This window comes from Strigops habroptila, chromosome Z, assembly GCF_004027225.2.
Source record: "Strigops habroptila isolate Jane chromosome Z, bStrHab1.2.pri, whole genome shotgun sequence".
NCBI lineage: Eukaryota > Metazoa > Chordata > Aves > Psittaciformes > Psittacidae > Strigops > Strigops habroptila.
This window is the reverse complement of record NC_044302.2, coordinates 59,940,999-60,013,087: the sequence shown is the minus strand read 5'-3', so window position 1 is coordinate 60,013,087 and position 72,089 is coordinate 59,940,999. Positions and strand designations below refer to the sequence as shown.

The following is a 72,089-nucleotide window of genomic DNA, read 5'->3' as shown; positions in this document are numbered from 1 at the left end:
GCAAAGGGAATTAATGCATGACAGCAAGGAGCTAAAAAAAGAAAAGGCTGGTTTATCATTATTTGGGCTGTAACTAGCTGGGCAAGCACAGCGATACAAATGTTTACAGTGTGGAACAAGTGTCTGTCTATTCTAAAAGGGCAATAGCAGCAAACACCTGCAGGTCTCAGCTGTCACTACAGAGATGAATACCTGTGTGTGGGAGTTTGGAGGAGGCTGCATTAAAGAAAACAAGAAAGAGTTACTGAGAAGTCAAGCAGCTTGTCAAGGCATCCTTGTAGGTGTGTGTATTGAATTGTCACAGTTTGAAGGCACAGTTTGAAGGCTTTTTATTAGCTGCTATTTTTGCATCCATTGCTCAAAAGGAAGTTATCTGCTTCCCTACATGGACTTCTCGGCTTTCCTCCTTCGTCAGAGACTCATTGCATCATGTGTAGTGCTGGGGAGGACAGAGGGTTCCAGCAGCCCTAGGGGACATGCACAGATGATTTCATGCAACTGGAAACAATACGTGAAATAATGGGCCAGCTAGAGAGATGTAAATCCAAATTAGCTGCCTTGAAGTCAGTGCGGTAACTCTGAACTGAAAGTAACATAATCACAAGCAGAATTAGGCCTAATGATTCTAGAGGGCTTTTAGGAGCTTCCTAAGGGTCAGCACAGTGTCAGCATGTAGAAACTTGTAGGCACTGGGGCATGGCATTATCCTGATGCTGAAGGATTAGCAACATGGCTTGATGCCTGTTACCACTTGCCCATGCCAGAGTATATTCTGTTCTGTGCAGGAAGCATGCTCTTTCCCCAGCTCTTACTTAACACATCCCTGACTGCTGGTGTTTTGTCTGGAATTTCAGTTTTCTGACCTGCTCAGTTCTACATAGAGAGACCAAATTCAGCTTTGTCTCAAGCTTCTGCAGCCCATCAGTTTTAGCATGGCTACAGATGTAGTCACTTCCCAAGTGAAGTTTTCTCATCATGGAATCATAGAATGGTTAGGGTTGGAAAGGCCCTTAAGATAGAATAGAATCATAGAATAGTTAGGGTTGAAAAGGACCTGAAGATCATCTAGTTCCAACCCCCCTGCCATGGGCAGGGACACCAACGTCACTGGTCTTACTTATGGTTCTGTTTCCATCTGTTTTCACTGACACAGATCCTGTGAGTCCAGGGGAGTCCAAGAAGGTTTTCCATATTGGTGCTAGGAGAAGGAACATCAGATGTCCAGCATATGTAGTGTGCTGCATTTAAAAGTGAGTTCTTACTAAACTCCATCTTTCAGGGTTAATGACAAGATGGTAATACAGAAAATGAGATTTTTAACCTGAAGGTTTGACATACTTTGTTTTGCCAGACTTAAGCCCCTTCTCACACAAAATGTGCAAATGAGAAGCTAGCTCCATTGCTCCTGGAGCACATTCTCCTTCAGTTGGTGAGATCGTACAGTGTAGAGAGGGCAGAAACATGAAAACATAGTGACTAGGTTGAAAAATGGAGCTGATTAAAAGACAAACTAGAGCAGAGTGACCTTACTTCTTTCTGTGACCAGTTACTTGGTTACCCATCGAACTTGTATGTCTAATTATTCATTTGTAAATCCACCCCATGACTATGATTCTCATGCAGGATGTCAAGAAGTAGGTTCATCTTGAGAAAATAAGTTCAGCCAGGAAGCAACACCCAGAAACATATGCCAGGAAATGCAGAAATTGTGTCGAACCACACTATAGCTAAAAGCTCCGAAATATCAATCAAAGACTTCATCAAAGTGTCTTTGGGAAATTTTAAATGGAAATTTTCCCTCTGTTTGCTTCTATTGAAAGCTTTGAGAATTTACTGTTCGGTCCCATTTTGGTTATAAAACAGATTATTACAGTTTTCAAATGGATGAAAATTTTGAAAATTTTGGGTTTCCCACCCCATTTTTAAAGCATTTTAACAGAGTTGTTTCAGAGGGGTTATTCCTGCTGTATGCAGTCAGTAAGAGCCTTGGGATCCATATTTACGCCTATAGAATAGCAGGAAGTTTACACAGTCAGCATCACCGGTGGCTGACACAAGCTTTTCTGTTGAGGGGCTCTTAGCACAGATGTTCATTAACTTAAAAAGTCCTTTTAAAATTATATATACAAAACTGAATCATTCTCAAAAATAACCACACATATGGATATAAATTGCAGGAAAGCAATGATTCACACATTGTAATTAGCTTTACGAACCGCAATTTGGAGCACTTTGCAGAACTCTGATCGAAAGCGGCTCATTCCACTGAGTAGCACACAGCCCTTCAAAACCATTTTTGCAGGTGCTGAAATGATTTGACCACTGTCTAGATGTTTAGCACATAAAAGAGCCATGTCCTCATTCCCAGCACTGTTTGCAATTTGCTGGATTGTAGTTGGTGTATTGATGGAGGCTTTTTCTGTTGATTTTACTAGAGCAAATGTTTTGTTTGGGGCTTTAGAAAATTAAGAGTTTACAGGCAACATTTTTTAGAGACCAGGAATAGAACAGCAGGAGAAATGATGAAGTGATTTCTGTACTTTTTCTTCGTGGGCCAGGTCTTTGTGCAGACTGTTAATACCATTTAGTAATTGTGGGGAGGAACCATGTGTAACTATCTGGAGCTCCCTTTGCACAGTAGTGCTACAGATTGTCACTTTTGGCAGGAAATCTGCAAAGCAAGCGACACAACTCCAAAGGTTAGCAGCTGAAGCTGCTGACTTTGTAATGTGTGATGCACATGGTGTGAGGAAAAGATGATGTGGGAAAAAAATGAGAAGAGGATCCCTGGAAGCACTGTGAGCACAGTCAGAAATAGGAGTGGCAGCTCCTGGCTGCTGCAGGGCACTGGTGTACCTTGTGCGACTGCACCATTGCCCCCACTGATGGTGGGGACAGCACAGAAAGGCCACCCAGAGGGAGCAGGACTAAAGAGGAGTTCTCCTTTGAGGACTGGTCACAGATTCAGCTCCCAGCAGAGTATTTTTGCAGGCTTCCAGCTGGAAGGTTTCTTATGCAAATGGCTTCTCTCCTTGCAATAAGGAAAGCAGTTGCTAGGCAGTTTTCCTAAATACGCGTTTTCATTTTCCTGGGCCCAAAGAACAATGGGCACTCTTTTGGCCCACACAACTCAGGAAGTGCGGAAAGGAAGAACTAGACAATTAGACTATGAAATGCTATGAGTAACAGCATGGATCAAGGAGATGAGAGGACAGCATCAGCTAGTATACAGCAGAGCCTAGAAAGCTGGCACTGTAGGTTGGTACGTGCATAGCAAAAAGCTAGTGATGGTGAGTGGAAATGGGAAACAAGGGAAGCATTGCCTGATGCTGCAGGTCATTTAGATCTTTATTGCTCTCTAGGTCCTTCGGCTGTCTGGTGGAGCACCTGGCCAGCCAGGCAGCTTGCGTGTATCCATTCCAATATGGAGGGGAAGGAAAGTCATTAGCAAACACTCAGGTCAATCCAAGCCTGTTGGTATCACTGACATAGAGCATGGACATGCTTTAAGTTACCTATGTATTTGTAATGCATATGCCTTTGTGAAGCCTTTCCAATATCAGACATCACGAATAGCACTGAAGTTTTTGACAAGTTGTCAGGGACAGCTCTCCAAGCTTCCCAAAAGGCGAGGATCCCAGGACTGAGGTGATTTTGCATCTTGCAGACTCAGGAACTTTGTAATTAGATTTCAGAGATATCTTGGCTTTGCATTAATTTAGTCTTTTACATAAATGAAGCCAAAACACTTACAAAATGCTGTCAAGTTTCTAGCCACGGCCTGACTTTAAAAAGAAACGAAGGCCTGATTTCAGGTGAGTGAGGGAACATGCATCTGATGCCAAGGACAGATTAAAAAAAAAGAAAAATATAAAAGATTGTGGTGACTCAAATGCTTCTGTCTCCACCAGGAAGGTAAACAAATCTGCAGGAGAAAAGCCACATGAGTGGGAAGTAACTTCAGTCTTCCCAGTGTTCTAAAATGCTTTCAAGAAACATAACTAGCTAATAACCTTGAATTTACTCTCAGAAATTACTATTTATTTGTCCCTTAACAGTATCCTTGCAAAGCTGCTGTCCCGCCCTTGAGTGCTTGAATGCATTACATTTGATGTACAATTGGTTCCTACCTCTCTTCTCCAGGTCATCTCATCCAGATCTTGATATTGCAATACTGATGTCTCATGTCTTTGGTTTGGGAGCCAAATCAGACCCATTGAAATGCTTAGATAGAGGTACCAACCATGAGAAGTGGTGCAGATGAAGTTTCAAAACTATTCCCTTATATCTTCGTGTTGTTCTCCAGTGAAATATAAAAGTTATCTTGTCTCCTGTCAAGCTATTCCCCACACATATTTATGTTGGTTGAAAGTTTAACACACTGAATAGATGAGCTTTATAACCTATGGAAGCATAACTTGCTGAAGTTACATCTTCTCTTTTTGCTGATCAGCATAGTTAGCTTTTAAATTGTATTTTAACTTTTGATTTGACTGGCATAATCATGCTTTTAATTTACTATGGCATTTTTTTCCTTTGTGACAATTATGAGGAAAGACTGAGTTTGCTTTTGTTCGCAGAACTACATTCCTGAATGCATTTTGTGACCAAGAACTCTGAAAAATTGGTTGAAACTGATCCAAATGGGTAGCAAAACATATGAAATCAGAGTTCTTTTTGAGATTTTACTTCTAAGGAGTTTGTCTAAACCACCTTATTCAGAGTTGATTCATGAAGAACAGTGATGTGGTAGGCCCCAGGTTAGGGAGGCAATTAGTGAATGGTTCGCAAGGATTTTCAAGAATCTGTATCTTTGCTGAGGCAGGTGAGACCAACCCATTTTCAGCAATGTTACAGCAAATACATGTGCTGCTATTTTTTTTCCACACCAGGAATGCTACAACATTGCTAGCTCTAATTATTAAAAGAAATCATTAGTTTAATCACTTCCTTATGCACCAACTCAGAACAGCTTTAATTCTTAAACAAGCAAACAAATTTTGGATTCTGTAAAATAACTTACCCTTCCTGGGCCCTCAAGAATTGTGAACAAGAAATATAATGGGGCAAGATGTGTATAATCAGGAGGCTAGAGAGCTATTCAAGCAAAAGGTCATTACTATTTCAGAAACAAATGCGTCTGCACTGGCATGATTGAGAGTGTAACTGAGAATTTTGTCAGAAATAAGTCTGCAACAGCAGGAGCAGCGCAAAGCACAAAGAAGCCCAGCAACTTTCAAGGTAGAGATGGATACACTTGAGAAGAAGATTAAAATGATAGTCACCTGGGATACTTGGGGTTCATTAAACCCTACTTCAGTCCTCTGCTTTACATAGCTGTGTTCAGGCTTTTCTCCACAGCTGTGAGTCCTGGAAGTGAACATTTTTAAATGAATTTCATTTCAATTATTCACATAATCACACGCTTAGAAGCCAGGACTTTAAGGAAGACCTGTAGTGCAAGACTGTTGATAGTACAGTAAAAGTCTGCAAATCTACATCTACAAAAAGTAACAAGCCTCTGTAATAAAAGAGTACTCCGTGAAAATAAAATAGGTTAAAAGCCATTTAGAGATACAGAAACCTTAAGACTGTGATACTTTAAAGAACAAAATACTGGGGTTTTTTCAGTTACTGTTGAAAATTAATATGATCTAAGCAGTTAGTTTTGCAGCCTATACAATTTTTATAGAAGACAGAAAGACACTGGTATGTATTCAAAAAATGAAAACTTGTCTAGCCTCCAGAGCCATGAGCAAACTGGCATTGACATCACTGGGAACAGGATTTTTACCTTTATCCTTATTAATTTCAAATTTTTAATGGCTTTACATCTGTTTTCACTTCTGTGTTCCCTGCTATATCTAAAGGGTACAAAAAAAAAATCACATCAGCCTGTGATCCAGTCCTTGCATGCCACACCATGAAGGAAACAAATATTTTGCTGGAAATGTAAGTTGTTTTCCTTTCAACTGATATATAAAATGTAAGGCAGTCTAAGTTTCACTCAGAAGATTACTTTATAATGTGACTTAGTCCTTTCCAAGGTGTGTGTGTGAAGGGAGTCCTTCAAATAATTACTTTATGACTTGCAAGCTAATGTCTTTATAAATCTGAATTTAATGGTGTACACAGAAATGGAAAAATCTTATCAGGGCAAAGAAATCACTCATTTTCTTTTTCATTTTCTTTCCTTTTTTTTTTTTTTTTTTTTGCTAGTAGAATTTTAGGAAGATAAAGAACTGCTCATTAAATATATTGTCAGATATTCTTTGATAACATATCAGCATTGGGATTGTTTCACTGCCAGTATAAAGAGGGGAAGGGGGGGAAGAGGCAAAATGAATGACAGATACGACAGTTACAAATCATTTGTCCTAATGTTTTTGTCATCCACCTTCTCCATACTGCCTGAGCCCAATCCCACAAAATAAAAATGCAGTGTTATCTGGAGAATAAAGACTCCTTCCAGATTGATTTACCAGATGCCTGTCACCACCAAGTCACTTTGAAAGGCTAGCTGATAAGCTGGGCTCTTTGCAAGTTACTGCTCTGCATGCAGTCCTTTTGCAGATGATTTTGCTGCCAATGTTATTTTCTGATGGTGAGATTTAGTGCAGCATAGCTGGCTGGCAGTATCCTTGTAGGAGATTTTTCTTGCTTGTGAGCTAAGAGAAGGGCAGGGTCCTGCATTCTTGGCAGCCTGTCATATGCATGAGCTGTTTGTTTTTTTGGATTCAGCAAGCAGAGTTTTAAATCATCTTTAGCAAAACAAGACACAGAGAAAAAAAGAGAGATCAAAATAGAGCTGAATATTTCATGTCAGAATTTTGGCAGCACGTCTCATCTTGTCTTCTACATTGAAAGCACCAGCGAAAAAGGGAATTTTGCAGTTTTCAGTCCAGTGATTCTTCCATGCTCCTTGAGTATCCTCGCATATTCTAGGACTGGTCTCTCATGCCATATCAGCCATTTTTTTAGACAAAAGAATCTAATGTCGAGTACTTGTGTGGGAAAAGCATAACAGTGTTAAAATAAAGCTTAATGCCAATACATAGTGAGTGGAATGTACCCCTCAGCAGAAAGCCAATAGATACTGCTTAGATCTGCAAAACAAAGCTTTTAAAATACACAGGCCCAATACTGTCATTTTCTGCAGAGGGGAGTTCTGTTGAAAGTAACCAAAAAATCTGTCTTACACAGCTCCTACCTGTTTGCACAGAGACACACAGTTCTGATTTTTTACATCAATCATGTTTGAAGGAACATACAGTTTTGACCAACAAATGTTTCCATGACAGTTTGGAGAAGGAATAAATGCTGGGTTTGGAGCTAAGCCAGCTTGTACATGCCTACATATGATGCAATATGAACCTTCTTGTTTTCTGTCCTAATCAGCTTTAGTTAGACAAATAGAACACTAGATAGAAAAGGAGGAAACTGAAGGTTGCGCTCAACTACAAGCAGTAAAAAGCCTTTCAAACACACCTTTAAGCACAGCTAAAATGGCATAAACTAGGAAATACGAAGAAGTTTCACAGAGAGGTTTATACAGCCCCACTGTACAATGTGAAACTGAAGGTGTATCTAGTTTGGAGGCACTGCCAGCTCTAAAACTGTGACATGAACTTGGTGCAGACTGCAAAGCTATTCAGAAGCAGGGTGAACGCTGCTTTTCTGGGACGTACACTACTCTGTGCTACTTACAAAGTCCAAGCCAATTGCTTTAAACGTAGCTTGTATTTATATGTTCTCCATCAGTTATGGAAAACAGCACTATGTTAACACGATCAGAAAAAATGCTTCTTTCCTAGTTACTCCTTTTAGTCTCGCAGTATTTTACAACATCTTGGTAGATTGCTTCAAAATAAAAGCCAGCAAAAACAGAAAACAGAAAAGGAGTAGATCTGGATCTGCTTAGCCTTCAAGTTACATCAAGTAGGCAATTACTCTACACCTGTAGTTGAATACTTTTCTACTGTAAGTAAAGCTTACAGGGGTAGTGATGGATTTTAAGACAGGCTGGGATTCTCAGAACTCCTAGCTTTAGAATAATTGTGACCTCAAAATTTTGGGAGTACCTGTTTCCTTACTGTCCTTCTACTGCTGTTTCAGAGGGTCAACTCTGAGAAATGGAGGGAACTAGTTATTAGGATCATCGGAAAGGTGGATTTTATTGAAATAAGGGTGCAGAAGGTAGTTGGAAATTGTGCCTCTAAATCACAGGAAAAGATGAGGACCAAAGGTTGCAGAACTATCTGTGATTTCACCTCATAAACAACACTGGAAGTAAGCAAAAACATGCAAGAGAAAAAGTCTAATGGAGAATGAGGGATATAGTGAAAAGTGAAGAAAAAATAAAATTTGAGATTGACTTTTAAAAGAATTTTGAAATAAACCAGAGAAAGTCCCTTGACTTTTTAAATGTAAAGAGAATGAGAAGGGAAGTGTTGCCACTACAGACATGATGGTGTGGGAAGAAGAGCTAGTTTGGCCTGGAAGCAAAATCAGTTTTGACCTCAGATCTTGAAAGGACAATGCTGAATATTAAGATATAGGTAAATTGGTTAATGAGACTGGGAACATGAAGACTAAACCTGGAACAGGCATAGAGGAGAGATCCTTGAACAACATGGGACATGGACAGCCTGTTTGCTGACAGCAAAGAGTTCAATGAACTGTAAGACAGCCCTGCAGCCCAAAGAGAAGGTCCTGCTCTCTTGCCATCTCAACAACTAATTCACATGTCATGCACTTTTCTGCACCAGCGCAGGTGTTTCTGCAGCCACTGAACAAACTATTGATGAAACAATCCAGCTAAAACCCAAGCATTTTTTTCCTGGTTATGTGGAGGACAGAATACTTCTCCAAACCAAAGTACAGTACCAGGGCATTCCTGCTTAAAATCTTTTATTGAAGGACAGTCTAAAAGAACTATATATGAATGCAAGAAAAAATTCTGTTTAAACTAAAGGACGATGCTTGCATAAGAACAAATGAGTATAAGCTGTCTGTGAAAGAATTTAAACAAGAGACTAGAAAAGGGTTTCTAACCGTCAGAGGAATGAGATTCTTTCACAGTTTGTGAACTGGTAAGAAAACTGTCACATTTTAAGGTGTTATTGTGCAATTTATGAAGGGAATAGTATGATGCCGGCAAACTATGCAGTGGGGTGCAAGAGGACCAGAGGACTCAGCATGCCCCTCACAATTCTTAGCTGATACCTTGAAGCACATAAAAAACCAAAACTACTGATTGTGTCAGAAGTGTTTGGTTCAGCAGATAGTCAACATAAGTAGCAGCTTGAAGCACAGATACTTGCATTTTGTCTGGATCTGTTCATCCCATCTTTAGTTTGCACAGAATATTCAAAGAAGAATTACTAGTATTTGTGAAAGACAGCTAAAAGTGGCTGATTTTTCATGGCAAGGAAAAATTTTTGAAGATAAAAAGTTTCTTTTTAATGAAAATGCTTGCCTGTAGCTCTGCAAATTTTACTTGTAACTTCTCAGCTTCTCCCTTAACTTCTTGCAACAGAAAATCAGGCCTGACTTTGTATCTGCTTTGTGAGTTTGGGGAAATCTGTTCTTTAATTCTATATGCAGTCTCCCCCCCTTGACTTTGATTAGGTTTAATTAGGCTTTAATTCTTCACATTCCAGGCAGGTTGAGTTCTAGTTTTGCAAATGCTTCCATTTGACCATAGGCAGAGCAAATACTGCTTTGACCTTGTTTCCCAGTGTCCTCCCTATGTTATTAGGTAAAGTCAGAAGAAGATTTTAAAGGTTGAAAACATGTAAGCAGTTTTTCTTCTGCTCCGTCTATATGTCCTTTCTATTTTCTTCCCATTTTCATTTTTTTCAAGAAGGGTGACAATTTGAAATTATCTTTTCAGCCCCTGCCCATCGTAAAAAACATGAGTGGCTTTTATTTGTGACAAGGTTATCACAATCCTTGCTGATTCAGTTAAAGTAAACCCCTTGCTGGAACTTACTCCTTAGGTCAAAAAGCTACATCTTTGCTTCAAAGTGGTAAAACCACAGGGGCTTCCATGCTGTATTATGCCAGGTTCTCAATTCAGTTATAATGTATAGCAGATTCTTTACATTCATTATTAGATGTTATATGCCCATCTCCAAACTTCGTTCACAGGGAGCATGAACCATTACCACTTTAGCCACTGTCTAGAGCTTTCAAGTTCTGGAGGGCTGTTCAAGTGCCCTATTATGATGATGAAGGGAGCAGCAGTCCAACACTGATCTAAGAAAGAGGAGACCTGTATGGCACTTTTCCGGAGTCTTTCATGGTGGAAATAGGAAATGGACAAAGGCTAATTTTCCTGTTAGGTATAATAGCGGAAGATGTAGTAAAGCAAACCTATACCTGTTATTCTCAAAAAGATGAACAGTAGTTCTGTCTCACTCCACTTTTCCCTACAACACCTAGGAAAAAGAGAGTATTTTGTCAGAAAGGACCAGTGAAAGTTGCCTTCAAGTTCACTTAATGGTTCATCATTTCTTCTGTTGCTGAAGCTGGGACAAGGTTGAATAGCACCAAGATCAGTTGCTTCATTTCCAGCAGGTATCTGGGTGCATTGTGCTGGTGTTGCTTTTCACTGCAAGCACTGGAAACCTTGAGTTGCAGGAAGTTCCAGGGTGGCAGTGGAGCTTTTGCTCCATCTTGAAATCCCTGAGAGTATCTGTCTGCAGCTGTAATTTTAATTATATAGGATGATCCTCTGCCTTTTACAGAGCAACTACTCAGAATTTAAAAAGCGTCTGGAGACTTCAGGGGACAAGCAGGTTAAATTATAGTTATTATCAGGCAGCTATTTCAAGATTATTACCCTCTGAATAGCAAATCCCCCACCCTCATGAAACACAAACAAAACAAAAAGTTTATTTGTCCTTCCAGAATTGTTCTGTCATTCAACTCATAACTTGCAATTTCCAGCCCTTCACCTCAACACTTTCTTTTGCTTTGGCGAAAGAGTGATTATGGGGATAGGTTGCTAAACACTTCCTAACATAAAAGGTCCTCATATCCTTCTCCACTGCACCGTGTAAGGTTGGGCTTGCATGACTGTCCAAGCCACACCAGCACCCTGCTGAGAGGAGCTTGGCTCCTGCTTGAGTATCTGGACAAACATGGGTTATGTTCCTTCCTGCCACAGCTCTCCCATTGTACTCTACCAAGGCAGTGCATCCTTCTCCTGGGCATCCCACAGCTGGGATGAGCATCTGTCCTTCTGAAAGTCATCAAAGAGGCAACAGGCTTGCTGTAACCACTGTCCTGGAGCTTGGTCCGGGTGCTGACCCATCTTAATATAGCAGTTCAGAGACAGTATAGTTAGTCAGGTGGATAGGCAGGTGTGTCTGCTGCAATTTGAAGCTTCTATGGTCAAAGCCCATTGCTGAGACGTTGCAAGGGACTGTTCCATTTGCATAAAGTTGAATGTGGAAGGGGTTAGGCACCACTGGGTGATGGGATTAAGAAGAAATATTTAACAGTTCCCTCATTTGCTGAGCACAGTCTAGCAAATATGCAGAATTTAAGAGAAGTTTTGTGGAAAAACATTATTAGATCCTGTAATTAAAATTGTTTTCCATAATGCATATTTAGATATGCGAGTGGAGCTGGAATCTTTCACTCTAGGACAACAACAGAAAAAAAACACCCAACAAACAAACCAAACCAAAACGAAACAGATGTAAGGATGTGATCAGTTGCATTGATGAAGTATGTTCACAAATCCCTCTGTCTTTATCCACTACCCATAAGCATGGTTGCCCACTCAGAAACCCAACTCTCCAGGACTTGTGAAATGCTAAAGATCTAACATTTCATTACATTTTAATTCAACATGCAAGGGAGATTTTTCATTTCCTTACTAAATGGAAGGTTTAGCCCAGCCTTCTGTACGTCAAATATACATGATACATTACAATGAGCAATAAAGTGAGGTGCAAACTGGTTGAATCTTCAAAATCAGACATCTTGTAGATACATGGGGCTCAGCATTCTGGCCTAATTCACTTTGACAAGGCAGCTACTGCCCTGACTGTCCTGACCTACCCAAGCAGGATCAATATGCATGTGACTCTCCAGCCTTTCTAAGAAATGACTGAGCCTGTTCGTAAGTGTAAATCACTTTTGCTTGTAAACTATCTGCCCTATCTCTGGCCATTTCTTGTGGGCATTTTCTTATGCTGTTCTGGAATCCAGAATCTGTGGATGAGGTATGTTAGGGTGCATTCTTGCCAGTTCACATTACTATCTGTTTATGAACCAGTTGTTCATGGATTTGTCTAATCCTTGTTTGCACCTTCTGATACTGTCTATCTTCATAACTGGCTGCACGTTCCAGAAGTTTAATACCCATTAAGTACTTACTGAACTTATCTCCTACTAATTTCATTGAGTCTTCTCTTGTTACAGTATTTCAGACTTTGCTAAGAATAGTTCTGCAGTTGTTACTGATTGACCTCACTTTATCCAGCACTTTAATGGTTTTCTGAGCCTCAACTTAAGCATTTTAGTTCTCCTTTTCTGTGCCTCCCCAATTACATTATATCCTCCTAGAGCTGTGGGGACCAGATTTGCAGAAAGCACTAAAGGCATGTAAGGGGAGCATGGCTGTGTGAAGTGGCAGAACTATCCCTGTGACATGTTGTTAGTACCTGTACTAGTGATGCTCTATGTCTTGAGTTTTTCTGACAGCTGCTGCTTACTGAGCTGTTGGTGTCAGAGATGACTTCAAAACCTCCTTCCTGAGTTGTAGCTGCCAGTGCTGGGTGTAATCATAGGTTAGTAGTCTATTACACCTATTTGTCATGCATGTAATTAATTGAATTGAACCTTGTCTGCTGCCGGCTCTCTCTGTTTTGTGAGATCCCACCCTCAAAAGCCTCTCCAAGAACTTAGATTCACTCCCACACTTTGACTAGTTGGCAATGACCTCCCATCTCCAAGTTGTTGATGAAGTTGTTGAATGTAGCTGGTCCTGACACTGACCTTTGGGAACTCTATTACTGTCTCCTTTCTATCCTGAAAAGTGACCTTGATGTCCTGCTTGCTGCTTCTTGTCCTTTAACCATCCTTCAGTCCATAAAAAGGCTTTTCCTAAACCTTACAGCAGCTTAGTGTTTTTAGTAACCTTTGATGTAGAGCCTTATCAAAGGTGTTTTGAAAATCCACGTATGCGCCTTTGCCTGCTGGATCATCTTTGTTCACATTCATCCTGACTCCCCTGTTGGGACATCACTGAACTGGTAGAGTGGGATCACTTCCTACAGAAGCTTTTGTTTCCCGCTCTCCTCAGAAAGATACAGACTGTTTTTATCCATGCATCAGCTTTCTGTTATAGGTGCTCTTTTTAAGGATAGTGATACACCTGCAGTTTCCCACCTGTATGCCTTCAGACTTAGGTGAATGCCATTCACCTAGTAACATTACTAGTCCTAGTAACATTAACACCAACTTCTCTATTTGTTTGAGAAAAAAAATCTTGTTCCATTCGTGTAATCCTCTAACATATTCTGTTTCAAACAGTATTTCTTCTTTAATAAAATCCCTCTCAGTTGTGTGAGAGGGGAGGCTGACACGAATGCTGCAAATCCTGTAAACCAGATTCCTCTCTTAGGTTAGTCATTCTTGTAAATAAGTGGCTTGCAAATACTCCTTCTGCACTTCACCTTTTACACACCAATTTGTGCTGTAGTAGCAGCTCGTGTGACAGACCTAGTGCACTGAGATTTATAATGGGGCATTCCTCTTCAAGTCAGTGGGAATTCTGCGAGAACACATGAAGTCCCCAATAGGAAAAGTCCAAGCTGAAGTTTCCTTTTTCTCCAAAGTTTCCTTTTTTAGCCAAAGAGGAAGTATCCCTGTCCTCAGTTGTCATACTTAAGACCTGTCTCACTGCACTCCCCAGCCTGTGCTGCAGTAGACCCCCCTGCCTCACAGGAATACCAATCAGGGCCTTTGTTGGGCGTCTTGGATACTTCAGCTACAAAAGCTTGCACCACTTCGTGGCATGGAGCACTCTGACTTGGATCTGAAGTAAAATTCCTGGCTTTAAGCTGGTAGTTCAAGTGGTTGGGACAGGAATAAGAGTTGGCACATTTGTTACGTCCCTTGCATGACAGAGTCTGCTTGGGACATAGTCAGCTCCATCTAGTCTTTAGGGAAGTGCTGATCCAGTGGTGGTTTTTTTCATCCTTATTTTGTTTCTTTGTGTATTTTTGGGAGCACGCCAGTTTTAATGACCTTCTGAGGGCTCCCTGCATGAATAAATCATGTCATGAGGAACTTCGCTTCGAAAAAAGACGCCAAAGGAGATTCTCCATTACTGGCCTGAAAGCTTACAAGGAGACTGGGTGTGAGTGACAGTGTCCTTCGAATGATGAAATTTGAGTGCTAACTCAGATTTAAGTGTATACTCATCTTACCCCCATTATATGCCCAGAAATCCCCAGGAGGCAGAACTGAGGGCAAAAGTGGAGCTCCCATTGCTACACAGCCTGAAGCAGGGTCCAGAATGCTTTTGGACACAGAGCTGGAGTTGGATGACGTGCCTGCCCAGAAAAGGCATCAGCGCACACAGACCGTGCCACAAAGGCTGTGTTTTCATGTGACTGCAGTCCTGTGGCTAGCCTGGGAAAGGGAGGCAGGAATGAAAGGCTGGGCATGGGATCACAGACTTCTTGCCTAGGCAGGGGCTTTTCCTCTGCCAGCTTACGCTGTGGAGGGCCTGAGGCCCCCTTGAACCTTTTTCTCACCGTAATCAGCACTTTTTCTGGCTACAAATAGTCCTCCTGGTGTGTGAGTCATATTTAGGATTGTCAAAACCCCTTTGGTGAGATGGCCTGTGCATTCATTAGGGTATTTGATCTAGACTGTAAGTGGGTGGGAGGGAGGGGGTTGAGAAGCATTTGAAACATTTGGAAGAAAAATGCAGATAATAGAGGGTTAATCTGTTTTTCCCCTGAATGTCTGCTTTGTTATGCCCAGTATACGCTCAGCTTGTGCAGTGCCTTGGCAGAACAGCCCATATTCACTTAACCACAGTTAGCATTATCCCTTCCTACTCCTCCACCTTTACACACCCTCGGGCATACCCTTTTTGGAGCTTTACTACTGGAATCTTCTCCACAGGTTGGTAGGGCAGGTTCAGGGTGTTGGGAGGCTTGGTTTCCATGGCAGCGGGGCTCCTCTGCTCCCAGACTGCAGCTCAGGAGACAGAAGGGGAGAGCAAGAGAAAGTCATTAAATGTGCCAATTAGTATGCAGGGCCATGGCTGCTGTGGCAGGCAGTGCTCGAAAAGGCAGGCAGCAGTAGGGGTGCCCCAGCTGCACAGCGCACCAGGAGAAGATGGAGTTGCAGGCATTTGCCTACAGCAGGCAGGAGCTGAAGGGCAGATGCCCCTGGCTGGGGCAGCAAGGAGGGTACCACACTTACCACATACCTGCTGTCTTACAGATGAGCTCTCTGGCATTATTCACACCCTGCAAGCTAAATGCCACAGAAGTAGGGAAGTCCCTAATTTCCTGTTGAGCATAAACAAGGATAAGAATTATGCATTCTCTGCATTTGAAACCAGTCAGATGCCATTCATCTGGAGAACTGCAGAGAAGGGAAAGAGAATGGGAACTTAACTCAGATGAAGATACGGTATTTTCTCTGCTGCGGCTTAGCTTGTAGGGGGTGCCAGGACGTGACTTTTAGAAAAGATGAAGCTTTGAGACCAGGGTGCATTTTTATGGAAACAGATGAAAGGGCTCTGCTAGATTCCGGTTGTGACGCCGAGCAACATGCTGCCCCCTCCCGTAGTGCATTCGGTTTCTGTTGGACATAGTCTTTTTCTTCATTTCTTGGCCTAATCTTTTTTGGGGTTTGTTTTTTGGGGTTTTTTCCTTTTTTTTTATTGGTTGGTTGATTTTTTGGGGTTGGGTTTGGGTGTTTTGTGTTTTTTTGGTGAGGTTTTTTTTTTCTTTGTTCGTGTTCATTGATTTATTTATTTATTTATTTTTCTGTTCTGTTAGATGGTTGCAATATTTTGTCTTGGACTGACACAGTTTCAGTAAAAGCTGCATGTATTTTATGCAGCTGTACAGGAGCTAGAAATGTTTTGTGGTATTTCTGAATAAACAATGCAATGTGACAGAGATTGTTAGGGGGATTAATTCTGCTGTGATATAGATGTGCTAAAATATTTAATCTCTAAAAGGAAAACATTCTAAGTATATTAATTTGACATTGGCTGCTGCTATTTCAGATTTTTATTTTCTTTTTAACAACTACTAATCACTTTTTTCCACCATTTCACTGTTCATGGAAAGAATTTGCCTAGAGAAATTTCTGGAGGATTTGCCTATGAATCATTTTGTTGTGGCTTGTTTTTGTTTAGGCTGTAAGATAATCCATTCCCTTCCCAATGTATCCTTGTTCCCTATAGTATATTCTAGTGCTTTATCTGAGATCCAGTTGTTTTAAGACATAGTTTATTGATTGTGTGTGAAGCTTTGTTTGTTTTCTCCTGTGCATCTCTGTAACATGTGCCTTCCATCAGTGCAGATCTTGAGTATCTAAGTTATACATGGAACAATTTTGAGCAGGAGAAGAATTCCTCCAGGAATTCTTCCTAGAAGTGATAATTGAAATAATTTAGAGAGTAGTGGTATTGCATTGAGCTGCTCCTCATGGCCTTGCCAACCTGTCAGCATGCCAAAGCGCCCAGGGTCTGAAATACACTGGGAATCCCCTGGGTGTTAGGCTTCCTCATACTCAAGGAGGTGCCGCTGTCTGCAGCAAGTTGCTCTCTAAATGCATAATGTTCCCTCCAGCCCTCCAGCAGCAGACACTGCTGAAATTTTTCTTAACAGACATCTGAAGGTCTTTGCTTCACTTCAGAACCAATTTGGAGGATGTGTAATATCAAAAACCATGCTGTAGAATATGCGACCTAAACTGAGTATCATCAGTCACATTTTATTTTTAGTTATCTGAGTAAATTTTGGTTTAAGTTCCCATTCAAACTGAAATCTTTTGGGAGCATCTGGCTGTTTTGTTTTGCTGGAAAACACCAACATTTTTCGTTTCGCAATTTCTTGCTCAAAACTGTTCCAAATATTTCATTTTGTGAAAATGTTCAGTACTTTTGCCTGATACAAAAGCATTTCAAAATATCAATAATTCTTACAAAGAGCAGAACCGCCTTTTGACCACTGTGGTTTTGTTGAATAGACTAAGGCTACTGTAGGTAGCCGAGGGAGAAGTTCATATAAATCAGTTTGGATTTCTTGGGTAAGAGGAGTTTGAAGGGAGACGTTATCAGTCCAGAAGTAAAAGGTGAACTTTTGTGCTGCCTTGTTGAGTTTTATTCTGTTTATCCCACCCTCACACTCTTCTGCTTCTGAATCACAATGTATTAACATGATAAAAAAGTCAAAAGTTACTGTGATTCTTCTATCAGTCTTTAGACTAAATACAACCATCTCTTTCTGTACAGAGATAATTATTCTCTTTTCTTCTTTATATTGGCAATACAGAACAAAAAGATCTAGGGCTCAGTTCCACATGGACTACTTCTGGTTAGTATTGCACAATATAAAAATATTATCCATTTCTTTCAAGTAGTACAAAAAGATTGAATTCTAGAAGCTGCATTCCAGCTCATGCTTACAGATGCAGCTTTAGTTGTAATTTAAGTTAGTGTATTTTTCACTTTCTTAATTAATTATTCTTATAATTAATGTTAACAGTAATAATATTTTATAGTGTTAACATCAAATATTACATTTTGATATCTTTAAATAGTAAAAATATGGATAATATTAATGACAAGAAGATTTTCCTATGATTATATCATATTAAAATTAGTTACTCTGGAGATGAATTTGTGGCAAATATGTTGTAGAGATTGGCACCCATCCCAGTGCTAATAATCATCAGAAAGTGTATAGAAGTTCTTCCCTTGCCTTCCAGCTGAGAGCATCATGAGCAACTTCCATAGCATGGCCTTGGCATGCACAGAGATTAATTTCACCCGTAGTGCTAAAGCATGATCATGGAATATAAGCCTTGGACAGAAATAATGAATATATTTACAGGTGCTGAACTCGCCAGTTGTGTATTTCAACTTAGGCGTGTCAGGGGACAAGGACATGGGTAGGAATGGTAAAGAATTGTTGGCCCAGTGTTAGACATTGAAGAAGAAATTTCTGGTGCAAATGCAGGATAACCAAAACCTATACTCTGCTGCAAGGCAGAACACAATTGCATTAACTGTTTTGGAGGGAACTCCCTGTGGTGGCAGACATAACCCCAAGACCCCTTGATATCTGGGGTCAGTCTGCATGCTGTAGGTCTTTCTCCAAACCTCTGCCTGAGTTTCACCTAGGGAGAGTCCAGAGGCTCGCCCTGAGAGACTGTGCTCCCTACCTGCAGGGAAAGCCCTATTTCTGGTGGTGACAGATGAAAAGCACAGTTTTATCAGGGCTTTCTGACAGCTGCTCGCAACCTGTGAAATCCCCCAGGAGTCAGTAGAAGCTGTCTTGTCTCCTGCCGGTAAGGGCCCGTGGGGTCCCGCAGGGCAGCAGAAACCTGTTGCTATGTTTTCTTAGAGAAGATACCGGTTCTGCCTTACTCTCTTTTATTCCCTACCCATCTCTTATGGAGGAAAACCAAATGAGCAAGGACACTGCAGTTTTTGTGTCCTACATGCTGGAAAAGTGAAATAATATTGATTATTCTTATTCTGAATATTGCGTTATTTTCAACAGTGTTCGTTTTGAATATTGCATTCCTTTTGCTGAAGCAGAGAAGGGTTGAGACTTCTCATAACTTCGCAGTGTTTTGACCATAGGTCACCTTATGCAGGAGGCTGTTAATGTTACTGGGTATTTACCAAAATAACCGAAAGGCACATGAAAGATTGGGGCTGAAATAGTCTTCTCAGGCTTCAGCCCATCCACATGGGGACTGAGTGCAGTAAGAGGGTTGTGTAGGACATCGTGCTCAGATGGCTTCTTGTGTACTTGCTTTTTGGAGGGGACTGACTGGTCATCCATTCCTGCATGCCCTGGTCTATGGTTGTGACTATTTTGCTTTCTCCCCAGCTCCTGTTCACTCTCTGTGCTCCTCCCGGCCGCTCACCCTCTTTTCTCTTCTGTTGGTATTTGCCTTGATTCCTTTCCCCATATCACAGGGCTAGGCTGTTGTGGTGGTGTTTTGTTAAGTAGATGCCTCTTCATTAAAGTGCACCTGCTGAGCATAAAGAGGTCCTTATTTGAGTAAGTGCCCGTCAGGGGAAGTAACCCGTATTCAGTTTGTTTAACAGGGAAAGTTTTCCCCTACTTTGTCTAGGGCCAAGACAGTCTTGGAGACAATAACTTCTTTCTGCCATTATTGTGTCACACCTGTCACAGGAGGACATGAATGTTGGGTAGCTGTCTGACCTTAAAGAGTGAGAAGTTGGATTGAATTTTGTTCAGGAATTGTCAGAATTAATTCCTGTCTGATATAAGCATGGTCTCTTTAAGCTCGCATACAATACTCATAGTTACCTCTTTAAAACAGGGAGAGAAAGTAGATGTGGCATTATTTTTGGGTTTCAGATGGCTAACTCCCACTTGACTATTTCCCTAGCTCAACAGTTCTCACAGAAAACTGGATGCATCTCTTGCTGACCATAACAGCAAGATATCAGTACAACTTAAGTAGAATCATAGAATAGTTAGGGTTGGAAAGGACCTTAAGATCATCTAGTTCCAACCCCCCTGCCATGGGCAGGGACACCACACACTAGGGCATTTACTATCATGCTATAAATATCATTCTGTGTAACTAGATATAAGCAACATGTCAAAATTAAATGGCACGCATTTTGTGGTGGAGTCTTCATGATCTTCCTTTAATCCTGTTCCTTCACTACCTAGTTTATGGTTCTCAGCAGTAGAATAGCAAATCACACGTACAGGGATAAGTATGCAAAGCCTTCAAAAGAATTGAAAGGCGAATTAAAATGATCAAATACGCAGTTTAGTGACTTGGAGAACATTAATTTAAAATGTCAGTATTCATATGGAATTGTCATGGTAGCAAGGCACTCTCTTTTGTCAGTGTTAGCTAGCCAGTGATAAGCCAACTGATAAAATAAGGTTTTAAGCCAGTGATAAGCCAACTGATAAAATAAGAACATAAGACTTGTATAAACACCCACTTAAGATATCATGGAAGGCTGAGGCATTTATTGAGAATGGGTCTGTTAACCCATGTTGATTCATTGAGAGTGAAGTGGTTATTAAACTCAAAATCATTATGATAGGATGAAGTTCCTTTCGGGAGAGAACTTAGTCATGCATCTGGTTTTGTTAACAAAAGCCTCTTAGCTAGGTCAGTGACTGAAGTGTCTTGAAGGGGAACTCCTATCTAGTAGAGAGGAAAGGAAAATAAAATGGGGCTGCAGCCTAAGTATGGGGTCAAAGCTAATGGGAAGCTGAGAACCACCCCCTATTTGTAGGCCATGTTGAACCATAAAATGAAACTATCCTGATGGATACAAGATCCAGGGACGTTTTCAATGGAAATAAACACAAAGCCAGGTTACAGGGTTAGGTGAAGGTGACAGCTTAATATGCATAAAGAATAAGAGATTTGTCTGGCAAGAAAACAAAGATAACTGTATGCTAAGGACTGATACATAACATTTTAGTAACAACATCGAGTGCGTTTGATAATGCTTTGTGTGGATCATCCTAAACATGTCCTAAGAGTATTGTAAAGTGGCATAACTTTAAAAGGAAATGCAGACTTTGTGGAACAATATTTCAAAAGTTTTCATCTGAAGCAGATGAAAAATATTCTGAAGTACAGACTCACAAACAGTATTAGGGCTATAGAAACCCACTGTCATATAACCAAGTTAAAGTGCAGCTGCTATGATGAGCCCATTTGTAATTTTTTTCAAGTGGCTAGAAAAAGTGGTGTTATTATGTACATGTACTGCAATGATGTGTGGAAGCCTTGTGTAGATCAGGACTTCATTCACCTAGGCATTATAGAAGCATAGGTCGAAAAAACTACTGCCAACCTAATTTAAATATGACTTGGTTTAGTACCAGATTTTCACTGAAATTGATGTGGGAGTCCTAGCCTGAAGTATTCCTGAACAAAACATCGGTCCTGTCAAAACCCTCAGAGCCCACCCCCCCCAAACTGAAATATGTTGTCTTAGCAATACGAGACATTCATTCCCGCTTGGCTTATTTTGAATGTCTCCAAGACCTCCTTGAATCTAGACAACTTGAGAGTCTGGGAATGCTGCATGTAAGATTTATATTGAATATCATACAGTCGAACTGCACTTTTAACAATAAGAGATCTCAAAAAATGAAATTACTGCCCTAAGAAATGCAAGATTAGGTGTAGTTGTGGGTTTCTTTCCTACCCACCTCTTCTCCTTTGTCCACACACCACTAGCATTTGATGAAGGATGTGAGGAGTATCTATCTTGCACAATCCACGGTGTGATATGGAAATCTCTATCTGTTAAATCTTTGGAGACCGTTTACCTGAAATGCAGCAATGCTGTTGCAGAATCCTAAATCCTTTCAAAGATTGCTGTGATCTTCCTCTGTTCCCCAGGATCGCCTAGTAAAGAGCAAGTTCAACAGACTTTGTGTCAGAAAGCCAAACCGCCACCCTGATGACATGCCATCAGGGAATAGATCCACCCAGGAAAATTTTAGGGAGGCATTTCTTACTAGACTGACACTTTCTGCGAATGCTCGCATGTCAAGAGATTATCTGACCTCATTTTAGAGGCAGAAGGAAAGATGCCTCAGCATCATAGGCATAATTTACAGCTCAGTGTTGGTGTTAAACAAATGCAGTCGTGAATTCCAGGAACTACTGCATATACAACGCAGTGTAATGTTTCCACATGGAAAATGACAGTGCTGATGGTAGAGACAGGCACTGAAAAGAAAGAAGAAAAAAACCCCAATATAAAACCCAAAACCAAATCTGTGGTTCCAAGCCCTCTGCTGGTGTAAATTCTTGCTTTACAACAGTGATGAAATTCAGCCAAGAGCTACAAAATGATTTCATCACTGCTTGGGCCACACTTTGACTCTTGTGTCCAGGAACAATACTTTAAGCATGGCTACTTATCAAGTTCAACATATGAATTTGATAAGAACAATTTAGAATTTTGCAGGCTCCAGGAATGGGTAGTATATACGGGGTGGGTTTTGGTTTTTTTTGGCAATAGCAGTTACTGGTATTTTTAATGATCATACTGCATGTTGCTTGATGATGCCACATTTCAGAGCAAATAGCTGTTTCAGAGCAAATAGCTATTTCAACTCATAGAATGATGTCGTGGTACAAGTAAGGAAACAAAACTAGAATTCATGGAAGTAAAACAACAGCATTTTTTTCTGTTCTATTTTAGTGAAATTTTTCTTGTGTTTTCTAGTTTATGTAAACCAATTGTGGCCCAGAGAAAATGAAAACCAGAAAACGTCATCAAGACTGAAGAAAAGAAAGAAAATAAGCAAAGGACCTTGCCATTGCCTTGTTTATTAGCGTCTGGGGGAGAAGGGGAGGGGCTATCTAACAAAAGAACTGGAATATCTGAGACATTTCAACTAAAAATTGTGGTGCTTCCATGCACTGTACATTATAGATAAACTTTTGTGACTCATAAGGGAGAAGTAAACCTATAAACCTCTGTTGCTCCCCTCTTTTCCTGTGATGTAATTTGACATGACCAATAGAGCCAGACGTGCTATGTTAACCTACAGTAAATCTGAAAAAAATGTGGTTTTCAGTAAAATGTGGGGAAAGGTTGTGATCTCTAGTACTTAAGAAACAGCTTTCAGACTTGACATCAGGAGTAGAGATTTCCCAGTGAACACAAACTGGCTTATGTGGTATGATACTTGGCTTTCAGAGTCTGCACTCGAATAACTGCTGCGTGTTCATACTGAGTGTGCAGTTCAGCTAGCATCTCACCACATCACACACCAAACCCTCTATTTTAAAAAGCAATCAGAAGTTAGGATTTCAACTGTGATATAGACTTGCAGAGGCCAGTTTTCCACTCCATATCAAAGGGGTTTTTTTAAAACCTCCTTGGCCCTGGTAACCCAGGCTACTGGGATTAATAAACCCAGGGATTAATATAAAAATGGAATTTGATATTTTATAAACTGTTTGCTTTGAAAATCAGAAAGGAGGTAGCTATAGTTCCTTTAATATAGCTTTGCAAAATTGTTTTGCTGTTGACTTGGACACATTAGATGATCATCCCAGAGCCTGTGAGGATTTTAACATGAGTTGTTCCAGCTGCTTGTCTGCTGGTATCTGATACCTCTTTTCATCCACTGGTACAACCAGCAGACACTCAGGTGTGGAAACAGTGGTAGGGTACAAGTGATACAGTGACAATTTTTTGTAAAGCAAAATTCAGGACTTCACATGAGCTCAATATTCTGAGTTGCAAGTTTTGCTGTTGGAGTGATCAGTAACTATATGCTATGGCATAACTTTATATGGCAAATTAGGAGAATACAAGGTGTTTTAGAAAGCAGAGGCCGTCTGTTTCAATGTGCCAAGTCTGCTTTGCTTTACAGTAATCCCATCTCCCTTTTTCACCAAGGTCCTGAATTCTCATCTTCAGAAACAGATCTAGATGTCCCATTAATTATTTGACGTATACTGTTGAAGTTGTCTTTCCTTTTAATTTACACAGTATACCTCCCATTCTTTTCACTTAGATTATCATTTATTTTTTAACGCTAGAAACTTTTCTCATTTTGAAGTAAAATAAATGATATTTTAAAGGAACAGACTTCTTCTTGTCATTCATACAAACTTCATCCTGGCACACCAGAGCTGTAATCCATTACTTTTCAGTGCTGCAAATTTCTACTCAGTTAACTTGCCTTCTGCCCCTGTGATAGGAGGCATTTCTTTTAATCAGAGATGTGAATCATATTGCCTTCTTTATAGCATTCATCTGATCTTAACTGCAGGGCACTTCATCTTCTTTTCTTGGAAGAGTAAGTGCTCTGTAATGCAGTAACTACTACTGTTTATTAATTATCCTGTACGTGTGGTTGACCCAATATGATACTGTGTTGTGTAAAAAACAGTAGACACAGTTTCTATGTCCTTTCAACTTAGCATTTGAAAAGAGCTTTGGAAGATGCTGAATTTTAAGATACATTAGCTCATTTACCTATTTTAATTTCATGTGGTATCTCTCCTTCATTCCACCCTTTTGGCAGAACTGTGTCTAGATCTCCATAAGCATTGGTAAGAAGTTTGGTAAGAACTGCATATTGCAATGTGTGACCCATCTACATAGGAACATAGGAATAACTTCTCCAAAGGCTCCTCTAGTGCAGGATCCTGTCACCAGTGAGAAACCAGTGCCTGCAGAATAGTACGAAAATAGATTAAGCATATAAAGCATATAGTAATATTTCCTTCATGTACTTTCTTAGCCTCCAGCACCCTGGAGTTCAGGTGCTTCCTGGGCCAGAGATGGTATCTTTGTTTTTGATAGCCCTTGTCAGATTTTGTCCTCCATGAGTGTGTTTAATCACTTTCTGATCTCAGGTAAGCCTTAGGGGTTGGCAGTATCTTGTGGCAATGAGTTTCACAAGCAATTGTATGTTATGTGACGGGGTTACTCTTTTTTTTATGAACCTGTCATTTACAAATTCCTTATGTTGTCTTCTGGTTCTTGCATTATGTGAAACTCTGAGTAATTGGTCTTTCTTGATCTTCTCCACACTGCTTATGCTTTCATAGAAACTAATAAGGAGAATTTTATCTCCAGTGACAGAAAGCTGACACACAATATTGAACTGATGTTGCACAAGTGAAGAGAAAATTTAAAGTGTAATAGATGTTGTTCTACATATTGCTTCAGTTTTCTGACAAGACCACTGGTGGAATTAATTAAAAACTCTATACATAAGCTCCTTTTGAATAGAGATAAACTAAAACAGGGTTAAAAGTGAAAATGAAAGGACACATCTTTAGCTATTGGCTAATAATCTGCCTCATTCATAATTCAGTAACCTCGTGCTAGAGTGGTATGGCTTGTTATGACTGTGAAAATGATGTATTGCTTTTCAGCAAGTGGACATGGCAGGCCTAATGATATTTTAAGAGGAGACATTGACTTTGTTTGCAAGGCCAGGGCATTGAAGAAATGAAAATAACAATTATTGATTTTTTTTGTTGTGCTAAGAAGAGTATTTGCCAGCATTTTATGAGTGGAAAAGAGCAGATGTTCACCAAGAGAGGAGACGTTTTCAGTTTTAGCAGTAAGACATGATAATTTTTGCAGAGAACATTTCTTTGCAGTTATATCATCCTGAGATGGGGAAATAAGTCAGAAGACCAAAACATAAATAATGAAAACTACCCTGAAATGCTGTAATCCTGCAAGTATACAGGATGCTTTTTAGGAGGGGGTGAAAAAATGAATCAAAAGATATAGCTTCATTCCAGTTTGACAAACTAAGATCCAGTTGTGTTAAAGACACTGAGTATATACTTGTCACACAACAGTTAATTTAAGCATATGCTGAACTGTGTTGCTGCTTCCAAGACTACCATCCTGAATTGCAAAAGGTCTGAGGTCAGCAGGGCTCTGGAGAGACACAGCAGTCAAGGCAGCCAGGGCATTGGGCAAGATCAGGGCTGAAACCCATGGGTTAGTCATTTGGGTTCACTGGGCTCACAAAGTAAAAAGATTACTTTTAACCTGTTGGCAGAAAAAGCATCACTAGTCTTTAGAGAATATACAAATCGCTGTGACGCATTACTGCAATGTCACTCTGTAGGAATCGTGGGAACCTGGGAACGCTGAACATAAACGAGGAAGTCTCTTTTCCAAGGATGTGCAGTTGGTTGCTGTGCTTTTTACCGCATGAATTCAGAGCAATCAACTACTTAAAGCCAGAAATCTAAAAAAAAAGGGGAGAAATGGTTATGTAATACAATGCCTGCAAAAGCTGGGGGTTGGATTTGACATCCTCTCCAGGAGTGCTGGAGCCTCTCCAAACATGGCCACCAGCATTTAGCAGGAACAGACTCCCTATTCCAGCTAGTCACTGTCCCATCCGTGCAGCATCCCATGGTGTGGCTCTGGAGGCCCAAAGCCCTCTTCACACTCTTGTGGTTTAACACTCTCCAGCAACTAAGCCCCTCAGGGCCACTTGCTCCCTCTCCAGTGGGATGGGGGAAAGAATCACAAGGGTGAAAGTGAGAAAACTTGTGGTCTGAGATAAAGCCAGCTTAACAGGTAAAGCAAAAGCTGTGCACACAAGCAGAACAAAACAAGGAATTCATTCGCTGCTTCCCATCAGCAGGCAGGTGTTCATTCATCTCCAGGACAGCATGGATCCATCTTGCATGAAGGTGACTTGGGAAAACAAACACCATCACTCCAATGTTCTGCCTTCCTTCTTCTTCCCCTGCTTTTATTGCTGAGCATGACATTGTATGAGATATTCCATGGGTCAGTTGGGGTCCTGGTTGTGTCCCCTCCCAACTCCCTGTGCATCCCCAGCCTACTGACTGGTGGTTTGGGGTGAGGAGCAGAAAAGGCCTTGATGCTGTGCAAGCACTGCTCAGCAGTAACTAAAACATCCCTGTGTTATCAATGCTGTTTTCAGCACAAATCCAAAACATAGCCTCATACTGGGTACTAGGAAGAACATTAAGTCTATCCCAGCCAAAACCAGCACATTCTCCACCCCCTATTATATACTATTTATATTAAGCTCAGGTCCTGTACTGTCCAATACATTCTCATTACCTACCACCCCCCTTTCCATCCTTAGGTATATTACACAGGTATCATTCCCATTCCTATGGACCACCCTGCGAAATGTCTGTAAAATGTCCACGTGTCTGCAAAATGTCCACTGAGTATTTATTCAATGTCTTTGGGCTCCATCTGTTACATTGGTATACCAAGACAGGAGAGATTTTGTTGTGCAGAGTTACTGGGCACCAAAGCCAGCTCTTGTCAGGTCACTATTGCATTTGCACTGCTTCTCATAAGGTTAATATTCCATTGGTTCACATGGTTTCTGCTATAGTAATTCTTATAGTATGCAACTCAAATCATGGGTTACAACAATTTAAAGGTATATCCATTACATTCACCACCCTTGGCCCCTTTAGGCCAGGTTATAGGGTTTGGCGTTGCAACGACTGGTAGCAAGTGGTACCTGTTATAGGAATTTCTATAACATGCAACTCCAATCCTGCATTACAAGTCTCTTCAGGGGTATACAGGCTGCACCATAGACTTACCAACAGCCACAGTTGCTTCGAGGTGCATCTGTTCCAGTGTGGCCTTTTCCATGGGCCACAGTGCCTTCAGAGATAGAGCTGCTTCAGCATGGCCTCATGCACAGCCACTGATGCTTCAAGGTGTACCTGCTGCAGCATGGACTTACGCTTGGGCCATGACCCCTTCAGAGCTCGACCTGCTCTGGCAGAGACATAACCATGACCACAGATGATTCTGGGTGTCATGTGCCTGTATGGATTCATCCACGGGTCACTGTCCCTTTGACTCAAGTTCACACTGAAGTTCCAGCCTGTCCAGTACAACAGCACAGAAACAGCAGCAATGTCCTGGCCATCTGCCGGTCCAGGCATATGGCCATTGCTGTTAGCAAAAAAAATGTTCCCAGGCTCAGCAGAGTAAGATGATAAGCAGTACAGCACTACAGAAAGGAGAAGAATCAAAATCAGCCACTAATAAGCACTAGACTTGTATACAATAAGGTAAGCAAGACCCATGGCAGGCAGAGGAGCCCACCAATTAATAACTAAACAGCAATAACAGCTATAAATTTGATATAGCACATTGCAATCAAATCTGTTATTAACTTGAACCCATTGAGCCCCCTGTTGGACACCAGAAAGGACTGTCATGGTTTAACCCCTCCCATCAGCTAAGCCCTACACAGCCCTTCCCCTACCAGTGGAATGGGGGACAGAATCGCAAGGGTAAAAGTGAGAGAATTCATGGGTTAAGATAAAGACGGTGTAACAGGTAAAACAAAATCTGCACATACAAGCAAAGCAAAACAAGGAGTTTATTCACCACTTCCCATCAGCAGGCAGGTGTTCAGCCAACTTCAGGGCAGCAGGCCTTCATCTTGAGTAGTGGTTACTTGGGAAGACAAGTACCATCACTCCAAATGTTCCCCCTTCCTTCTTCTTCCCACAGCTCTTATTGCTGAGCATGACGTCATATGGTGTGGGATATCCCTTGGGCCCATTGGGGTCAGCTGTCCTGGCTGTGTCCCCTCCCAACTCCTTGTGCACCCCCAGCCTGCTCACGGGTGGGGTGAGAGGCAGAAAAGGCCTTGACTTTGTGTAAGCATCTGCTCAGCAGTAACTAAAACATCCCTGAGTTATCAAGACTGTTTCCAGCACGAATCCAAAACATAGCCTCATACTAGGCACTATGAAGAAAATTAACTTTACCCCAGTCAAAGTTAGCAGACATACCCTCAGCACCAGTGTTGCTATGGTGAAGACCGAGTTGCAGCTCACAAAAGTGTGGCCAGTCATTTCAGCCCTCCCTCTTCAATGGTACAAATAAGTAAGGCATAAACCTGGTGTGAATTGATTCAGTGGTCATCTTAGCAACATTATTTCTTGTGCCCTTCCCAGACCTTGACTTGCGTCTTATCCGTGTAGCCCCACATGCAGCCTGTTTCTTCATAACTCTGTAGGTTGGCTTCCCTCAGCTCCACCCACAGCCTCCTGTGCCTAGCTGGAGCACAAGGCTTCATTTGGTGAATGCAAGAGAGATTTGAGAGAGCATACCCATTTGATCACAAACATGGCTTTGGGTTCCCATGTCAACTGGGCAGTAGAAGTTGAAACAGTGACCAGGGCAGGGTACCGACAGATGCATTTTTAATTGCCATAGGGAAATTACAATGTTTGCCTACCTTTAGCTTGATGGCAATCAACTGAAGGCTCTTCTCTGTAGCAGTAATATTAACATGCAAGAAAGCTGGGTTTACTTTGAGTGCATGCATGGATGGATGGATGGATGGACAGATGGACAGACGGACGGACGGATGGATGGATGGATGGATAGATGGATGGGTGTGTGCAGACTCTTGGGCAACAACCATCAACTTCTTCTGAATTTTGTACTACTGGCCTGGCTTTCTTCTTAAAATGGATATTGCTGCATTTGACAAACTTCAGCATTTTCTAGTGCCTGTGAAGCAGGTTATGGAACATATGAAGCCAGAAAGTGAACAAAGGCTAAGACATGGTGCTTCTGCAGTCCTTGAAGCTTGACGTTTGCAAATAGATGAAAACAATGTTCAGGATCAGCTTATCTGGCACCTTTCAGAGTGCTAAATTCATTTAAAGATGAGTGCTGAAAGTGGTGACAAGTGGAATGACATTGTACTGTTGAAAGTGCAACGTTTCATACATGGAACAGGAGTGGCAGCTTCCCCTTGGAAGTGCTTCTTTGGAGAACATCATAGTTCACTGATCTGGCATAGCAGTCTCCTCCCTGTGGATAGTCTGCACATTGCAGAAGCTAATTCACCAGGCTTTCTGGTTTGGTTTCTAGCCCAATATTGACAGTAAAAGCAACTAGTGAACATAATAAAAGGCTATGGCTGAGCTAGGGAGTGCTTGCATTCATAAACTGACATTTGGAAGCAAGTACTTAAGTCCCAGAAAAGATCTGTAGAAGTGCAATTCTAAATAAAAATGAACCATTATAATGCAGCTGCTTTCAGGTAATATACCCTAATTTGATTCCATAAAATGGTCATTTTTGCAGCATTTTTACAACTACAGTATGGATTTTGAAGTGACGGCATATTAAGTGAAAACTGTAATGCTTTTAAACCTGTCATAACCTTACCTAGATGGAATATGAAAGTGTTATTTACCTGCAACTGTAGTCTGCTTAGCACACAACCATTTTAAAATGGCGTGTGTCGAGCAGCACTGCAATTACAGTGTGCATAGCAGGAACTTTATCCTGCAGAGTGCTAATGATATCTGAGAGCTGTGTAATACTTGCATTTATTAAAGCATATGCAGAAGCACTGCTTTGAAGCACTCAGCACCTTTAAAGTTTGCTCAGTGTGGTCCTGTTTTCCTTCTTGGAAAACACCCCTTCACCTTGCAGAGAGTTTGGCAACACCAAAAAGGCAAAAAGGCACTCCACCTCTCTTCATTGCTATTATGACCCGAGTTCGGGTGCTGGGACTCAACAGTCCAATAAAGATCAAAAGGAACTCACAACTGACTGGCAGTTTGTTTCAGGCATCTTGCGAACGGTAGTGTAAAGTCCTAAGCTTCAGTTTAAGAAAGCTCTGATGCATGTGCTTCATTTTAAGCATACCTAGCACAGCCCTTAATGCTTTTCTGAGTTGAGTGAGTGTTGATTCGGTAACCACTGATCATTAATAGAGAAGGAAATGTGCATTTAGAAACATTCCTTGGCCAGGTCCTGACCTGTGCTTTTGATGTGGTTGAACTGAAATCTAAATTGAAACTGAAAATGCTCTTGGACCACAGGCAGATGCTCAGCCTGCCACAGGTGATGCTCAGTGTTGCACAGATATCCTGTCTTTGAGCAATGCCATCTGGCAAGAAGAGTAGCCCTTAAAATACTTTTATTTGTACTTTGCGAGGCATTAAATACTGTCTTCACAAGGATGCTGAGCCATTGGAAGTAACTTTGATTGATACTGCCAGTGATAGGGATGGAGAGACCTCAGGACTTCTCAGGCCTGGATTAGTACTGTGCCCAGTGAAGTGTTCTGCCTTCAGGGACAGAAATGGACACTGCTCCAGGCAAGATGATGTGGGAAGAACACCAAAGAGCCCTGCAGCTTGTGCTTATCTGTGAATCGAATTCTTGATGTCAGTACTGACGAGTCAGTCTTGCTATGGCTGCAAAGAGAGACAGCGAAGTCTGATGTTGTAAATCAGTTCATTGCAGAGCCATCATTTGGTGGCAGTTTATCATAATCACTCTAGAGGTGTGTTCTTCATATGTGCTGAATGACATTGGAAACTCAGCACAGAGTCCTGCCACAAATACACGGTGGTTATGTAGCAAGGAACCATGGAAAAAGAAGATTTGGAGAGCGTTTGGGGGTTTTTTAATTGCTTTTTCAAAATCTCCTAATGTCAGATGTGACAAATAACAAAAAACAGAGACACATATTTTATTGTTTGCAGCTTTCATTAGTTCTTAAGGAATGAGTCAAAGAAGTTGTCGAATAGAACCAGTAGCAGAGGCTATATGATAAGCAGATCTTAGAGCTGGTTTAATATTTGATGAGACCAAAACTTCTCATCACTAACCATCTTTTAATGGTACTTGCCCTTTGTCTGGGTGTATGTGGCTGAATGTTTCTAAGGGACTAACTTTTCTTACTTTCTAATGAAATATCTCTCAAGATGGGGGTATGGAGTTGTTTGGTGGCCATGTCAGTTTAGATTATGGAAAGGGTTCAGTTATAAGGTGGGAAACTTAAACTTTGTTTGCATCTCAGTGTGTTTGTGTGTTACTTCAAACTCTTCATGTCATTGACTTCTCTGCCAAAGATGGTTAAAAATCATAGAATCATAGAATGGGTTGGGTTGGAAGGGACCTTAAAGATCATCTCGTTCCAACCCCCCTGCCATGGGCAGGGACACCTTCCACTAGACCAAGCTGCTCAAAGCCCCATCCAGCCTGGCCTTGAACACTGCCAGGGGTGAGGCAGCCACAGCTTCTCTGATCAACATGTGCCAATGTCTCACTACCCTCACAGTACAGAACTTCTGTCTAATATTTAATCTAAATCTCTCCTCTTTCAGTTTAAAGCCACTCCCCTTTGTCCTATCAGTGCATGCCCTTGTAAAAAATCTCTCTCCAGCTTTTTTATAGGCCGCCTTAGGTACTGGAAGGCTGCTCTAAGGTCTCCCCTGAGCTTTCTCTTCTTCAGGCTGAACAAACCCAATTCTCTCAGCTTGTCTTCGTAGGAGAGGTGCTCCAGCCCCCTGGTCATCTTCATGGGCCTCCTCTGGACTCACCCCAACAGGTCCACATCCCTCTTGCGTTGGGGGTCCCAGAGCTGAACACTGTGTTGGAGGTGGAGTCTCCCAAGAGTGGAGTAGAAAGGCAGGATCACCTCTCTTAACCTGCTGATCATGCTCCTTTTGATGCAGGCCAGGATACAGTTGGCTTTCTGGGCTGCAAGCGCACACTGCTGGCTCATGTTGAGTTTCTTGTCAGTCAACACTCCCAAGTCCTTCTCCTCAGTCCGTTCTCTGCCCAACCTGTAGTTGTGCCTGGGATTGCCCCGACCCACGGCAGGACCTTGCACTTGGCTTGGTTAAACTTCATAAGGTTGGCATTAGCCCACCTCCCGAGCATGTCAGGGTCCCTCTGGATGGCATGTTGACTGCACCACACAGCTTGGTGTCATCATCAGACTTGCTGAGGGCACACTCCATCCCACTGTCCATGTTGCCAACAAAGACATTGAACAGCATCGGTCCCAATACAAACCCCTGAGGAACAGCTCTTGTCACTGGTCTTCACTTGGACATTGAGCCATTGACCACAACTCTCTGAGTGTGACCTTCCAGCCAATTCCTTATCCATAGACTAGTCCATCTATCAAATCCATGCCTCTCCAATTTAAAGAGATGTCCTTCAGGTCTTACTTGCGTTGGGGCCCCCAGAGCTGAACTCCCACAGTACTCCAGGTGGGGTCTCACAAGAACAATATATAAAATACTGATGCACAGAGCCTTACAGCCTGCCAGAGGGGTAAACTGTAACACAGAGATGAATGGCCTGAAGCGTTTAAAAATGTGTATACATTCTCTGGCAGTGGAGTGCTTACACGTATGTTTTTAGTCTAGGTGGAAAGCCACAGGAATTGGGTCCCTTGTTGAAAGGCTCTGAATCCTGTGCACAGCAACCTGCATTGAGTCAGAAACAAATCTGCAATGTAGCCTGGAACTGAAGTTGGGGGCCCTGCCTTTCATTCGCATCCTGACAAAAAATATTCCTCCATCACCCACATGACATCTCATGCAGGGGTTTGGAGAATAAAAGTTGAGTAACAGACCGAGTCTATGAAAGTTTTATCAATGATTTTCTGTTTTTTATGGAGTCAGTAGCAAGCGTTGGCTTGTGGTGATGAACGGAACAAGGTTGAGCTCTCACAGCTGTAGCTGTGGTTTTGTTGTGCTGCGCTAACACTGAATTACTGACAAATAGCTGGAAATGGATGCTCTGTGTGATTCCGAAATAATGTGAACTGACTGAACTTCTGTTGGGTTTTACTTCCATTTGCTTTTTCAACATGAGAACAAGGAGGGCATTGTTTATAACAACATATGTAAAGGCCCACAAGGAGAAATTATATTTTGAATTGACAGGGTCTTGAAAGTAGAAATGTGGTTTCCTAACTAAATACATTTTCAGACAGGAAAATGAGAGTTAATCAAAAGTTAGATGTCCTTGAAAAATCTTTCAGGGTTTTTTTTTTTTATTTCCTAAACTTTCTTGGAAACATTTGCAGCTGTCTTGATGCAAAAGTAATCAGAATATCTAAATATCTGTATTACAGTATCTCAGAGTCACACTATTTTAAACACGCTTGAGTATATTTCTTTATTGATGTGATTCAGTCAGAATGGGACATATCAGGAACAATAAATTGTTTAGAAAATGGAAACAATATATTTTTTTTAAATTTAAGGTAAGGTTAGGAAACCTAATTTTAAGGAAGTATAGCATTCTGGGGAAAATGAAAAATGTGCTAAGAGACTTTCAGAAAGGCATTAATTCAGTGAAAGATCCCATTCAACTTGAGTTAATTTGGGATAGGAGTCCATGTCTTACTAGTGTGTGTATTATCAAGGGAATATATCCAAAGGACTGATTTGATTTTTTTTTTTTTAAAGCTGTGCAGGACTAGGTAGTTAATGTGGAACAAAATAATTTGATGCATTAAGTTTGGAAATTATCAACAGAAAAAAGCATTGCTTTAATTCACTCAGAAATAGGATATGATGCTATACAGATCCTGATTCTACCTTGTCATGCAGTCAGACTACGGTATCTTCATGGATTTCAGTTGATATTGCTGAGTTTCCAGGACAATCATCAGTGCAGACTACATTTCATGAATGTTTTTTATTTTCCTGAGCCTTAAAATGGAGAGTAAAACTGGCCTCATTTAAAGTGGGTTGGTAAGCTAAATTAGTTAATAATTTTATAAAGCTTCCTGTCCTTGGGTAAAGTGTGCCAAGTAAATGTTAAAGATGAGGTTGCACTTCAGGAACAATGTCTTTGGAGATTCTGTTGAGAAAGCTATAATGGAAGTGATTGTTGTTGGGGGAATGGACCATGAATCTCTAGTTCTTTAAGGCCCTTGAAGTGGGTGGTTTCAAATGGGAAAAAAAAGGAAACCATGAATTCTCCTTATTTAACGTCTTGATACTCTTCCTTGTGACGGTCTTGAGGAGTTATTTCTGACTCTTTCATTTGTTTTTCTCAGGTTGGGGGTCACACCATGCTGCCCATTCGCTGGATGCCTCCAGAGAGTATCATGTACAGGAAGTTCACCACAGAGAGCGATGTCTGGAGCCTGGGGGTTGTATTATGGGAAATCTTTACCTATGGCAAACAGCCATGGTATCAGCTCTCTAACAACGAGGTGCGTTCTCAAACTGCATTGGGAAGGCTGGCACGTTAACTGTGTACCTTCTCTGGAGAAGGGACAGCAACAAATTTATTCAGTAAAGGCAAGACCCTTGGTACCAGGTATTGATAGTATTGTCATGAACTTTGGGGTTGAAGTTCTTCGTTTTCACCCTTTTCTCCCCAGAGTGGATGGAAGTTGTCCAAGCAGAGCTATACCAGTTGAAATTTAGTTTTTTCCTTTGTGTAGGATAGAGTCTGCTCTGGGTATTGAGACAGACCATAAGGCAATGAAAAGGAGCTTAGCTATCTCCTGAATGGGTTTTGGGTGGTTTCATTTCCATACCATACATGTCATTGTTGCAGGGTAGTTGTTCAAAACCGTTCTTCAATAGATCGAAGTAATTTGGTGATCTTTTAATTTCCAGGCAGTCAAAAGTCACTCCTTTCCGGGGATTAGCCACAGTGATACAGTTTAAGGAGGGAGGGAGGGAGAGAGAGTCATTGATGCTCTGTGTAAACTGGTTGAAAACTTAGACTCCTGCTGAGTTAAGGTAAGGTTGATAGATGAGTAGAGAGAGGGATTACTTCCTGGCTATCATTCCCTCATGAGTGAAAGGGGCAACGTGGGCGAACTTAACATCATGAAAGTTATTACTCCTTGACAACTTAAATTACAGTGATTTTTCCAAATCACATCCTGCTGCTTATGAGTCTACTTAGAAACGCAGCCCTTGACAGAGTTGGCTGGGTGACTGCCACTAGTGAGGCTGCTGTGGCGATTAGCTGTTAACTCTTCTATGGATGACCCTCATGTAGTTGGCACAGCTGCATTGATCCTTTTGCTGTGATTTCTTGTAGGTGATTGAGTGCATCACTCAGGGCCGAGTCCTGCAGCGACCTCGCACATGCCCCAAGGAAGTGTATGACTTGATGCTGGGCTGTTGGCAACGGGAGCCTCACATGAGGCTCAACATCAAAGAAATCCATTCACTCCTCCAGAATTTGGCCAAGGCATCTCCAGTCTACTTGGATATTTTAGGCTAAAGTCTCCTAGCATTTCTTTTTATGGGCTGCAGGAATGAATGTGTTCAACTGCCCCTGAACTCCATTAAAATGTGTTCTTAACTTTGACAGTATTAATGACAAAGTCGCGGAGAAGCTTTCAAAGGGCAAGCGATGTGCACTTCTCCATCTGTAGACACAGTATTGACTTTTTAGACATTACTGAGATGTATCTCCTCTCTCTCTCTCTCTCTCTCTTTCAGTTTCTATCATTTTTTCCTTTTCTCTTGTCTTTCTAATCAATTTGGCTTCTGCATTATTATAACTCTGCATAGACAAAGGCCTTAAAAACCTGATCAGCAGACTCTTCAGTTTGCCCACCACAACTAACAATGCCTTGTTGTATTCATGCCTTTGATGTGGATGAAAAAAAGGGAAAAATATATTTGACTCAAACTTTGTGATTTCTGCTGTACTGCTACTGGGAGTTTCTATGGATTCACCTCAATTTTTTTTGCTTCAGCATGTGGGTGGAAAAAGAAGACTGGTTTTCTCTACATGAAGCATGTTCCTTGAGGAGATAAAGCCAGATGGAAAGAAGACAGTCTTGTGTGATACACTATCTGGAGGAACTAGGGGATCAGATGGCATCCAAACCCACAAAAAACCCACTGAAAAGATTTGATGGAAGGCAAGAGGGGGTTTAGCACTTTCCCTGAGGAGTCTTTCTGAGGACTAAAAGGATTGTTCAAGGAGGTGCTTTGCCAGCACCTTTCATTGCCAGATTTAAGTAAAAGGGAAAAAGATGCTGCCTGCATTGAACACAATTACGTTACAATGTGATAAACTAAACACACCCCCTTATTTTGTCTTCTGGTAGGATATTGTCATGCCACTGGTATAAAAATGTTCTCCAGCTAGTATTTTTTAATAAAGGCTGAAGCTAGGCTTATAAATATACAGTATTAATTTCAGGATCACATGTTGAAACTAAGGATTTTGATAAGATAGGACAAGCTGTAGATGCTGGTGCAGGTGTATCTTATACTGTGCTTGTCCAGCAGCATATTCCTTCCTCAATCATTTTTCTTTTTTCTTTTTTTTTTTTTTATTGAACCATGCAGCAAACCTGTGCATGGTCTTTGTTGATTAATGCCCTTTGTGCAGAAACTATCATTCATCTTGTAGTACACCCTAGTAGGCATAGCGAACTCATAACAATATAGCTTATATTTCATTAGAAGAGGCTAATGGAGGACATTAGCCATGTTAAAATGCCTTTACAATGTTGCAGATACAATAGGCTGATATAACATTAATAATCTAAAGCACGGAGATCACTGGTTATGTTTGACACATGACAGGGGATAGAGATCTCTAGAGAAAAAATATTACTCTGAGTTTATGGCTTACTATTCAGAGCGCAAAGACTCTGAGCTCAGCACCGTGTTTGTATTGGTACTAGTGCTGTCATTACCAACATACTCTTTTTCTTAAAGAATTTATTTTTGGTTGGATTGGCATTGTATGTGTACAACATTTGCATGGCCACTGTGTTGATGACAGCTTCATGGGCATACCTGTTATTTTTCAAACTGGAAGTTTGAAGATTTCAAATTTAGAGTTAGGGTTATTTTTAATATGAATTCTTACAAATGAAAACCTACCTTACCTATTCCTCAAGACTTTTGCCTCCCTCTGTGAGGGAGCGTTACTGCAAAAAAAGTGATTGTTCTTTCAGTTTTCTCTTTTTGTTATTTTTATTGATATGAGCCAGATCAAAATAGTCCTTCATCTTTGTGTTGGGGATATTTTATTTAGTAAATTAAGCATTTTATTTTTGTAAGTGTTCCCATAGCACATTTAATATAATTTGCTTGCATATATTATTTATTAAGCACTTCAGGTTTTTTCTTCAGAAGCTTTGAGAGCTAGCTCATGAAGATTCTGAACATTTTCAAAAGAGAACAGTTCACTGGACACTGATGAAGTTTTACCCTTCTCAATGTCTTTGAAAAGGCAGCATTACAAATAAACATGACAGTGTAACTATAAAGCCATACTCAGTATTTCTTTAATAAACTAGATGTTATTTCTTAAACGCTACTGAACTGGAAACACACAAAAAGCCAGAAGAAGATTCCTACAAAATGGGCCTTAAGATTTTATCTAGACTGTCTTGGAAGTTCACAGAAAGCTAGATAAAGACTGAGCATCCAGTGAAACCCATTCTCTTGAGAATCTGAATGTTGTGTTTTAAAGGGATTTGAAGTTGATTTTCAAAATAGTGTTGGAGAAGAAAGGTGTCAGAGTCTGCTCTTACTGTGCAGTGGGAGGAGGCTGCAGCTGGTGGAGGGGGTGCTAAGCTTCTACCTGCTGTATTTTGCGTTAGTTTCTTATGAGCTGAAGAAAAAGGCATCTGAGATGCTGCTTCTATTGGAAAGCAGGCTCCAGCCTGAAAGCAAACAGGTGGGTTTTGCAAGCACTGGAAGAATGTATACCAAAAATAACCACAAAACCCTGAAAATGTACTTAGTGGCATCTTCTTTTTAATTTACTAGTGAGACTATTAGAGTCATTTCAGAGAATAAATAGTATTACAATGCATTGTGCAATAACATAGCAGTATGTTAAACTTCTAAAGGACCAAATGTTCTACAGAGCCACCAGTATGGATAACCTTGACCTATATCATTAGTGTTGTTGATAGTGCATAAAATATATAATCACAGTAGACAAGTTATAAACTGTAGCTATACATAGTTTGCGTTTGTTCATGAAAAAGTGGGTAAGTGTAGCAGAATGAGCAGAGAAGAGGAAGAAATGTGTTCAAATCACAATGAAGGGTGAGTATATGTGCATATTCATCGCGCTTGCACTGTCAGCTAAATTGTCTACACTGAGTAAATATGACAATCAGGCTCATTTGAAAAGTCTTTCTGGACTGTGCTATGAATTGATCATATATATAATATATATTATATATGTGTGTTTGCATATGGCATATATATATACACACATAGCATATACATGTATGCCTATGTCTGTTGTATTTTATTTATATATGTGCAGACATGCATGCACATTATGTGTGGGCTGTGTGTATATGTATAAATTTACATACACCTATGTTACAACAAATTATGATTAGTGCTAATAATAAATTGATAAAGTCTGCTAAGTAACCAAAATACCTTTTTTTTCTTTTGAAATTTCTTTTTCTATGTTTGTAAGATTCAATTTTTTAACTAACTGGTGTGCAGCAGAGGCAGTGCTAGAATGCCAGAGATATAACAACAAGCACTTTTTTTCCCCACATGATTGCATAAAAACATTTCTTCCATTCCCATCTCACTTGCTGATTTCTCACAACGAAATGAACAGACAAACTTCCGAGCTTGGAAGACAGAGTTTGTTTTACTGCCATTTCTGGGTTTGTGCTATTGTTGTTTTATTGTCCTAGAATAACAGTGCAGCTCCATTAGCATTTTATACTCGTCTGCAGTAATGAAGTAATTTGAAGAATGAGCTGGACTATTCAGACTGCAACACGACTTGTAGGACAATGAGAATGCCAAAATTCAGCAGTAATAATAGCAGCATTCGCCACACTCTTGTCCGTCACTCTCAATAGATCTGCAGAACTCAGAACTGGCCATGGAGAACAGATACTTGTAAAGCAACAGCACCCCATGATGCATGATGGAGTGTACCCTTTTTAAAAGGACTTCGTTCATTTTGATTTGTAAAACAATATATCTATATATTGTCTACAGTTTAATACGTAACTGCCTATTTTTTCTCATTCTTTCTTGCTCTTTCCTTACCGCTTTTGTTCCTTCTTTCTCGTTTCCTTTCTTTCTTTTTCTCATTTCCTGTTCCTTTCTCTCTTCCCTCTCTTTCTTTCTCTCTCTGTAACCCCCCACCTCACCTTTCTGAGCGATTGTTTCTGTTGTGGTTGATGTAGACTTATACAAAACACTTTAAAAAGAATTAACCCAATAAAATGATTAGGTCACTGGATGACTAAGGTACAATGCATATGTGTTAGAACAAGTCCGTGTCTGGGTTGTTGCAGCCTGTAACTGCATTTCAAATACTGCTATAAAATGTGTGGGAGGGAGGTTGAGAGGGGCTGGGGAACAGATTGGGGTTTCTAATCGAAGATGATGGTTTTGATAGCACAGGAAGTTGTAGTTTCTTGTGAGGGCTGGGATGAACCACTGCTGCTTTGAATCAAGAGGTCCTTTAGAGCCTTAGTTGAAACACCTTTGTTTGGGGGGGGGGGGGGGATATGCTACCTTCATCACAAATGTGAAGCAAAAAAAAAAAAAAAAAGTCTACATGTTGCAGGGAAAACACTGTGAATTTCACAATAGCAACCAAGTGACTATTTTGCCATCTTTTAAACATACGTCTCAGGAGAAGAAATGGGAAATGATGGGTGTGTTATTTTTCCGTCTATGCATTCAAGACCAGGTCTGTAGGGTTTTTTTGTTTGCTTGTAGAAGGTTCTGAGTGATGACCAGCTGGTATTTTATAAACACTGAATACTTCGGGCAAGGATAATAGAAGCTGCTAGTAATGAGGCCATTACACCTGATTGGAACATGTGAGAAAATAGAGATCAAATTGAATTTTTCCAGAGGCCTATATCTTGCAGCTTATATGTATCTTTCTGTAATTTAAAGAAAAGCAGCTAAGAATGTTTTATATACAAGTAATTTAATTCAACATTAATGTTTAACTGAATCACCAATAGAGAGAGAATCAATTAATTACGAAGTATTTGTCCCAGCCCTGCTTTCCACCTATACTTTATGTATATATATTTCTAGATATCGCTCTCTTTGTCACTTTGGTAAAGAGGAAGATATCTACATATAAATATAAACCTCTATATTGTCACCAAACTGTGACCTGGTGTGTAGAGCTATCTTTCTCCTTTCTATTTTCTTTTTTTTTTTTCTTTTTAACCCCTAACGTGATGTCTACGTGGAACTATTTAGTGGTTCTTGTTTTGCAGTTTGTTATAACAAGTCATTGCTTTAAAACTTTCATTGCATCTTGGCTGATTTCAAAGTGATGCTTAGGTATCAGTGTTAAAAAGTTTTGTTTGTGAATCATGTGACCAGCTTCTCTCAACATGACATGAAAAGTCTCTTGTATTACAGTGTATTTAATAAAAATGATGTCTTACAATAAACAATGTCATCCAAAAGAAAGATAAAATTATTACTTTGAAAGCCCTAAAAATGTCATGAAGTCTCATGTGCTGTTTTCTTTTATTTAAATGCCCTTGTTTACCTCCATTCTTTCAGAAAAGGATGAAAATAATGAACTGTTTGGTATGCATACACACATTACATATTTGCATTCGAAAGCTCTGAATAAAAAACAGGTCACTGAACTTGTAGTTGATGAAAGAGGAGACACGTAGTAACAGGGCAAAGGAAAACCCAACTTGAATGTGATGACAATCTTTTTTTATTCTTCATTTTCCAAATTAAGATCCTATTTGAATGCTTTTTCATTTGGGGATACGGCTTAGCAGATACCTGTTTATCTTCTAGCAGAAACAGGCGTATACATATTTTCTGTCTTTTGCTAAAAGTGTCCCTCAAACCACAGCCCCAGTAAAAATGTAGTTTGTTCTTTGTAACTCATGTGAGTCTAGAATTAATATATTGTGAACAAATACAGCATTAAATTGAGATCCTTGAAGAACATAATTAAGATTCAGAATGCAGAGTGCTTAGACATCCAAAGGAAGGTTCAGCAACTTCATTAAAGATCTCTCCACAAGCTATTGATCTAAATCAAGCCCTTCAAGGTTAGAATAAAACAATATGAGAGCCACTTTGTAGCTGTGTCTGCTTCCCTCTGGCAGGAGACCCCTTTGAGATTAGATGAGCTGGCTACAGGCATTCAGAAGGTCAAAGGAAAATAATCCACTGAGAAGAAGCCTCAGGATAAAGTTTGTCCAAAGCTGCGAAAATATCCTTGAACCACACTAGAAAGATTTGTTGGCAGTTGGTGTTCATCCAGTGACTTGGAACTGCCTTACCTGCTTTCATGGTAAAAGCGGATTCCTGCCAGACTTGGTGGGCTGAGTTGTGATCCCAAAATGAAACATCTTGCTGCAGACACCTGTTTGCTATGAAGCCTGTTTGGCAGCAGCAAGAGCTGCAGAAACTGCCAGCGCTGAGTCTGTGTAAGCATCACCCTGCAGTCCCTGCAGCATGGGCACGACAGCACACATACCTGCCCCACTGTTCCTTTTCACCAGGGATTCTTAAGGCTGGGTGTATGTAGCAGCAGCAGGGACTGGATATTACCACTCGTAACTGCTCTGCATCATGAGGCCAGATGAGCCAGCTAAGCCTATGGACAGCCTCAGCAGTACACTATTTTTTCAGCATGGCAGGTTAGTTGTTCCTCTCCTGTGTAGCCCAGCCCTGCCAAGACTACAGTCTGAGCTTCCTCTCCCCAGCAGCCCCCTCGCCTATCCACAGTGTCCTATAGCTGCTCCCCAGCTCATCCCAGCCTTCCCAGATGGTCCTTTAGGCAGGCAGGAGGTGTTGGTATGCTGATACCTGCGTTCATCCCTGGTTGAAGGAGGAAGAGTTCTGTGTGCTTTCCTGTCTTTCCCACCCCGGCACGTGTGGCCCTGCAGCATGCACCAGGTCACAGAACAGAAGCCCAACCTCAACACAATGGCTTGTCAAGGCTATTGTCTGCTGATTTTATTGCCTTTTGTTCACGCCAAATATAAGGGTAAAGGTGTTAGTTCAGGCTGCAGAAGGGGCTTGCAGAAGACCCATTAATGAGGCTGACAAGCTTCCCGATGCTTCAAAATGTATCAAACTTGGTAGCTTGTTTAAGGTCACTCTGCAGCAAGGTGCACAACCAGTCTCACACCCTTCCGCTTGCTGCTCAGCTGCAGCCTTACACAGCCTCGCAGCAGCCAAAGACCCACTAGCTCATACTGCACCTACCTTCTGCCTAAAACCCACAGGGAGCTGTGAAATGCCATAGGAGGGAATATGCAACACAAGTCATGTGCCTGCTTCTGCTAAGGCTCAACAAACTTCCACAATTGATTTCATGACAAAGAAGGCTTTGTGCTAAATGCTTCATACAGTAATCAATCATCTTGATTACTGTGTTATTTTAAAAGTGAATTCACAGTGCCTATTGATTACTCCCATTAGTATTTTTTAATGACTTCAATAATTTATTTTTAAATCAGTGAGAAAGTTTATGTTACAAAGAGGAATGACAACCCTTGAAAAGAGAAAAAGAAATCTTGAACGTCATTAGGAGAAGGTCAGGCATACTTTTCTAAACCAGCTCATAGGTTAGCTTACCAAAGCAGCTTACTAATATTTGTCATAAACCATAGGCTCTGACAGGCAAGACTTCATGCAAGAAAGAATGAATAATACTTGAAGTAATCACCCAAAGAATCACCCAACTCATTTCTAAGTGAGGAGTCCTGTGCTTTGACTCCTTGAGGGTGGTTTGATCTGCACAACACATTCAGGTTTCCTTCAGCATCAACTGCCTTTTGAGAGTTGAAGATTTTAGGGCTTGGGTCTATTTCTGTCATTGATGCAATGAAGAATACTAATAAAAAATACTAAAAAGAAAGGTCATAAGCGGAACAAGAGATGTGTGGAAAAACAAATGCTTTAGTTTCTTGAGCTGATAGTCACATCATGCAAAACATGTACCACATATTTTGCGGTATTGTACCACAATTTGAGCTAAAACTCAGCCTAGACCCATATTAAGAAGGATGCCGAGAACAGAAGAGATTGTGCTCTTTGTATTAAATGGTATACAAGGAAAGAAAAGATGGATGGGAGAAGATAACCCAGCAGTGTGCACTTGCAGCCCAGAAAGCCAACCGTGTCCTGGGCTGCATCAAAAGAAGCGTGACGAGCAGGTCAAAAGAGGTGATTATGCCCCTCTGCTCTAGTGGGACCTCACTTTGAGCATTGTGTACAGTTCTGGCGTCCTCAACATAAGAAGGACATGGAGCTGTTGGAGCAAGTCCAGAGGAGGGCTACGAGGATGGTCAGGTGGGTTGAGCACCTCCCGTATGAAGACAGGCTGAGAGAGTTTGGGCTGTTCAGCCTGGAGAAGAGAAGACTGCGTGGAGACCTCATAGCAGCCTTCCAGTATCTGATGGCGGCCTACAAGGATGACAGAGAGGGACTCTTTGATGCCGGAGAGGGACTCTTTATTAGGGACTGTAGTGACAGGACAAGGGGTAATGGGTTCAAACTAAAACAGGGGAGGTTTAGGTTAGATATCAGAAAGAAGTTCTTTACAGTGAGGGTGGTGAGACACTGGCACATGTTGATCAGAGAAGCTGTGGCTGCCCCATCCCTGGAAGTGTTCCAGGCCAGGTTGGACGGAGCTTTGAGCAACCTGGTCTAGTGCAAGGTGTCCCTTCCCATGGGAGGGGGGTTGGAACTAGATGATCTTGAAGTCCTTTCTGATCCAAAACATTCTATGATTCTAAGACCAGAGAGTGAGCAAAACCTTGTTTAAAATGTGATGTAAATATTAGCCATGTAGTTTTGCTGTCCCAGTGTCTAACCTTAAAGACAAATAAAACAGACACTTGACAAATTATTTACACGTATTTTGAGTACTTTCCATACAGAATATGTTTCCAAGCCTAGCAGTGCATTGTTATGATACAATGACTGCTAGTCTCATAGAAGGTCCAGGTCTGCCTCTCTGTTATCCTGATATTTTATTTTTTTTCTCTGAAACACTTTGTTTAAATACATAAAAACTGATAGTGCTGTTCAGTGTGTCACAGCATGGGCAGAGCTGACGCCGCATTAATTCATCTGAGTTTGCCAGCTAGCCCAGTTAGAAACTGTTGGGAATAAATAAGTAATTTATTGGTGATTAGCAGAGAATGGGAATATTGACACAGGTAACTTCCAGGGCAGGCTTCTGCTTGGGGTAACCCGAGTCCTTCTCTTGGGGTTGGGGATGCAACAGGACTGACAAGGCATTTAGCATCTTCTCATTCACAGTATGAAACCAATTTACATCTGATTTTGTGATGGCTAATCAAAGGGGAAAAAAAAAAATCTCCTCTCCAGAACACCTTTCTGTCTGCCCTTCTAGAAAGTGCCACCAGCCCTGGTCCTCGCAGCACTTTCTTTAAATTGAAACTTTCTTCTTCCCTGGCATGCATTACCAGGGCAGAGCCTTCAAATTTGGCAGAGGCTGTCAACTTCAGACAGTTCCATGCCAGCTGGTTTTCACACCTGTAAATGTCCTTTAATTTCTATGTCCTGATACTGCAAAGATAGCAGATGCTCTCAGTACTTGTGGCGGTAGGTGAACAGTATTTATAGTCCATGAAGTAGAGAGGGGAAAAACCATGTAAGTGGGAGCCAGCCAGCCTGCAAAGCTGACAAGAGATGAACTTGTGATCTACAAGCCCCTAAGCAGTGCCGAAAGGCTGTGGTATCTACCAAGGAGCAACATGTGAAGGTTTCTTCTCAGCATGCTCATCTCTTACAGCCCCAACACAAATGTTTCCCTCTCCCCTCAGACGTGGCAGTATGGGAATATAGACCAGCCACAGCATGGGTGTTCCTGCAAGGGAGAGCACAGCCCTCAGGATCATGTGGCTTTTGGGGAGAGTCCTGGCAACTAAGTGCCCCAAATCCCTGTGCCCAAGTGGCTGCACTGATTGGATTTCTGGGTGTCCGCATCCTGATAGAGGTGATGGGTATGATTCCTCTTTGCTGGCAAATGCTTGGTCCACTGCTGACAACAAGCCTCCTGTCCATCTGCAGTAAGGTAACACAGACCCATGGAGTGCTGTGGAGGTGGCTGGATCTATGTCCATCTTGAGCAGGGTGTGTGTGGCTGTGGGCATCCTGCAGCCTCTAATCCTCCCTCACTCTTTCCTACAGCCTCTGGAACAACGCAGGGCCAACACTTGAGGAGGAGGGAGGGAGCACAATTTCACTGAGGCAAAGGTCTGAGTGTGCAATGGTTTTGGTCTTGAGTGAGTCGGAAAAAGTGTTAATCACTGTGATTGGAATCACCTATCATCCCATCCATCACGAACACCCTGCACACAGCTGCTTGCACTTGATCTTCATGCTGCTATGGCATCAGAGCTAGCAAGTGGGCTGGCTGTGAAGCATGGTCTACTGCTAGAGACTATGGCACATCTCCTTAGGAGTACACCCTCCGATTTGCGTGGACCTGCTGGCTGGGGGATGCCTCTCATTGCCACTCAGGCAGCCCCCTGTAATATGCCATGCAGATGGCTGGTGACTGGGCTTGGCCCTGTGTCTTCTTCTTGGCCATTTTTTGGGTGCCTTGTGCAGTTTTTTGCCTTGCCCCCAGCTGGGGTTCTGGTAGAAGAGAACTGGCTGGATCCCAGCCCTGTGCCAGGAGGGGACCAGATCCCAGGCCCCAGCCATTCCCCTTCTCTCCATGAGGCATCATCCCAGCTTCTCCCTGGCACAGCAGCTGATAAGTCACCCAGTGGCAAAGCTTTGTAGCTTTAATGGTCTTGAGATTCAAACAATGAAATACCTATCCTGCTTTTATTGCAACAATTAAATCTGCTCACAAAGGAAGAACCAATATACCTTGTCGCAGAGACTATTTAAACTGTCTTCAGAGGCACACCACCTCTCACTCATGTGTTCTTCATGCAGGTGACACCCTGCACAGCACCAGCAGTATTTGCGGCTGTGTGCCTCCCCATTGCTGGCTCTAGGCACACCCTCCTGGGCCCCACACATTCCCACCACTCTTACTGAGGTCGGTTTAGGAAGCTGGCACACTGTGCATGGACAAACCCATTGTGAGGTGCCCCGGTCAGTGCAGTGCAGGGTGGGCAGAGGTGCAGTCCTGCTTTCCTCATGCATGCCACCAGTGCATTTTCCTAATGCTGTAGCTGATCACTGTTTCTAAAACAGGCTTTTTATTCATTGGGTGGGTTTTTTCAGCACTTTAGTCTACTGAGAGTACTGCTGACATCCCCAGCTCCTATAATTAATGTTTCAAGAAAAATCACAGCTGGGAACGGCAAGTCTTTAGGAGGCAAAATAAGACAAACATATGGATTTCATATCCCCTGCTCCCCTTTCCCCCTGCCATGCTCAAACATGGGGGTTTTGGCAGTCTGTCTTCCAGTTCCTACAAGCTGTTACACAAGAAAAAATGTCTCTGCAAACAACCCATTGTAAACTCGGGTCATCTCTTTCTGCTGATTTTTTTTGCAGTTTTATGATTTGGGGAATTATATTGACAAATGTCATTAGCACCAGTCTTTTTTAGCAATCCAGAATTTGAAGAGGCTTAGATGAGGGAAAACAGATGGAGAGTAAACACGATGCCTTTGATACCACAGAGGCCACTAAATAAATATACACTTCACTTGGTTAAAATAACACCTGTTGGCAGTAAATGTTGGTTTTTTACCAGCGGGGGTCTAATCCCTCTGGCAAGAACTAGGTGCTCTGCAAACTGTTCCAGTGCTCTTTTAGCTCACTTTGTGTTGTACAACCACATCGTCTTCCATGCTAGGCAGCGGGGTAGGGATCAGTGAAGTTTGTAGGTCACGCAGTTTTCCCAAGGCGTGCAAAATCCTATCGCACCATCATCTGTGTTGCTTAGCAGTAATTTTCAGACTAGATTTGCTGCTGAACACCTTCCTGTGAATGTGAGTCAGGGCAGGGTTCAGAGATGGCTTTCCCAAGCCAGAATGGTACATGATGCAAATTTGGTTGCTGGCTCTTTTTGAACAAAGTCAATGTGTTTTTTAGAATTCCAGAAACACAACCAATGGACTTAAATATTATTGATTTCAAATCTGTGGCATCATGCTCAACCTGGGTCTTACCATGATTAGCAGCATAAAACTAATAGGGCTGGTGGCAGTGGGGGCCATAAAACCCAAACCAGCAGAGACCGTGGGTTGCGGCATGAGTAACGGGGATGTCTCCTGGGACCCTGCCCAAGGACCAAACCCTGCTGTTGTTTTGCCTTTCAGAGGTCAAAAACCTGGAGTGCTCAGGGGAGCAGGTGTGATGAGAAAGGATTTGGGAAAGGATTAGACAATCTCATGTCAGAATAAGAAACCATGCTGGGGCCAGCCCCGCAAAACATAAAACTGACAGTCTGTAGCAGCACCTTGAAATGGTAGCAAAACTGTTGTTATACGTGAAGTGAAAACAACAGTAGTAGTAGTGAAAGGCAGCAAAGTGGTCCTGGCATTACATCTTTCCGGTTGTTTGGTTACCTGCCGTGTTACTGATGGCAGTGAATAACACTGTCAGATCAAGGTAACCCTTCCACTCTGTTATTTTTTCATAAAAACATGCCAGTGACCAAACCTATGTGGGCAGCTGGCATCCCGGAAACTAATGCAGCACAGAGTTGTTGCTTCTTACCATAAGAAGACACTGCCAGCTGCTGTCTTGATTCTGTCTTGCGCCACAGTTGATGATTCGCTGGAATGCAGGACACTTGCCCAGAGATGGACAAACTGGCGTGTCTTCTAGTGATGCTTTGGTGAGGTGGATGATGGGCAGCCTTCATCTCACTGGCTACCCAAAGTTCAGTTTCTACATCTTCCACGTCTGCTCTGACATAAAACCTTTGTCAAAAGAGACAAGTTACCATGGCAGTGCCTCTAAAATAGAATGAATCAAACACACATCAATACATACATAATAAATACAGTAGAGTACTACTTTTAATGCATGCATTATTCTGCATTCATTGGGTAGTAATTTGTGCAGAGGGCTGCAACTAACTCTTTTTCATTCTCCAAATCGGAAATGTTCTGTGCCTGGGAGGGAACAGAGCAGAACCACCAAGTGAGTAAAAAGACAGATCTTTGGTTGCTAAATTAGAACCGCTAACAAGGTTGTTTTTCATGGAGAGATTGATCTATCTCCCCCTGACCATACTGGGGGCTGGATCAGGCCCATGCTCTCAGAGAAATGCAGGCTTCTAAGGGGTTTTATTTTGCAGGAGATCGTGGTTGGTATTCCTGGTCACAGGATGGGGCAAAGACCTTGGCAGGTCAGAATAACATGGCCGTAAGCCAGGCAGAGGGAGCTCAGCCAGGTTCCCTTCCCTGAGACGGGAAGCATTGCATTCAAAGGCAGCTAGAAAACCAGCTATATTTACAGAGGTGTGAGGTGCAGGCTGTGATGTTATGCATTTGCCACCGAGGTATGGGTCTTCCTGGTTTGGGCTGTACACAAAGTCATAGAATCATAGAACAGTAAGGGTTGGAAAGGACCTTAATGTCACAGCTGTGCCAGGAAAGCTCACAGGAAAGTGCCATCTTTGGATATCTCCTAAAGCAATAGAACAACTGTTCTGCAAGGGTGCCTCAGACCAGAGTACATGGCTCTGCGCGGGATCTTTGAGCCTTATTAATCCATACTGGGAAACCCTTGCATCTCACTCGATTGCGTCTTGACACTTTCACATTAGAAGTGCTTTTCACAAGCCAGTCCGGACCAAGCTGTTATATTGCTTTGCTTAGCTGAGCATTACATCTTATTTATTTATTTATTTATTTATTTATTTATTCATTTTAAGGAAGGCTTTGTGTATCATGCTTTGGCACTTTTAGAAATCCTGATAAACTCTTTTTCTGGTTCAGTGGTTTGCTGCTCTAATTGACTGTGAGCCATGGAAGGTCTGTAACGAATATCTATGGGGAAACCTTTTCCATCCCTCCAGAAGTAAGTGATGAAACTTCCTTTGATACAATAGATGAGACTTGCAAGAGGTGAATTTATGTTCAGACGTTCCCACGCCACTCTGAATGATTTGGTGGAATGAGCAGCAGCATGTTTAACAACTTTTCAGTTAATTTCCTCATTCCTTATTTAAGTAACTGTTGTACTGATGTTGACACACCTATATAAACTTGTTAACATGAAGATAGGTCAATTTACTTGGCAGTTCTTTTGAACCTGATTCTGTTATGTTCACAGTTCACAGCATTTACTGTTGCATATGGTGCCACAAAATGAGGTCTGCAAGCCAGTACCATAATGACTTATGCTTCTTGCATCTTTATTGATACCTGCCACAGTAGTATGCTTGGGAAAAGATTGTCTTCTCCTGTGCTTATTCCTCCCGTTACTATAGTAGTTCATGCAGTTAGGACTGGATATTGGTAGTTATATTTTTGAATTGCTGCAACATAGTAATAATATTCAGTAAAGCATTAAAATGAGGATTTAAAATAAGCTACTATGTGAAAAAAAAGTATTAATGGTGCTTTGGTTTACTTGCATCTCAACATCAAGATAATAGTTCTTGGTGTCAGAAAATACATTATTTCAGAAAAAAATTAAGTTACTTCAATGCAGTTGTATAATATAGCGAAAAACCAGCAGCTATATGAAACATAGAAAAATACAAGCATACCCTAGGAACAACCAAAACAAGGTTCAACAAAACACAAGTGAATTGTTTCAACTATATATGCAAAAAAAGTGGAAATAGAAAAATTCGTGTTACCTTTGTTACATTTCATAACATGATTTGAACTTACTGGTGACAGAGGCTTTCTTGTTCTTTATTTCAGGGTATCCAGTTCTTAAAGGCAATTTTCAGGCTGAATAATTAGAAAACAATGACTCTGTATTCAAGCAAACTCAATCTTAAATTAAACGTCCTCAGATGCAGCAACCTCATTAAAACGGAGTCCATGTTTTTACTTCTTTCTCTTGCTCATGAGCATTTTTTACATTTATTATTATTATTATTATATACATGCTTTCCTATTTTCTACTTGTTTTTCACATATGAAAGGTACTTAGAAGTAACTGGAGTCTGCAATGAAAGTGACTGTAGCAATATGCAAATTACTAACAAGTGTACACAAAGGAAAAAAGTAATAGAAGAGAAAAATTTGTGCTCACACACTTTTCACTTATCTAGTCACTATCCCTGAGATTACCCAGATGCTCAACTCTTACCCCTTAAGTGGCTTAACAAAGTATCTCAGATGGGTGTTTGTTGTACCAATGACAGGTTGAAGTCCTCAAATGGAAGTGACATTAATTGAATGGTTCCCTTATTAAAAGTCAGGTGAAAAAAAAGCTGTAAATTGTATGATCTCTGTTCAGATCCCTGAGCTACTTGGCTGTGGTCCCCTGAACCTCCCAGGCTGCAGAGAGCAGGAAATGGTCTCTGCTTCAGGTGGTATTGTTAGTACCATCCCAGATGTCTCATACAGTGAGCTGATCCCACCCCACAGCTTCCAAAACTATAGATTAAATGTGGGCAGCTGCTTGCCAGTATACTGTATATGGCTTTATAAATGCCTGTCTCCATAGTATGCAAAATGGGAAAACAGTGACATTCTTTGAAGAGATGAACAGGACGGTTTACACTTATGTTCACTTTGGGCATTTTAACTGGAATTAAGGCGTCTTTTAAATTTCTGTATACTTTTTCTTGTGTTTTGTATGCCACTGGATGTCCATCTCTAAACTGAAACACACGAAACATGTCTATTCCTGAAAGCTGTTAAGTCTGGGATGGAAAGAACTATTTAAGACATTAATTCCAAAGGAAATTTTTTTTCCAAATTATTAAATACGTTAATGATTTAAAGGAGTAAGAAAAGAAAGGAACAAAACCTAAAAAAACCCCACTAAACCAAAGCCACAAAACTTGCTGCTGTTTCTTGGCTGGATATATGTACTTGCTATGCAGTACAAACCACAGTAAACAGAATACTCATAATTATCTTTAAAAATGAAAACAAAACTAAAAAAATACACCAACTATTAAATAAAAGCCACTTCACTGTTGTATCTGAAGATGTTCTTTGGATGAGAGCTTCAAACAGAGGTTTACATTGAGGATGGCTCCTCCTCTGGTAGCAATGATGTTTATCTCAGTGTATCAGGCAGAAACAAACAAAATTTATAGGGTGACAAAGATTTTAGTCTGTAGTGGATCCTAGACTGCTTATTGGGAATAATGTAATTAAGAAATAGCAGAAAAGAATGAGGGCAAGTGAGCCTTATGCCAACAGAGAACATTTCAAAATCACCTATCTACAAGAATTCATGTAAAGAATTGGGTTGACACAAACAATTTGTAAATCCCACTAGTTCTGTCTGCAAAACAGAGCTAGTCATTTCTTTGTGAGGAAGATGGAGTCTGATGTTCATGTAGCCCGATGTTTTTTTCTCTTCAGAAACACAGTTGAGCAAGACCATGGTTTATTTTTGGTGCTTTTGTGGACTTCTTCTAAACTGCCCTTTTTCTTCTCTGTTGGGCTGTGTTGAGCTCTGAGATTGGGGAGGTAAATAAAAAAGCATGTGTAAGACTGCATGAAGAATTAGAAGAACTGGAGGACGTAGATGTAGAGGATTGCAGGTGGGGTAGTCCATCTTTGCAGGATTTACAGGGTGAGAAAGGGTGAGGAACGTTAGAAGCCTGAGAAAAAATTACCACCAATGTCAGAAATTAGGTAGCTATGAAGATGCATTTTGATTAACAGCCTTTCTAAATGCTTGTGTGCATAGTATCTGAAACAGAAAAATGTGGTGACATGTCTCTGAAGCTATGAGCAGGACAGGTCACCATTATCCTCACATTTGACACACTAATTTAAATTAATACTTCCTTTAAAACCTTATATATTTATTCCTGTGTTTTGTATGCTGTCATTTGTTCTGCTTTATGTATTGATTCATATGTCCTGTCACCAGAAAAGAATGGATTGATGTAGAGACAGAATGACACCAGTAGGAGCAGGAAAACAGGGATATCATGCACAGCTGCACACCTGTTCTTAGAAAACAACACAATACAAACATTTGGAACCAGCTAGCATGTTGACTCCCAAATTATACTGCGTCTTTTGGAGCACCTTTTGTCAAAATAATAACAAAGCTGTCTACAACCTTTCCTCCCAATTTTAGCTTTTGCCAAGTCCAGAAGTGGCCTAGGGTGTCAAACACTGCTTTGCACAAATAAATAAGGAGAAGGGAGGTGAAAGGCACATTAAAAAAACCACAGAAGTGTATTTTTAAATGTTGTAGTACTAATTAGTTTTTCTTAGATGTCGTTCAGCTGTCACCAAAATAATAGTTTAGAACATTACTGGAAACACTGGCAGAGAAAATCAAATGAAACCTGAACTGAAGAGAAAACATTAGTTGTAGCTGCAGCAAGTGAAAATTTCCTACCAAAAAACTGTTACACTGAGAAAAACATGCTTTTCCCAGAGTAGTAACTCTATTTTAATCTTTACCTGTCAGCTCCCTCTAATTAACAAGAAGGCTTTAACAGTCTGTGAAATCACCTTCAAGAGGACAGTGGCCCTCATTAAAATCTCAATTATTTTTTCACAGAATCTGAAATAGTCTCACCAGAAAGACAAAAACTAATACTAGATTAGCAGAAGCAGCAAGGTTTGATTGGTAATCTTGAGTGGTCTTCACTAGGCACATTACATCTAGTAATGCGTTTAATTTGGTTTTAAGACAGTTTGAAATCTTTTTTTATTCTGTATTGGCCTTTTGTTTTTGTTTGCTCCTAGGGACATAGGAACAGCCTGCTGAGTTCATCTGCTTTATGTCAGTCAAAATGTCTCTGTACAAAGCAGAGGGAACATTACTAATGGAAAATACTGATTTAAGAAAAACAGCAATATTACACTGAGCATATAGCAATTCCTTCTCAATATTTGCAGATTATTAAAACCACTGAAAAGAAACTATTTAAAAGAGTAATTAAATCCATAAAACAGGCCAGAATTAATTTCCAGTTGCTTTTGTATAATTTACTTAAAAAAGGCTTAATAACAAATTTTGCAGATATGTATAAATTTTCCAGAAGAATAATTCACAACCAAACATTTTTCTTCCTTGCTTAAATTTTCCCAGAATATTTCAGCTTCACTGAAAGAAGAAGGCCTAGTAATGGTAATTCAATTAGTTTCATCCACTTTTGCTCAAGAACAAGATTCATACATGTGGATCCAAGAGCAGGACTATGATTTTCACCCATCTCTTCTGAAATGTGTTGCATTTCCCTGATTAGATTTGTAAAAACTGTACTTTGTTGATGGCAAAGGATACATTTCAGGAAGACTCTTGTTCTTCTAGTAAAAAGCTTGTTAACGTTTTAGGCTGCATTTCAATTGTTACTGAACACTACTAAAGTATCCAAAAAAACTTGGAGACAACTAACAGAGTGTCACTTTCCTTCATATATGCCCTTACACTGTAGAGGGAAGAAAGCAGAAAAAACCTAGACTTAAGTGTGTTGTCTCACACTGTTGTGGTGCAAAGTGTGTGCCAAAGCCCAAGGCCTTTTTTTCTCGTATTGAAGTGTGTTAATTTGTTCAAAGCCCAAAAAAGTCCCCAGGAGTATTTGCAATTAGCTGACTGGCCTGAAGTCAAGCCTCAAATCAAATGAGACATTAGTAATCAAAAAGGTATTTAAGGATGGTTTTGTGGTTATATTTTATGCATAGAAGGATTCTGGAACTGTGGTATGTCACATAAATATAGAACTAAATATTTTACCAGTTGTTTATGAAAGAAAACAATTATTTTACTTTTGATCCATTTTAATACTTCAATTTTTAATTGCAATAAATTTTGGCAGTTTTAAAAAAGCACATGCCTTTTATACCAGCACAGAAAAACACACTCACATATACACATGCGCGTATGTGTCTATTTAAAGTACTGTGAACACTATTTAAATTTTTCTGCTCTTTGTTGCATTCAGCATGTATTTACTGTAATGGCATGAGAAGCATAAAGTGCCCAGTTAATCTTTTTGTAAGTGCAAGATAATTTTTGAACTATATTATATGAACAAATAAGTCTGCATGTATTTATTTCTGCACATATAAATAAACCAACAATCTAGCAGTGACTTTTTGTTGTCAGCAAACTGCATCGGACTGTGATTTTGAATATAACTAAGTCACCTATTTACTCACATGGAGGGCAAGATGGGATAATTGTGTTAAATAATTAATTAACAGGATGAAAGTCTAACAAAGATATCTGAACAATAGGGCAGAATTTCAAGGTCTCATCTGGAAATAAACTGTGCTTTTGCTTTTGCTGATTACATTTAGGTATAATTTCCAATACATTAGAGAATATACTATGCCCTTCCAGAGCTGGGAAAGCATCAATTCCAGGCATTTGGTTTTGAAAGTATTTTAAATATTACCAAGGAGACAATTTTCTTCTTGTGTGATGATATCCTTTTGGCTCCAGTATAGAAATCATTACATGTTTTTGTAACCATAAAGCCATATCAGAATGCATCATCCTTCACAAATGCAAGTTAAACTTCACTTGTGATTAAATTTGAATGAAAGGAGATCGCTAATTTCTAACAAACTTGTTGGACGTCTGTCTTTGTTGTGAAGCCTGCAGAAATTGAATCTCTTAACAAGTCAATCGCTCTACACAGAAATACTAATACATGGGAGATCTTGGCAGGATGAAGAAGAAAAGCATATTCTCCATTGCACGAAGCCTCTGAAGCGAGGAGTAGCCAACTGGTGAATGAAACGATGAGACTGTTTTTCAAATGGGACAAACAACCTTCAAGCAGAGTATCCTTCTAGCTAAAATATCTGGTTTTAGGGTATTGTTCCATAGAGGTTCAACAGGGACTTGTGGTCCATTCAGCATGGAGTTGGACCAACGCCACACTCAGGTACATGTGTGGCCACACTGACGCAGGTGCCAGCTCACAGGCTTTACTAACAATGAGTGCAAAATAAGGTCATTTGAGAGATGCACTTTTTAGGGCATAAGCTTGCCAGGACACTGAATCTCAAAGACCAGATCCAGAAACAGACCAACAAAACATGAAAAACAAGCCCTATGCACCACTACATTGTGCTGCTCCTGACATGTGTGTCATGCCAGATATGAACCTCTTCCCAGCCACTTGCACTGCTTGTGGCCCTGAAATTGTCAAGGATTCTGCCATCACAGTGAAACTGGCGTGAGAAACTCAGGTCCAAAATGGGAACTAGTTCATTAAGGCTGCTTGTGAGAAATGATTTATGAAGTTGAAGGCCAGAAGAGACCATTAGATCATCTAGTCTGACCTTGTGTACATCACAGGCCGTTACATTTCATCTAGTTATGGCTGTATTGTGCTCCATTAACTTTGTTTATTTATGTGTGCTTTCCTGTAAGGCAGCTAGACTTAAAGTCAGGAAAGGGAGAGGTGAATACTCATTACTTCCCTTAGAAATGCATCTAACAACTGGTCCCTCTTGGAGCAAGTAAGGAAAGGTGTGTCCTCAGTTTTCATCTAAGTATATCACACTTTTTCCATATGCTGACTTTTTTCTGCCTTTCTGAACTAAATTAAAGATCCTGTGAGAACTGCCTATTTTCTTTCCACCATCAGATTAATTCTTGTTTATTTGCTTAAGATGTTTTCTGATAAGACAGACCAAATTTATTATGTTCCTGTCTGGAAGATGTTCTACTTGTTTCAGCACTAGTATCAGTTCTGTGTTTCTTCAGGTTTTTTCAGTGTTATTTTACAATTGTGCAGGGTTCTCCTAGAAGTCAGCTTTGTACTGTGCAGAGATAAAATTACTTTAATCTCTTCTCCTATTCACTTCTTCCCTGTTCGTACACTCAATGCTCTTATTAACTTTGTTATCATTTCCCATGATATCAATTCCCATTCTCTTGCTGAATTGCTTTTTGCATTGTGTCCCCTAATGCCTTCTCAGGGCCATTGCGCCCAAGCATATGTTTCCACATACTTTCAGGACAACCTGTCTGCTTTGCTCCTAAGCATGCAATCTAGCACTTACCATACATTTTGTTTAATAGCCCCAGGGTCCTGCTCTGTGGACTTTTATTTCTTTTTATCACTTCATTCCTTTCCGTGGCGAGCAAACTATTAAAATCTATAGGACCCTCACATAAATGGTATCTCGCAGCCTCATGCCACCTTGTGATCACATTAGAAATGAAAGTGCTAATGCACCACAAAGTAACTTTGAGGTCTCTGAGTTAAAGGCCTATTTGTGTGCCTGGTCTTGACAACTTCAAGCACTTGCCACTCAAAAGCTTAGGAGCGCACACAAAAATTAAGACCTTCTATGTTATTACCATTCTTAGTTTTTAATCCGCCAGGACGCTGAGATCACATTTTCCACATTATTTCCATTAAGACTGAAAACGTGCGAAGAAGAAAAAGACAACAATTTCTTATTCAAATCATAATGTAAGGTCTTAAAAATGAAACTACTACCCTAGTGAACTGGAGACCCAGATGGACTCACAGAAGTTAGCAGAACTGCAAAACATTATTGAAATGCTTTCTCTTGAAAGCTACTGTTTCTCAAATAAATTCAGCACCATGGTAAACAAACTGTTAAGTGGAGATAGACAGCATGGGATTTCTTCTTTCATGTCAGATTTTTTCATCCTGAACATAAGGTCAATGCCATGATCCTCCTTTTCTAAAGACTACAGCACTCTACTGTGAAAAAAAGAGATGTGGTTTGCATTTATATTGGTCACAAAGTGTAATTAGCAAACAGTCAACATCAAGTTCCATTGCTATAGTTTATTTTATTTAAATGCATTTCTGCATCCACCTTTGTTTCACAGAGGTGTACTTCAGCTTTTGAATGCATTGCTGGAAAAAAGAGACAATGTGCGCTGAAGCTGGAAAACCCCATGCTTCGTAAATCAAGGGGACAATCTGGCCTTCATTATGGAAAACTCAGGGTGAAACACTGGAGCGTTTGGAGTCAGTGGAAAAACTCCCATTGTGACAGAGGTCACGTGTTTCCTTTGCATTCTAATGTGAGTGTTGGAGAGATTAGTCTACACCTTGCATGTTTTCCCATGTTGTAGGTTCACCAGCCTCCAGTCTGCAAAGCAACATATTAATTGAGATGCATTCAAATAATTTTCGTCTTCTTTCAATCTTTGGTGTCTCTCTTAGGGCTAGTTGAAAGTTTGTCCTGGGTTCAGCTGTAACAGTTATTTTTTTTTCTACTTCCTAGTAGCTGGTGCAGTACTGTGTTTTGGCTTTAATCTGAGAACAGTGCTGATAACACACTGACATTTTAGTTGTTGCTCTGTAGTGCTTACCCTGGTCAAGGATTTTTCAGTCTCTTGTGCTTTGCCGGTGAGGAGGGGCACAAGAAGTCAAGAGGGAGCAGAGACAGGACACCTCACCCAAATTTGCCAAGGGGGTATTCCATACCACAGCACGTCATGCCCAGTATGTGAACTGGGGGGAGTCACCTGGAAGGGCAGATTGCTCCTTAGGTTGGGCTGGGTATCGGTCAGCAGGTGGTGAGCAATTGTTGGGTTTTTTCCTTTCTTCTTTTTAGTTTTATATTCTCTCCCCTTGTTGTTTCCCTTATCATTATTATTACTAGTGGTAGTAGTAGTGGTTTTGTATTATACTTTAGTTACTGGACTGTTCTTATCTCAACCCATTGGGTTTATATTCTTTTGATTCTCCTTCACATCCTGCCCAGAGGTGGGGGGAAGAAGAGAGAAGTGAGCAAGTGGCTGCGTGGTGCTGAGTTTCCAGCTGGGCTTCAACTATGACAAAGCTGAACTCCCATATTTGGTAATAAATCCTGACATTTAGCTAGCAGACTACAGGGAAGCATTTCCTGAACTCTTCCACCTCTTCTCAAGAGAAATATACTTTCCCCACCCCACCGAGTTTGTCTTTCGTGTCTCTAGGTGATGGGCCTGGGATGGAGGATGCAAGTACAGGGACAGCCTGCTTTCTGCCCCAGCATGCAAGGCCTTTACAAATCAGCAGCAGCAGAACAGCTTTGCTCCTGTGATAGATGGATGCTTTCCTCAGTATTGCTCCCAGGACACATCACTAGAGAAAGTCATGATGCCAGAAGAAGGGATGGAGTAAGAATGATTGATGCATGCGCAGTCAATTGGGTAGATTCAAAAACATATTACCAATGCTTGTTATTCTGAATACCTTATGGTTATGCACACCTATTGCAGACGGGCTGTTGTCTCAAAGTTTTTCCACCCAAAAAACTGCAAATATCTTTCTGCGTGCAAGAAAGAAACCTCTTCCCCCCTACCCATAACAAAGGTATGTTTGGTGAACAACCTATATAAAGTGCGTGACAGGGAACCACATCTGGACAGTGCATGTGAGATCTAATACTGTCTGATCTCCTGACGCAGAGAAGTAATGGGAAGGTGGGAGAGCAGAATGCAAGGGAGCCATGTTGCCCTTGGTCCTGCTATCAGTTCCCTGCAGCCTTTCACCATGTTTGTTGCTTGGCAGATTGTCCTTACACCACCTGGTGCCTTGCTATATAAGTGAAATGCTGCCTGAAAAATTAATTACCTGTCTGGATCATCCTGCTTGTTCTCTTTAATTTATCAAAAAAATCCAACCCCAAAACCCAAATATAAAAGGGCAGGAAAGTCCTGTCAGCTGGCACAGAATGACATGTCTCTTGTGTTTTCAGCTGCTACTCACAGAGATAGTAAGGAGAAAGTGCCCGTGGTCTCCTGCTGAGCCAGGGATTAAATAGCGTGCTTGAACATAGGAGATCTGGCCTGAAATACTGTCTCAACAACATTCAGAGCTTGAATTAGAGACAAGTGCAAAATTCTTGCTGCATGCAGACTCTGCATGTTCTTCTCATTTTCAAGTCCAAACCCAAAACAAAGGATTTTTGTGTTTCCACGTACGTTTCATGATTTTCTTCAGCCAGCACCACTCAACAAAACAGACTTAACTTCGAAGTCACTTTGGTTGATCCAAAGGTTAATTTGTGCAGTGCTATGTGAAGCAGGCCAGTGATAAGATCTGCAGCTGGTATCAATCACTGATACTCCATGTAATTCAATTGCCAGTGGGGGTAGACATCAGCTTTATGGTCTTGTTCCTGTTCTTTCCTTGGTCCTATTTGCACATGACAAGTGGGTACCAGAAGGTAAAGCAAACAGGGACCCAGACTCAATTTTCTGTGGGTAGTAGCTGTTTGAAAGGGAAAGAGTCATCACATCAGGAGAGACATTGGAGTCTAGTATGGCAGCCCAATCTGCTCCCCATATTAAAGCCAGTGCAATGAAGAAAAGGTGATGGTTGATCGTAGTAGGTGACTCTTCTGAGAGGTACAGAGGCACCCATTTGCAGATCCATCACACTCTCTAGGGAGCTGGGCTGCTTATCGGTGTCTTGTATCATGGATGTCACTGGGAGACTACCAAGACTATCAAGACTCGTACAGTCCATGGACTATTATCCACTGCTGTTGTTTGATGTTGGCACCAGTGATATATCCAGGAGCAGTCTGAGGAGTACCAGGAAGGACTGCAGAGCCCTGGGAGCAGTGCTAAGGAACTCAGCAGAGCAGGTAGTTTTTTATCAATCCTCTTGGTCAAAAGGAAGGAGTTGGGAAGGGCCAGTTGAATCTGGCGAATCAGCCAATGGTTACAGGACTGGTGCCACAGCCAGAGAGTTGGCTACTTTGGCCATCGGACTCACTTTGAGAAACCTGGTGTACTGGGGGCTGAAGGTGTCCGCCTGGCAGACAAGGGGAAGAGCATTTTCGGTTATGGGCTTGCCAAGCTGGTGGATTGCCAAGAAGATTTTAAACTAAATTTGCTGGAAGAGAGGAACCTCAATCCTTCCTACTCTACATTTTGATGCCAGTGCCAGCAAGAGATGCCCAGAGCCTGGAAAGGGATCACAGATCAATAAGGAGAGCCCCTAAAGAGCAGCGCAAATGAGTTCCAGCCTCTCCAGCCAGTAAGTTGTCTTCATCGGGGGCACAACTTGGATGCCACTATGCAAACAGAAGTACCACAAGGAATAAAAAAGGGTTTATTTTAAATATTATTCTGTAGTGCTGTTGAAGCATCATGTGGTCATTTGGCAGCTGCCTGGGAAAGCTGGAATTAGCATGTTACATCACTAAGATGACGGTGTCCTCATCCTATCTGAGCAAGTCTCTGTCCTTGGGTGGCTTGACTTTCCCTTACCATTACACCATCTCCAGCAGAGCAAAACCAACTACTTCTAGTCCTACCCCTAAGGCAGTCAATGAGGAACTGTGAATAATGTTAAGGGGACAAAATCTCACAATCCAACAAGTTGAAAATATTGGTGATTTCCTCTAGTTTCAGCAGAACTGTCAAAGCTGAGATTGTTGTCTTTCTTTGTACTGCAGGACATCTTCTCTCTCATAGTTTTGTGTACGACAGTGGGAGAGGTCACACAGATTGACCCTTCACCAGTATTCAAAGTATTGAAGGACGGGTAATTTCATAGGGTCAAGAGGAAATCAGAAGTCAGTGATTTTTGCTTACTTCACTCTCTGAATGTTTGCCCACTTGTGGTGTTTATTTGAGATCCATGTGAAGTAGGATGGGCTCCTGCTTATTGAATCTATATGCCTTCCTAAAGCAGTGTTTGTGTCTTCACGATCATGGTACGTGGGACATGAACATCGTAGTAAAGATGTAGCTGCACCTTGAAGTTCACCAGAAGGGAGTTGCATGTGACAGGTAAGCTAGGGGTGAACTGATTAACAGGGACACAAAACCTGTCCTAAAATCAAGGCAAACACTGAGACCATAGCATGTACTCCTCTCTATCTTACTCCTGTCAGAAAGATTTCTGGACAATCCAAGCAAGAGAAATGAGGTTTCCGTAGAGCCTCTATGCCTGAGGTTTTAGATGTAACAATGTAAGTACTGTTCAAAAGAAATAAAACTGGCTCTAAACGAAAAGTGAGGGCGTCACTGATTTGAAGATAACAACCATCTCCTGTTTGCTTAAACTTTCATGTGTACACAAGCCCACAAGTACACTTCAGCTGATTAAACTATCTTTCTGCTGAATACGAAAAGACTGCACACACACAGAGGGTAACAAACTAATTATCTAGACCACTGGTATCCAAGATACAACCTATGAAGATTAACGTTTGCATTTTCTCTTTGAGTGAGTGAGAGTGGCCTTAAATAAATTGCACTGAATTGCAGCAATGGACAATGAGAATAAATCAGTTTCCTATTTCATTTCCAGCCCTATTATATAATCTCCAGCTGATCTGAGGTGATTTCCACAGCTGGCAGAATATGACGACTACCCTTGGCTATGTATTGTGGTTGGTAATATCTTCAACACAGCAGTAAAGACTACTACAACAACAGTGGCTTTTGGTCTCTGAACTCCTGCCCTCCCTGTCCCCAGTGCCAGCAGCTGTGGGAGCTGAAGCAGCAGTACTTGAAAAGGTCCATCTGTCTTTCCCATGCCCATTTTTTACGCTCAGAGAAAATGTGTTTGCTCTGATTGTGGACAATGGGAGCTGAAAGAGAAGCAGTGAGATGGAGGGTTCCCTTGCGAACCTGGTCCATGCGCAGGCTGCTTCATCCCAACTAATTCTCACCTGCTCCCAGCCGAGAGGGTCAGACTCATGGAATCTGACATCAGTGTGAGGCAGCAAAATCACTATGTCCCTAAGGGCCAATCAGCAAGAATGAAATTCCTTTTTACTGATGGTCACTGCTTGATAGCAGTCTTTCCAGTGTTTGAAGTTGCTGCGCTGGCAAATGATGAAGGCGACAATAAGGTCGAAAACTGGCAGAGAAGTAAGTTAAAATATAAAGAGGAAGGGAAGGGAAGGGAAGGGAAGGGAAGGGAAGGGAAGGGAAGGGAAGGGAAGGGAAGGGAAGGGAAGGGAAGGGAAGGGAAGGGAAGGGAAGGGAAGGGAAGGGAAGGGAAGGGAAGGGAAGGGAAGGGAAGGGAAGGGAAGGGAAGGGAAGGGAAGGGAAGGGAATTAAAGCTGGTCTTGCAGTGACAAATAGTCATGAGAATAAACAGGAGCTGTATTTTCAAAATGTCTTTATAAACAAAGACCACCACACTCAATCATTTTTATGTTTTGGGTTTTGTTGTTGCTCTTGTGCACACAAATAACACATGACTATACCCAAACTGCCCCAATGTTAAGAATTTCCCAGCTGTTGAAAAGCTGGTAAATGTATCTGTTAACACAGGCTCCTTGGCAGCCAGGCAGGATGGTGCGCTGAGCAGCACAGAGCTTCCCCATCATCCCTAGGCAATGATCTGGGGACATCATGGATTACACATGCGGGCAACCTGATCTTGGGGCAGGGAATGCGAAAGACAGGATCTGCTTCGTGCACATTTCAGCTGAGGCTAGGTCAAAGATATCAGGACACACTATTATAACACTGAAATCTGGTGCCAAAGTGTGAAAAAGGCAATGTCTGCATATAATTGCATCTACAGAGTGCAGCCTGAAATGAAACGGTTTTGAAATGGAGGCCCTTTTTGGAAAAGTGCTCCAAAAGTCTGCTTTCAAATTGGAAATTGTATCTAGCACATCGTCTATGGTTATTGGCCATCTTAGCTTTGCCCCAGAGGTTGCCTGAATGTATAGGATTGGGAGAGTTGATGTTAACAGTAATGTATAGATGTACTTTTGCCAGTCTGGAGAGAAAAGAGGAGTATAAGTGACACATTGGGGGCGAAACTAGGGCCATGCTGTGGTTGTCTTTTAGTTTAAATAGTTTTGGAAACAGTGTCTGTGGTTTGGTTTGGGTTTTTTTTCTTGGTGTGGTGTTGTTGGAGGGGGTAGGTGGTTTTGGTTTGGTTTGTTTTGTTTAATCTTATAAATGGGAAGGTGTTTATGGTTCTTTGTTGGTTCTTGACTTGAATGTTTTATGTACTGTTGCCTTCCCGAGGAAAATCATAAAAAAGTCAAGTGATATCCATAGTAGTGACCCTTAACAGCACCTGAAAATCTGTCAAGTATTTCAGGATGCTGCAGAGATGATCAGAGCTTAAGGACAAGCAGTATATTGCAGCCCTGAGTCAAAAATCTATTCCTCTTGAACATACATTGAAAAAAATACCTATGACACTGATGCAGAATATTACTACCTTTCTCTGTGTGCATCTTTTTTTATATAACCACTATACATTTGATTCTTTGGTTTGGGGCTTTTCAAGGGGTGTGTGGATATGCAGCTGTGTGTGTATTTGTGTATACACACATTCTCACATACAGAGAGCTGTTTGCCCAATTTTGCAGGCACACATTGTCTGGCTTATCGGCTGTCACAAGCACTTGTTGATTTTACTAACACAGCCAGCCAAATTAAAATTAAAATCCAATGTGATGTCTTCTGTGCAGATTCATCACTCCATCATATGACAGAGAAAATTTTTGTGTTGGAAGATTTATTGACCTTGGACCTCTGAGACCCCGCTGTGTAGAAATCATGGAAAAGGATGAATAATAGATGTTTGGCCAGGTAGTTACATACAGTGATTGGCACCTTTTATTGCTTGTCTTCAGGGCTAATTTAGTGGTACTAGTTTGTGATACAGTAAGGAACATTTTCATTTTGCCAGACAAATCAAAATAATAGAAGTTCATTCAGTCAGTATTTATTTTAGGTTCTTTACAGAAGGAACTTTTGGCCATAATATCAAGATAATTAGGAAATTATCTATTCTGATGGGTACTAAAAGCATTTCTGACAACTCCACTGACTGTCAAGGTGGTTCCATGGGCACTTAGGTACATTTTACAAATCCGTCCCTGTGTCTTTTGTGTTTATAAAGTATTTATCCCTAAGGACAGAAAAGGTAATCTTAACATCAAATCATTATAATATCAGATTGCACACTCATTACTGAAGCGCTCCATCAAAAAATCTGAAATACTTCTAATATAGACAGAAGTATACGAAATTTAGCTAGATTATATTTCTCTAAGAATACATCAAAAATCTTTTGCATAGCAGTATCCTTTCAGACTTCTGATTTAGCTAGCATGAGGTAAGCTTTAAGTGTCTATAATTCTCTCTTATTTTTTTCTCTTTCCTTTGTTACTTTTATGAAGAAATAAGGAAATAATATTCAGGATAAAGTAAAATAGTTGCTGCTTGTTTTTCTTTTACTCCTAACCAAATGTCTAGACTTTTAACCATAAACTAACTTGCAAGCTGCTGCTGCAAAAGCTGTGTGAGCCTCAAATTAACCACTTCCCTTGAAAGTTGGTGAACAAATGCCCCATGGATTCATATGACAAAAGAGCTTTCTTGGTGCATTGTCTAGTTCAGATGAGCAAACAAGGTTTCTAATGTTGTGCAGAGAACACTCAACAGCTCATGAACAACTTCTTAGAAATGTTGCAAAGACTGTCTTAAAAACTCCAGGTATAGGAAAATGCAAGGGTACACTGTTTCATTGGTAGCCACCCTTGGTATTAAAAACATAACTGATTTTTGGTTTGCATTTTTTTCCTTCAGGTTCCACAACTGGATTTGGATCTGATTCTTTCTTACGAGTAGAGTCATGAGGATTGCCTTACAGGATTATGTAAGACACAGTGTGCTTGAACTAAAGAAGTGGAAAGCACCAGTACTGGTGTATGTTTCTTGTGCGAGTTAATATGTCTCCCAGTCTATCCCCAATATGACGTAACCATGTAACTTTATACAATCTATTAATTCTTATCTTCCCCTTAATTTCCAAAAATAGGAGTTCCCTGTTCAGCTGAAATAGTAATTCCTCTTATTAAAAGCAAGAAGCTTGCTTTGATCTTCTACTGCTTAAGCATAGTTGAATCTAGACAACATTCCAACTAGCTTGTCCAGTTTATAAATGGACAAAGAAGGTACATGCTAACTGTTTTTAAAGATAAATAGACCAATATTTTAAAAGCACTAAGAGCCTTTCACTCAATATGTTCCCAGAACATTGTACTATTTCCAATTATCCCACTTTTCTTCAAACCTAGAAACAACAAATGAATAACAGATGTCAACTTCTATTGAAGGCTACTTACTGAATGCTAGCTGTTCTTGCTTATTGGAAACCCTTTTAGAATTATTTCCTTTTTTTTTTCTGTTACCATGACAATATTTGGCCTAATCCCATGGTTGGGTTTTTTTTTCACATCTAAGAACACTGTGTAGGCAAGTGGAATTATCATTAAAATGAATCCTACTCACAACTGATAATGAATGTCTTAACTGTTCCCTCGTTTGTAAGTGTTACATTCTTAATATGATTCCTTCAGGAAAGATAGTATGGAAAATACAAATCTTTAACTTCCTTTGATTATATGTAGTTGTTTTTCCCTGGCTGTGGTAGGCTATGCATCATGTTGCTATGAAAATACACCCTAGTTGTGTTGAGAATGTTCTGCTGTCATATAATAGGACAAACTTACCTTGTTACACTTACCTTCTTCATGAATGTGTAAAGATCAGCCTCCAAATTTATCTAGATATCAAAAAAATCTATCCAACTTATCTCATGCTCAAAAAAAAAAAAAATTTTCTTTTTTAAACACTTCTAATATGGAAAGTATATTAATTTGTAAATATAAATGTTAGCACAGAGATGTCTAGCTATTCTACCCATACACCCCCTCCACTCCCCATCCCCAAATCCCTGTGGGCTGAATTGTAGTCCATTAAAAATATGCTTCTTAAAACCTTACGCAACAGAGCAAGTAATGTGGGGAAGAGGTACGTGATGTGAGTGGAATGATATTTATAGGAAATAATTTTTTCTGTTTTCCTTTTGTCTACTAGCAAAAAATCAATTACGCTCTTCAGGGTCATTTATACATGTGTAAATCACTGCTGTGGGTATCTAGAGTAGGGGTGTGCAATACAACCAACATAAGCTTATTTAAAAAAATACATGTAAAGCTAGCTTGATATCTTTTCTGCTGGGGTTACAGGTTTGACTGTCAAAGGTCACAATGTTAATGTAATGTATTAGACTTCTGCAAAACATTTGGTCTGATACTGTATGACATTTTGATTAAGAAATCAGAACAATACAAAATCAACATGGTCCCCATTAAGTAGATTAAAAGCTTGCTATACTATTTAGTAACGACTTGGAAGAAAAATGAAAATCTTTACCAACAGAGACAGCAGATGGCACAAATATTGGGGAGAGCTAAATAATGTGGAAGACACATCACTGAGAGAGGGAGTAACCTCAATCACTTCGTAAACTTGTCTATCCAAATAAATGTATTTTAACAGAGCCAAATTCATAGTCATAGTGCCAAAACTTGGCCCATGCTTATTAATGGAGGCAGATCAAGGGAAGTGTGTGGATCTGGAAAGGTTTCAGCAGCTGCAGTAGACAAATGGTTCAGACTTTTTATTTGACTACCTTAAAGTCACTCCTGAAACACTATGGCCAGCTCTGGAAAGGATCAGAGATGAGCTAACGGTGTGATCAAAGAGGAGAAACATGCTTTGCAAAAGTACCTTGAGCACTGCTGTCTATCCACTGGAATGAAAAGAAGGTTAAGGATTGATGTGCTACAAAACCTCTGATTGCCTACATGAGGAATGTACATTTGATGTGTTTGGTCTCTTGGAGGAAAGTGTGTGTCTCAATGCGTGGAAGTTAGAACTGGCCAATCCAATGTTAAAAATGATAAGGAAAATCAGAACCCTAAATGTTCTTGAGAGCATTGAAAGAATCTGTGAAAAGCTGCAGTAAATTCTTGATTGCAGGTAAGTTAAATCACTGTTGAGATTAATTTCTAGAAGTTAATGGTAGTCCAAGTGAAGGCTAATATAGGGTAGTCCTCTGAGCTATGAAACACAGGAAAGAATAATAAGAAATTTCAGGTTTGGTCACTTACGCAAAAGCAAATCTATGATATTTGGCCCTGTTACCAGCAACAAAATAAACAAAGAAACAAAAATTTATCTTAATGGGAACTTGGGCGATGAACTGTAGTGGTGCCCATGCATGTAGGGCAAAACTCTAAAAAACTTGGATCTTGTGGTATCTGGAAGAATGATAGACTCCAGCTTTCCCCTGTAATCCAAACATTGCCAGTGTATAAGGTACAGTAGATCTCCTTCCCTCAGGGTTAGGAACTGGAGTCCAGATGAAATTCCCACAGGCATCTCAGATGGCATTCAGCACCTGTTCTTGGGCACCTGAATGGGTCCAGGTATCTAAATCTCTTAAAAAGCTGAGCTTCAGGCCTTCCTCCCAGATTTAGAGCTTTTCAGCAGAGGATACAGCGTAGTAGAGTTTGTTGTCAGACATTGCATCTACTGCCTTCTCTTTTTGCATGTGACACATGGTGGATTGTTGAAAGACTCCTTGCTAAGTGCTTTTCATTTTCTGTGAAAAAGGAACAAAGAGGATAAATTCAGATCACTCAGGTTTGTTAAATACAACAATTCCTACTTCTGTTACTAAATCAGGTATGTTGTACCGATTTGAGAGTTTGATGATTTCAAGGAATCTTTCAAACATCACATTAACACTCAGTTAATTATTTTAGCTTAAAGAGAAGTATTTCAGGGAACTTTCAGATTTATATATCCCTTTCTATGTTACAAAGATGGTATTTTGTATGGTGAAGATGTACTTTCAATTTCAAGTGCTTTCTTGAGTTATTTGTTTGCCTGGCACAAATATTGTAACTTATCAGTAAAGAAAGGGCCATTTCCAGATCGTTTTGGTGAGTGATGTACTGGAACTTTCATACCTAGCTTTTGTGCTAATTCACTATTTCTAGCTAATTCATGACCTTTTTCTATATGTTTAATATCAAAGTGATGAGCCCCAGAGGAACACTGTCTTAACGTATGTAAGCATGTGTCTGTATGCAACCGTATCCAAAAAAGTTAGAATATGTTTCAGAAATATCATCATCTTCAGGGGAATAGTAAGAGGCAGGCATCTTTGGAAGGTGAAATGCCCACTGATAAGCTCCCCTAAGTCGTTATTCTTGTTAATGAAAGAGCAAAAGCCCTGGTTTCACAACTACTTCAGTGCAGACAGCCTCCTGCAATCCCTTCCAGCAGCTTTTTTCCATGGGTTTGTGAATCTAAAAACTCTTTTGGAGAGAGACTGTTTCATGATAATTTCATGCAGGTTGACACTTCTTTAAGAGCTATTTAACTCTGAGTTCTTGTCACCTCTTGGTGACTCAACTGTTTTCTTTTCATCAATAGAGAAGCAGGTCACCCTCAGACTGTCATGCCACCTATTTTAAGTCCCAATTTGTTGTGTTTCTGTCGAGTATGGAAATTAAACATGGCCATTTTTTGTAGAACTTTACAATATCGTAGCTTAGATGAACCTCGGAAAAGCCCGGTAGCTCTCTTTGGAACTGGGCTGGGCTGCATAGACACCCAGAATATCCAAAGTGAAAACTCTGGTAAAGCATTTTATTACGTATTTATAGACACACATAGATATGCACACACATATGTAATCCACTAGAAAGAACACATGTATGTAACCCTAGTGAGTTTCTGACAGTTATCAAATCAGTTCAAATCCATTCTTTCCTTTTTTTTTTTTTTCTTTCTCTTTGATTAAAAATTTAAAAACAGATTTTCTACCAGAGATTTTCCATTCCAGGAAAACAAACGGGCTTCATATTAAAACCCAAATATAATAGTGAATGTTAATGTTTCAAGGGTACCTTGTTATTGCTGTTACACAGATGATAACAGTGTCGAAGAGCATAGCAATTTAGCATCTGTCTCTATCACTGTAGTACTAAAGCAATGTTATATAACAGCATGGGAGGAAGACCGCCTTGCTGAAAATGTGAACAAGTAGTCGGTAAATAATGTTCCTAAATAAAACAAGGACATTGTGGCAAGAGACCTTCCTTCCCACTTCTTTGGTTTAGTCAAAAAGCACTTCATGAAACTGCATGAAGGAATGCATTTTGTCTTCAAAAAATGTGTCTTTCAGCTATACTCAGGCCCATACTTGGAATATAGTAAGTAAATGGACCAAAATGGAAGGAAAGAATTCAGCTTAATTTCAATCTTGATATTATCTGCTCTACTCAACATATATCTAGGAATAGAGGCATATAATATTTTGAAGCAGGAAAGAAAACTATCTGTGTTTTCTTCCAGAGCACAGTTATCAACCAGATCTTGAAAATAAATTTTGGAAACAATACCTGAGTATTACAGGACTTTCCTGAAACTGCCAGCTGTCCCACTCTGACATGAAGCCTAGATTACAGAACTGGTTAGCACAGAACTGTCTTAAGGTGGTACATTGCTGTTTTCAGTTGCCTGACACAAAATATGCTTGCAGTGGCCCAAGACACTACACTGAGTTACATTCTCACCTGTGTTATGTGAGCAGTCCTACTGATTTCAGTGAGGCTACTTATGTTCAAAGTCTGACCAATGATTAACTACATCTGCTGCATCAGGACCCACTGTGGATTCTTAAAAAGGGTTTGTCTATAGACTGGGGTCTGAAGCTAGGGAAAATGGGATTTCCATGTTTTCTTGTAATAGAAGGATGAAAATGTGCCAGGATCAGAGAAATACGTATCTTAAAGAACAGTCCAGGTGACTATTTTTTTTGGTTGGTCTTGAGCTACACAAGAAGTGGCTGATGTCTGAAAAATCATCCAGGTACTAAGAAAGAGCAAAATACTTGTAAGTCATTTCACTTTTACTTTACCATCTATATATGAAATAAGCTTTAAAGCCTGCAGTCACAGAAATAGAGTGAAGTAAATACATTTCAACAGCACTGTTGAGTATGATTTCAAACATGTAAAAGCACAAACGTTTATGTGCGTCTGTTGTGAACTTATATATGTGTATGCAACTGCAATGACTACATGCTTGTAATTAAGTATCTTCAATGGTTTGCACAGAAGACTTTGAAAAAAAGTTGCTGTTACTTCCGGAGAGTTACCAGTAATGTGTTGGGTGAAACTATTTCAAAAGTCCCAGTTTTTGCAGTTCACCAACACTAAACTTCGTGTTCTGAAAGGAAAAAAATGGCTTTTCTCAAATCAGGAAGAATGAATTGAAGACGATGCCAAGTTTCTGTTCCAAAACAAAAAGATATAGAAGAAGTTTCTTCACTCTCTGTGAAGCACAAAGGCTAAATGCAATCTGTATCTCCTGGATGCAATGCATATATCTAGAAAAGCACCAGTGAGTGTGTTTTTCATTTCCCACTTCCATATGATTCTGTGACTCTATTTGATATTATTCATTTAATATATTGTAACTTTACACTTATGTCAACTACGAATAAGCAACTAAGGCATGGAGATATTTCCCAAAAAACCAAAACAAAACAAGACACCTTTTAAACTAATCCAAGAATGAAATTCCCAAGAAATAGCTTTTATAGCTTCTGTGGCATTAGGAGACCTGAAAACCAAAATCAGTGCAATATTTTACATGTATTAAATCAGTTCTATATGTCAGAAGGAAGCAAATCACATATGCAAGGATCACTGTAATCATCATCCACAGCTGCTGGACTCACACAAGGTTTAGGAGTAGGTGTAGCTGCTGAAACGGGTTGCAGCTGGTAGAAGACTTGCAAATCTGCCAGACCAGCATAGCCACCCATCTTCGAGTTTTGTGCAATTCTGTCTATTTTACTATTGGAGAATTTTACAAGTTTTTATTTACCCACCTACAAAAAATCCTTGTAAATTGAGACCTACTGTTGTTGTTGTTTTATTCAAAGAAACAGCTACCAGAAAAGTCTCTGGGCTGTAATAACTTCTCCCTGGCCAAAATGGAAGTCTATAAAGGAGCAGAAAGTTCAAACTGGGTCTTTATGAATCCCAGTTAAGATCTGAGCTTCTGGCTTTGATTCATTTCTGTATGCTTTCATCATTCAAAGATTCGCCTGAGTTTACTTCAATGCCCATCAGATTAAATGGGCTTGATGAACTGCAAAATCAAGTACATGTATAAGCCTTCACCTCTGACAGTTTAGAAGAGGAATAATTTTTAAAGAAATACATGAATTACAGAAGGCAAGATTTTGACATCAGTCTTCTGCAAGCCTAAAACTTGTGACTAACAAGAACTCATACCTGGAAGTAGCAAAACTTTGGTATTTCATGGATGATTCTAGCAAATTAATTGTTGAAATCGTCATCAGGAATACATGTCCTCAGGGTCCTTCTTATGGCTTCCAGAAAGTTAATTACTGGTGAATTGGACTTTTCTCCTGAAAAGATTCAATCAGATGCATTAGACTTTGTAGGATCTGTGCTGTATCTTCTGTCTTGTACACACAGGGAGGTGATTAGTTTGTGCTGCTGGAGGCATCCTTAGGAAAACGCCAGTGCTGTGAACAAGTGTGAAAAGTTTCTGCTGCCCACACCAGTGTTGGAGCTGCCAGTTGGCTGCTGCATCCAAAGATACCGCCAGGGAATTGCTGTTTGGTACTGTTTCATGGGGGAGTTTGGTCCTCT

At 40.6% G+C, this 72,089-nt stretch overlaps 2 protein-coding genes across 2 annotated transcripts in view; both read left to right on the top strand.

Annotated features, from left to right (window-relative positions):
- Positions 1-22,815, top strand: part of LOC115601032 (BDNF/NT-3 growth factors receptor-like) — a 36,778-nt gene extending 13,963 nt beyond the window's left edge. The window contains exon 4 of the mRNA XM_030470557.1: positions 22,481-22,815. Within this exon, the coding sequence (XP_030326417.1) occupies positions 22,481-22,489 (9 nt within the window). The 3' untranslated portion in view covers positions 22,490-22,815. The remainder of the gene's footprint in view (positions 1-22,480) is intronic.
- A 3,609-nt stretch (positions 22,816-26,424) lies between these two features.
- Positions 26,425-38,937, top strand: LOC115619909 (BDNF/NT-3 growth factors receptor-like). The gene is made up of 3 exons (XM_030512911.1): positions 26,425-26,445; positions 34,608-34,766; positions 35,612-38,937. Exons 1-3 carry the CDS (start codon positions 26,425-26,427, stop codon positions 35,795-35,797), a joined length of 366 nt encoding a protein of 121 aa, XP_030368771.1. The 3' UTR covers positions 35,798-38,937.
- Positions 38,938-72,089: the final 33,152 nt, after the last annotated feature.

Coding starts and splice junctions, on each gene's coding strand:
- LOC115619909 (XM_030512911.1), top strand. CDS start 26,425: ATGGATCCATCTTGCATGAAG. Junction 26,446..34,607: donor TGGATCCATCTTGCATGAAG/GTGACTTGGGAA, acceptor TGTTTTTCTCAG/GTTGGGGGTCACACCATGCT. Junction 34,767..35,611: donor ATCAGCTCTCTAACAACGAG/GTGCGTTCTCAA, acceptor GATTTCTTGTAG/GTGATTGAGTGCATCACTCA.